This window comes from Lutra lutra, chromosome 3, assembly GCF_902655055.1.
Source record: "Lutra lutra chromosome 3, mLutLut1.2, whole genome shotgun sequence".
Lineage (NCBI taxonomy): Eukaryota > Metazoa > Chordata > Mammalia > Carnivora > Mustelidae > Lutra > Lutra lutra.
The window spans coordinates 134096865-134168953 of NC_062280.1; the positions used below are offsets into that span (position 1 = coordinate 134096865).

General features: G+C 34.0%; 1 protein-coding gene across 8 annotated transcripts; it reads right to left on the bottom strand.

Annotated features, from left to right (window-relative positions):
* Positions 1-18636: 18636 nt before the first annotated feature.
* POSTN (periostin) lies at positions 18637-52934 on the bottom strand. 8 transcript variants are annotated; one of them, XM_047723233.1, is made up of 23 exons: positions 52755-52934; positions 51350-51448; positions 46914-46978; positions 45055-45212; positions 43326-43490; positions 42282-42428; positions 41647-41788; positions 40321-40533; positions 39592-39726; positions 38208-38356; positions 36974-37110; positions 36013-36143; positions 35378-35508; positions 35170-35272; positions 34996-35063; positions 34290-34335; positions 31070-31150; positions 28023-28112; positions 27196-27285; positions 26207-26284; positions 25772-25855; positions 21198-21239; positions 18637-19406 (listed from the first exon to the last, which is right to left on the bottom strand). In XM_047723233.1, the coding sequence occupies exons 1-23, from the start codon at positions 52871-52873 to the stop codon at positions 19369-19371; spliced, it is 2511 nt and encodes an 836-aa protein (XP_047579189.1). In that variant the 5' UTR covers positions 52874-52934; the 3' UTR covers positions 18637-19368. The 8 variants fall into 8 exon arrangements, with proteins under 8 accessions (XP_047579189.1, XP_047579182.1, XP_047579190.1 ...); XM_047723226.1 differs by lacking the exon at positions 31070-31150; XM_047723234.1 differs by lacking the exon at positions 25772-25855.
* Between the last annotated feature and the right edge of the window lie 19155 nt (positions 52935-72089).

A 72089-nucleotide genomic window follows, 5' to 3' on the forward strand; every position in this document is an offset into this window, starting at 1 on the left:
ATGTGCTTCTCTAGCACTGTCAACTCTCATACTCACAAATTTTCTCTTGTTCCTGCTTTCTTGATCCCTAACATTACATAGTAAAACTTCTTTGTCCTTCTTCCAGCTGTTATGAGCTGATGAAGAAAATCACAATATCTTTAGAATCATTTCCAGCATAAAGATGTGGTCTAAACTGGAAAGTGACCAACAGCAGAAGGCATTGGGGCATGCTTATAGGTATCTTGAAAAGTGGTGTGGTATATTTAACAAGATGTAATTCAATATTCAGAATAGTGAAAAAAAATCACAAATTTTTATTACCTTGTTTTGGTAATACAAATCAAAGTTCAATAAAATTTTAAAGTTTATAAAACAGGTAGAGATAACTTCTTATATCTGGGTAAGAAGCAGTTAATTGCAGACAAAGGCTTCCATAAAAGCAAGAAAAAGCTGGAGAAGTTATATAAATCATATTTCATAGGGAGTTTTAGAAAGAATGAGTACTAGATGAGATAATGTTCCAGAGAGTGGAGAACCTTTCTGTTCCTCCAACCCAAGGGACATCTGCTGATGATTGGGCTTAATCTTGAAAGAAAATTTTTGTTGGGATCTGGAAGCTTAACTACTGCTCTTAGTAGTCATACTAAGCTACGGTGACAAATTGGAAAATTAAGACATTTTCAGGGGGCATTTGATGACTCTGGGGCTCTATAGAAGCTGGGGAGCTATGATTGGTCTTCCAAAAAGACAGAATGAATCTCTGACAGTTTTACATCTGTTTAGGAAGCCAGTGCTGCAAGTGGGAAGAGGCCAGCTGAATCTCATTGCCAATCTCCACCTCAAGATATCTGCCAGATTTTGAAGCCATATTGGCAAGAAGTTGGAAAGCTTGGCTGGAAATCTTTAATATGCATTTAATTTTAAATTCAAATATTAATTATTGTTTTTAATATTTAGTATTTTAAATGCAGAATTTGAAGACTGATGAGATGGATATCTTCCACATGTTTTCAATCTCAAGCCAAGGACATATATGCAAGAAAAACTGAATTGACCCAGAAATAGATAGATTCAAAGTAAATCTCTAAGGAAATGCAGAGCAAGTTTATTCTCAGACTTAATTGTTATGGACAGCAACTTAGATCATTTGCCTAATGGAGGAAAAGGGCAACAATCTGGTGGAAGATATCATCTGTAGTCTCAGGTTTTCCTTTGTATATGCATCGTATTTATCCTGCAATGAAATATTTATAACAATCAGAAAATTACAAAAATGTGACTACAAATGAAAATTTATAAAACAACTGACAATAAAGGCACAGTTAATTCAGATGTTGTAGTTGGCAGTAGATGACTCTGAGATAACTTGATTATGATATTCAAGAAAATAGACAAAAGTTGGCGCATCTGGCTGGCTCAGTTGGATGAGCATGCAACTCTTGATCTTGGGATAGTGAGTATGAGTCCCATGTTGGGTGTAGAGATTACTTAAATAAATGGAACTTAAAAAGTAGACAAAAAGTTGGACAAAATAGAGGAAAATACAAAAATAATATCAGAAAATTATAGAATGAATTATATTATTTCTACACCTAAAAAATGTGATATCTAAAATTAACAAGTCAATAGATGAGATTACCAGCAAATAAGATGCATTAGAGACACAATTAGTAAAGTAAAAAAGATGTCAATAGAACATATCTGAGCTGAAGCACACAATAAAAAGCATGGGAGTCACTGAACAGAGCAGAAATGTCTGACATGCTAGAATAACATAACATACATGTAATTGAAGTCTCAGAAAAAGGGAGAAAGAATAAGGAATAATAAATATTGAAGAGTTAACAGTCAAGAAAACTTTAAAAGCCAATGAAAGATACAACGCACATGTTCAAAAAGACCAGAGAACACAAAAGCTAACAACAGTGAAGGAAACAATCAACAAAACTAAAAGGCAGCCTATGGAATGGGAAAGGGTATTTGCAAATGATGTATCTGATAAAGGATTAGTATCCAAAATCTATAAAGAACTTAACAAACTCAACACCCAAACCAAATAATCCATTTAAGAAATGGGAGAAGATATGGATAGGTATTTTTCCAAAGAAGATATACAAATGGCTAACAGACACATGAAAATATGCTCCTCATCACTCATCATCAGGGAAATACAAATCAAAACCACAGTGAGATACCACCTCACACTGGTCAGAATGGCTAAAATTAACAACACAGGAAACATGTTGGTGAGGGTATGGAGAAAGATGAACCCTCTTACACAGTTGATGGGAATGCAAACTGGGGCAGTTACTCTGGAAAACAGTATGGAGTTTCCTCAAAAAGTTAAAAACAGAACTACCCTACAACTCAGCAATTGTACTACTAGGTATTTATCCAAAGGATACAAAAATACAGATTCAAAGGGGTACAGCACCCCAGTGTTTACAGCAGCATTATCAACAATAGCCAAATCATGGAAGGAATCCAGATGTCCATCGATTGATGAATGAATGAAGAAGATGTGGCAATATGGGTGGAGTACTATTCAGCTATCAAAAAGAATGAATTCTTACCATTTGCAATGATGTGAATGGTACTAGAGTCTATTATGCTAAGCAAAATAAGTCAGTCAGAGAAAGACAAATACCATATGATTTCACTCATATGTGGAATTTAAGAAACAAAACAGATAAACATATGGAAAGGGGGAAAAAGAGAGAATGAAGCAAACCGTAAGAGGCTCTTAATGATAGAGAACAAACTGAGGGTTGATGGAGGGAGATGGGTGTGACATAGGCTAAATGGGTGATGGGTATTCTGGAGAGCACTTGTTATGATGAACAATGGATGTTTTATATAAGTGATAAATCACTAAATTCTACTCTTGAAACCAAAAAAAGAATAAAGTAAAACAAAAAGATATCACATAATCAAGTTGATGAAAACCAAAGACAGAGAAGATCTTAAAAGCAATCAGAAGAAAAAAAGGCATATTACTATCAAAGGAGCAAAAATTACTAACTTCTCACCAGAAATGTTGAAAACCAGAAAGTAATATAATGACATATTTAGTTGCTGAAAGAACATAATTACTAAATTATTATTCCATACACTGCCAAGATAACTTTCAAAAATGAAGGTGATATGAAGCTTTTCAGACAGAGCGAATGTGCCAATATCCAACCCAAACTGAAGGAAAAAAACTAAAGGAATTTTTTTCAGTCATAAAATTAAAAAGTTAAAAACATGAAAAAGCAAGAGGGAATAAAGAACAAAAGAGTAAATATGCAAACGTAAGTGAACATTGACTTTACAAGCAATTACTATTATACCAAAATTATGTGTGGAATTAAAATGCCTGACAACTCTAATGCAAAAGTTCAAAGTATAAGACAATGGAGCTGAAAGGTTCTAAAATTTAACAATATTAAGGAATTGGAAACTTCCTTTGTTTTTATCCCTGTGATTATTCTAAACTTCTGTCTTCTCTTCTAGCCAACACTTTGACCAATCCCTTTCCTTTTAAACCCATGATAATAAATGAATTTACTTTGTATCATAAAGAATATTCTGGTCTTTTCATTTGGGTAGTTACAAATAATAGACTATTATAAAAATACCTGTTTTTCTTTAGAAATGGAATATGGAAGAAAGACATTCTTTGTACTGAGGTAACTTAAATACCTTTACATTGTAAACTCTTACCAGGTTCTGTTTCCTTATTGTGTGTAAAAGCCAGATATGGCCCAAATTAGTGTTGACATAGTTTCTCCACCTCACTTTTTTTTTTTTTTCTCATTTGTGTATTGTCAAAGCATTGATGACTGATGATGTAGTTTTTTCACATGTTCTCAGGCTTTGGCTTGAGTAGACTACTCCATAGCCTCTGAAAATTGGAAGCAATTAATATATAAGCTTGTACAGATGGTAATAAAGTGATGTTTTGGTTGTTTTGAATCCCAAAAGGAAGATCTCAGAATGTAATGATTTTTTTGATGATGGCTGATGAAATTTTGTGGATATTCAAAAAGTATGTGGATGTTTTTTGGAGAACTGAAAAGGGATCCAAACTTGAGAGTCTAGATATTGCTTCCACATATAGGAAAAAAATGATAGTTTGGAAATACTTTATAGAGATTATTAAAGGTAGTGGAAAGAAATGTTCTCCTCTTTGGTACATTTTCCTCTGTTTTTTTTTTTTTTTTTTTTTTTTTCCCCCTACTGCCTGCTTGAACTTTTAGTACTGAGGGCGCATAAAACTGGATTTAATCTTGATTTTTTAATATAATAATTCCAATTGTCGATTTTACTTCATTGTATTGTGCCACAGGAAATATTTAGAATAGTTTTTGATCAGAAAAAAAGTATTTTTAAAAAATCAGGGTGCTGGGTAATTTAGTTTCATAAATTTTGCGTTTGCCTGAATTGTCCAAATGAAGATCTTGCCTGTCCCAAATGACACTGACCATAAATAGAATAATGCCAAAACCAAATATCAAGCATTAAAAAGAGAAATAAAAGAACACCACATATCTAAAGCAAATACTTAAAAATGGATACCTGGCTAGAGAAAATTGTTTTAGGAAAATTATTTTCTAAATTTAATTTTAATAATTTTCATTTTCTTAAATTCCCTTCCAGTATTTAAAAAAAACCCTAATTTCCATATGTTTCCTATATTTCTTGACATGTAAATTACATTCTTGGAATATTTATTTATTGATGTTTATAAAATAATGTAATTTCATTGTGTTGACAGTTGATAATTCTCAGTCTTGAATGTAACCAAGATGACACAACTGTTGAGGACAGTCAGAAGTTAGGTTCCTCAGTTCATTTCTCATTGATCCATGAATGTGGCTTAGGAACAGGATGAGACCCGAATATGTGCTGTGAGAATGAGGTGAGGTGTAGGCTTAGAGATTATGTAGGTAGAGGGAGTCATGGGCAAGTAAAGAACTAAAGAAGACAGCCTCAAGGATGTGGAGGAGAACAGAGATGGATTCATCCAGACATGATGAAGTGACTTCCAGTCAGAAGTGAGAAGGCAGGAAACCTGTAAATCAATTGGCTTTATGTTAATAACTGCAGCTCTAGAATTTTGTTGTCTGAGGCGGGCTAAAACTTGTGTTTTACTACGGCGGTTTATTCTACGTTTTCCTAAAGCAAGATGGTGGGTCCTTCTAGAAACCAACTACTCAGCCCATATGTGATTATGCTAAATAATTCTGGAAATGACAAGCTCTCCATGTTTGGGACATAACAGAGTAAGAAGTTAAGTGCACTTTCTTTTCCTTTCCCCTTTCATGACAATCTGAGTGTAAAAAACAAATTCTGAGTGTTATTTGCAGCAGGCAGATTGCTTTGTCACCTGTTGTTCATTTGCAGAGAATAAAAGGTAAGAAAAGAGAACTTTAATAGGGAAACAGAGGTGAATAAAATCCATATTTTGAAGGCCTAATCAATTTTGAAAATGTATACATAAGACTGTGCCAAAGGATATTTTTGTTGCTATTTTGCCATATTATTTAAGGGATGAAGACCTTTAAACATTTTCTTTTGTTTTGTTTTAATAGTAACATCAAAAAATATGCTACATCAAAACTTGCAGGATCATCTTACTTAGATTAGCCAAGTAATAAGAAATAAAACTTTTCTTCAAAAAATATGCAGCCTATTTTGAAGAAAATATGGTTATTATTAATGTTGCTTTTTATTTTCCTCCAATCTTCTATCTGGTTCAAGTAGTGAATTTAAAAATTTTTGTTTGGTAAGTTACTGCAAATGTGCCAGAATTTGACATCTGCAATTCTTAGTATATGCTATGTTAAGAAAAACAAAGTGTTCTTTTAATTAGGTATGATTTCAGACTCATAAACAAAACAGTGAAGTAATTTTTTCCTTTTGCTTCCCAGGAATGGATGTTCATCCAGATCAGTAGTTCTCAAATAGTTCTCATATTGAAACTAAAATTCATTTGGGGGATGTCTATAGATTATAAATCCTTCTTTTATCTCCCTGATATGCTTTCTAGCTTCCTTCCAGCTATTTTGCTATACCCTATGCTAAGAACAGTTCCAGGCATTATGCTCTGTCCAGGTGCCACAAGGTTCATGAACCTTTGCTCTTGCCTTCAAGGACCTTCTGTTTCCTTCCAATTCTGACAAGAAAACCAATGATAGGATACAGGGAGATGAGTGCTATGATTCGTAAAATGTATTTTATGGAATCAGAATCCAAAACTAACTAACAGACTAAGGAAAGTTTGCCAGAAGAGGTGACATTCGAGTTAACAGTTGAGAGATGAGTAAATATAAAAAGGGCTTTAAAGGGAAAGGCTGTGTGTGTTTATAGGTATGCTTTGAGTATTGGGATTATTGCAGAGAACATTCTAAGCAAATGTGTATTCTAAGCATATGCAGAAGTATGAAGAAGGGAGTCAGAATATACTGAGTACATCATTGTAGTTTGGGTAAATGGTGCATGATGAAAGAAGTGGGAGGAGACGTTCAGTAGGTAGGGGCTGATTTAATGGTAAGAATCAGGGGCACTTGGGTGTTCAGTCAGTTAGGCATCTGCCTTTGGCTCAGGTCACGATACCCCACTCAGTGGGAAGCCTGCTTCCCCCTCTAGGCCACCCGCCTCCCCCGCCCCCGTGCTCTCTCTCTCTCTCTCAAATAAATAAAATCTTTTTAAAAAGATATAAGAATAAAAAATTAGAATAAAAGTTTTCACTCATATTTTCTTACCTGAACGAGAAAACCTGTTTAGAAAAAACAGTGAAGGTAAGTACAAAAGCCATCAGGTAAAGAGGCTAGTGCCACATAGGATGGTTGCAACATTTACAGCAACAGATGGGGAGGCAACAACAAAAACCTTCACATTTCATCTCCCATTTGGGGGAAATGTCTGAACTATTATGAACCCTTCCAGTACCCAGAAACTCCATTTTACCTGACCATATATGTTAAAATAGAATCGCACTATTAAGCTCCCATGTTGTTCATCCAAACTTCATTATCTCCATGGAGCTTGGACTCTCCTAATTTACTCTCTTTTATTATCTTGGACTTTCTCTCCTGATTTTATCACAGAAGTCCCCAACATGTTACACATTGTTGTACATTGTGGTAGCTTTTTCTTAGGAGAGATCTGGGTCTTCGTAAAGTTGTATGCATCCTTATTACCACATTCTCCTTCCCACACTGAGTGGGCCAAAAAGTGGACATGTAACTCAGGAAGCTGGTCTCCTTTGTAGGCACTGAAATATAGAACCATTCTTTCTTCTAGGCTTTTCTGGATTGAAATTATTAGTAACCATGTTTCAAACCACGGGATACCCAGAGACAAAAACAAAAACTCTGGGAAGACCTAGACATTATTTGCACCGTGTTTCCGGTCCAATTTCTAAGGTTCTGGTCTGCAGCTCTATTTTTGAATTTTTGGAGCTATTTTATTATATTTGCTAGTCTATAAACTAAAACGTTTATTGTTTTGGTTCAATTTATTTTAAGTTGACTTTCTGTTGTTTACAAGCTAATGAATCCTGAGTAATAAACACATAAATATAGAAACTAAGACGTTTGGTTTTAAAAAAGTGTATAATATTCAGTTAGATAATGTGAGAGCATAACATTTAAATTAATTTTCTCTAGCTCTTACTTGTAGTGATTCATAAAACTGAGAGGAATGGCATACTGCATTAAATTTTGTATGATTCTGAATTCTGTGTCCATGCATTTGTATATGCTCTGTGCACAGACCTGACAAGCATTTATAATTATGCTTATGAATAAATAGCAGTTTTAGTATTTGTAGAATGAAATTCTATAAGTTTATGAATTTTCAGGAGCTTATATTTGTGATTGGGTCTGTGTTAGTGAGATCGGCTTCATAATGGGGCAATCATTTTTGCCAAAAGCAATTCCTCATTAACAACACACTATTAAGAACCAAATAATCTCAGGGCACCTGGGTGGCTCAGATGGTTACGCATCTGCCTTTAGCTCAGGTAATGATTCCAGTGTCCTGGGATTGAGCCCCATATAAGGCTCCCTGCTCAGCAGGAAGTCTGGTTCTCTCTCTCTCTCTCTCTCTCTCTCTCTCTCTGCCTCTCCCCACCACTCCTTCTCTGTCAAATGAATAAATACAATCTTTTTAAAACCCTTAAGAACGAAATAATCTCTCAAAATCCCAAAATGTTAAAAATATAGTGATTTCAAAGTAATATTTCTGTGTGAATTGTTCTCCTTTCAGAAGGAAAGAAAAAGGGCATCTGTAGTTCCCAGAACTATGTTCGACCTGCTATTGATTATGAGCTTTTACGCTTAACCAGTATAAAAAATGAGCAGGAAGGCTCAGAGGAGGAAGCCAAGTTTTCATACATGGGAAGAGCTAGTATACCCAGGATCTAATGATGGTTGGCTAATATAAAGGGACTGTGAAGGAGAATTTAAATAAAACTTGTAACTCTTAGACATTTTCCTGTGACCAATAATGACCAACAGATGTATGCAGATGAACAACAGCTTGAGAAGATTCTGAGACTACTTTTCCCCCACAAATGTCTTGTTTACAGCCTTATTGTTGAGGAATGACTGCTCAAAAAGGAAATAAATTGGACTGATTCACAACTGGAAACACTGCAACTCTGATTTAGGAGAAATTGCTGAAAAGTATTCAAGAAAATTTTGAGCAAACAAGTATTTATTTCAATCATCATTCATTAAGTGTAATTTATGTAAAACATAGCTGATTAGGAGCTATAGGGATATTAAGAGGACAAAAAAGTAGCACTTTCTCTCAAATCTAAAATTTTTGTGGGAAAAATGTCATGAATATATAGCTTTATGTTTGCTGAATAAATTAGCAAGGGAGAAATTAAGACTGGCTATAATGTGTGACAAAAAAGAGGTTCCACAAAAGCAGCATGGGAGATCAGAAGAGGAGAGGATGGTTGACTGGAGAAATGAGGATGAGTGCCATTGGTGATGTGTCATGGATTGAGCTGAACCTTCACAACATGAAGAGGAAAGAAATGTGGTGACCTCAGACCAGGAACGTCTAGGAAATCAGGAGTAATACAGTTAGGTTGTTCAGGATTTGTCAAGTTAGTGTGAGGTTAGGTTAATGTTGAAGGATATCTTGTATGCCTGAACAGAAATTCAGTCTTTCTTTATAGTTAACTGAAAATGTTCAGAGTTGCTGAGCAATGGAATGATCCTATCAGAGCTGGGTTTTAAGAATAAAAAGTGTATTGAGAGAGACCTGAGGAAAAAAAAAGGGACCTGAAAAGTAAACTTGAAGTCTTCATTAGGGGGAAAAAAAAAAAGAGCAACATATAAGGTAACATGAAATCACCAATCAAGATATTCGTGTTTAAGATGGTATTTATATAAGATTAAAATGAAAAAGTTATACATTCTGTCACATACTGATGTGTTGATATTCTTGAAAATTATAAAGTAGGTGCTTTTAGTTTTGTTTTCCTGTCCACAGAAGTTGAACAATTTTAACATATTGAGGAACGGATCTTACTAGTTAAAAATTGAGATGAGTTAGCATTTGTAAAAGTGTTGCCTTTTCCCAGAAGACTTGAGATTATTTCTTATTAGAAGCCATGCATTAGTATATAATATTAATAATTATATTTGCTATGAATCCATGTTGTTGTGTAGGGCACCATCAACGTTATAGTGAAGTTCCTGGCTTCTAATAACTCATGTGTTAAATAAAACTATAACTCATGTAGTTCTGAAAATAAGTAAATATGCACATTTTTATCTTTGTATTTACATTGTACTAGCATTTTCCAAGTAGTTTCTCTGAGTATAAAGTATAAAATCCAATAAAGTGTTCTTTCCCTTATATTCAGGGTCTACCTCTGATCTGATGTATAGTGATGTCTCCTGGGAAGGAAAACATCCCTGATGCTTGGGACATCCTTCTATCCACTACTTAACTTAATTCTATTAATTCTGTGGTCAGAATTTGGTTCCTTTTGCTCAAAACTTTATTTTTTTATAAATAGGCTATCGTGTAATTAAGAGCTCAGACTATTAAGCCATGCTATGTGAATTCAAATTCTATTTCTGCTTTTGGCTGATTTAAACTGTCTGTGATCCAGTTTCCTCTTCTCTAAAATAGATAAAAATCATACTTACCTCATAGAATTATCAAGATGAATCATACGAAGTGCTTAATAGGTCCTGACATATAATAAATGCCTAATAGGTGTTACCAATTTTTAAAATCATTCTTATTTTATAACTTCTGAGTTCCACTGGAAATGTCAGATGGTCTGGGTGGTGATTGGTTATAAGCATGAGAAGGAAAGTCTTAGGAAAGCTGTTTCCCAGTGTGAGTTCATTGTGAAAAAACATACATATTAATTATAACCAAGTGATAAGCAAGAAAGATGGACAGATTTTTAGAACAAAGGCACAGGGCACCTGAGTGGCTCATATGGTTAGGCGTCTGCCTTCAGCTCATGTTATTATCTCCAGGTCCTGGGATCAAGCCCCATATCAGGCTCCCAGCTCAGCAGGGAGTCTGTGTCCCCATCTTTCTCTGCCTCTCCCCCTGCTTGTGCTCTCTCTGTTTCTCTCAAATAAATAAATAAAATCTTTCAAAAACAAAACAAAACAAAGGCACAGATGATGATGCAATAGCAGAGGAGACAAGAGAGCAGAAGACCAGGGAACTTAGAAGAAGGCAAAGGAGGGGCACCTGGGTGGCTCAGTGGGTTAAAGCCTCTGCCTTCGGCTCAGGTCATGATCCCAGGGTCCTGGGATGGAGCCCTGAATCGGGCTGTCTGCTCAGCAGGGAGCCTGCTTCCCCCTCTCTCTATGCCTGCCTCTCTGCCTACTTGTAATCTCTCTCTCTCTCTGTCAAATAAATAAATAAAAAATCTTAAAAAAAAATAAAGGCAAAGGATTTAACCAGTGCAAATGATGTAGGGCAATTAGGGAAGCTAAGTGTAAGAATTAGAGGTAGATGTTGATTTTTTCCTTTTTGAAGTTCAGTTCTTATTCAATGGCATGTCTACTGTTTTAAAGAGGTCTGCACAGGCTCCTAATTGAAAGTATAGATCCTCTTATGGAAGTTACTCTTTGAGTCATCACCTCCTAATTTTATGCTCTTTTGTAATGATATTGTTTCTGACAGCCCTGCATAAGGCAGTGGGGCACACATGTGATGAAAATAGACATCTTTTTCTTGATAAGGACACATTGGTGTGTTATGTAATGCAAACTGTGGGATATGTAAAAGAAGTTAAAAACATGAAATATATATATGGTATATGGTATGTATAGTGGAAAGAAGAGGTGGAGAAAAGAAAATGTGCCAACAGCACCTTTTGTATTTCCATTTTCACCAAAATTTAGTATAATTGTTTTTAGTTTTGCCCAATTTAGTATTATATTTTAAATATTTGCCCTCTTGGGATGGTGGTGTAGTGGTTTTAGGTTTTGGCAGAATGGGACTGCGAATATCTGAGTTTCCTGCTGCCACAAAGAGTTGTAAGCATGAATATAGAACTTTGTTCCCAAGAAGGATAAATGGAACAGTACTGCAGTATGGGCCAAACTGGCTAGAGATGAGGTGGGAATGTGTACACCTCAGAGCATGCCAGTGGGGACAACTGAGAAGAGCTGAGCAGCGAACAGATGCAGCTTCATCAAAGTAACCATTGTCTCCAGTTTCCATGTGTACACAAGCAATTCTATACCTTCCCTCCATGCCTTGAAATTACTGCAAATGCCTCCTGGAACTAGAGGCTATACAGGATATCTAGGAAGTAAGTGGAAATTAAAAACACCTGCATTCAAATTTAAATAATTCTTCAGAGTACGTGGAACTGACCAAGATTCACTTTTCTGCCATCATACAAAATGTTGCTAGAGATGGAGACTAAGTTAAGTCATTAATGAGAAATAAATTATATTTCTTGGACATCTGAATTGGAGGCTTTAAAACCTCATACAAGAAATACCTCCTTTAGAAATGATGTTTCAGGGGCATCTGGATGGCTCAGTGGTTAAGTGTTTGACTCTCAGAGTCCTGGGATCGAGCACTATGTCCAGTTCTGCACTCAGTGAGGAGTCTGCTTAGGGTTCTCTCTCTCCCTCTGCCCCTCCCCGCTCTCATGTGCACATGCTCTCTCTCTAAAACAAACAAATAAATCTTTTTAAAAAATGATGTTTTAAATTTGGCCACAGTTCTAAAGGTGCAATACCTGAAGAATACTGTTCCCCCAGCCCCCATCACTGACATATCCAATGTTGGATAATAGTGTCCATAGAGAAATGAATTATCATTTCCCATGTCTTACTGGTTATATGCAAATTATATAGAATTAATCTTATTTTACTTCATACATTGACATTCTTTCTCTCCTGCTGAAAGCATATAAGAATTCTGAATTACCAGAAATTAATATAAAGTCATCAACTAACACACAAATCTCTTTAAAACAGGGCTTACATTTGTGTGAAAAAGACTGATTTTTACATAATATTTACATCTAACCTGGTGCAAGAATATGAATTCAGCATGTGAGTAAAGCACAAGATTATAGAAAGACCCCCCAATTTGGGATCTAGACCAGAGATTGGCACTTTTCTTTCTATAAAGAGTCAAGCAGTAAGTATTTTAGGTTGATGACTGTACTGTTTCTGTCACAGTTTTTCAGGTCAGTCATTGCAGCATGAAAGAGGCCAGAGGAGGCAGTATAAGAAACACAAATACGTCTTATTTGTTTTGATAAAAATTTATTTACAGAAACATGTAGTGGGCTGGATTTGGCCATAGTTTGCCTACCTTTTCATCTGCACTCCAACTGGATTAAGCTATATTTTTTGGTTTGGTAGAACTCCTGTAATCACATTCAAGGTTATATCACTTTTGCATTTAAGAGAATGAAGCAAGTTAACTGTCCTATTTCTCTGACCTATGTCAGAGAAAGGCATACCTATAAACACAAAGATATTAAAAGACTAAGGAATTTACCTAAATAATGCTGGTGTAAAAAGTAATTGAAATATTCAAATATTCAAGGAGTATTGTAGCGTAAGCTGTGTTAATATTCTCTTCAGCCTTTTAGTACACTCCATTAATTTTTCCAATGTATTTCATGTGTTTGGCCATAAAATTTGACAAAATTGCCCTAGTAAAACAAAATCTATGGGTTTATTTTCTCTCTCTGTTTGTTTTTCTGAAGATCAATCAAATTAAGTTGGGACTACTTTTCATTTAGGAAGCACTTGTTCAAATTCCTTTAATTGAACTAGATATTTAATTTATACATTATTTATTGATCCTATTTCTGTTCAGTTTTATTTTTAATTCACATGAGGTATTTCTTATATTTTCAAGTTGAGTGTTCTTGTCAATCACCTGAAGTTTGTAATTAGGGAATTGTTTGATTTGTCTTTCATAGAACTCCGTGATTACTTTTCATTTTTCATATTTTTTTGTGTTTCCATACTTTTTGTGAGACTTCATAAAAGTTTAGGAAATGCATTAGTTAATTGCATTAGTACAAAAAGTGAAAGTCATCTAACAGCCTTATTCACATATGGTCTAATTTTCCAACTGTTGTTTTTAGAATGTAAGTTGGTTAGAAAATTACCAGTCTTTTCTCATCAGACTGCAGAAATCAATGCATATTTATTAGATGTTATGTAAAACCTTCCAAAGACCCCAAGAAGTGAGGACAATGAGCCTATTTTCACGAAAATTGGATATGCTTAAATTTTTAAGAACTATTATTTTGGGCGGTTATGGATGAAAAGAAATAGTTTTTCAGATAAATACAATAGAAATGTCAGTAAATAAAATTCAACTACTATTTCCTCTTGATCATTTCTCATTGGTTTCTGTGTGAGTACATGTGTACATTGTATAGCAATGATACTGGCTCTAAGATATTTTATATTAAAATCCTTTTCTGTTACTTTGATAGATCTATGTGCATCCCATCAACATTTTCCCATCTGGCTTCTCTTATGATGAGTATTTTGTAGTAGGTTGCTCCTATTTAAAGTTGGAGTTTGTATTTTCTTAGAGGTTGTATTAAATCTTTAGATTGGGTAGTATAGACATTTTATCAACATTTGTTCTTCCAATCCATTAGCATGGAATGTCTTTCCATTTCTTTGGGTCAGCTTCAATAGTAGATGTCTTCACTGGAGAATTCTACTAAACATTTAAGGAGGAAAAAATTTATCAGTTCTACACGGACACTTTCTTTTTTTTTTTAAGATTTTATTTATTTATTTGACAGAATAGATCACAAGTAGGCAGAGAAGCAGGCAGAGAGAGCGAGAGGAGGAAGCAGGCTCCCTGCTGAGCAGAGAGCCCAACGTGGGACTCGATCCCAGGACCCCGAGATCATGACCTGAGCCGAAGGCAGCGGCTTAACCCACTGAGCCACCCAGGTGCCCTACACGGACACTTTCTAATAACTGAAGAGAAGAGAATTCTTCCCAATTCATCTAGTGAAGACTGCAATGTTATGATACCAAACTCAGACAAAGAAAATTGCAATAAAAGAAAATGACAGACAAATATCCCTCATGAACATACACGTAAAAATGCTTAACAAAACTTTCACATTCTGAATATGTCATGACTAAGTGGGATTCTTCCTAGAATGAAGAAAATAGATGGGATGAGGAGTTAATATTCAAAATTACATCCATCTAACTGACAAACTATTAACAAACTAAAAAGAAAACCTACATGATCCTATCAAAAAGTACAGAAAAATCATCTAGTAAAATCCAAAATTCATTCCTGATAAAAAATTCTCAGCAAATTTGGAATAGAAAGTATTTTTGTCAACCTCATAATGGATATCTATGAAAAAAACAGAAAACAGAGTTGCTAATATCAAATTAAACATCATACTTAAGGTTAAAAAACTGGGTGAATATTTTCTCTTAAGGATCATGAAGAAAAAGAATGGTCACTTTTGACATTTCCATTCAACATTATACTACTATTCATCATCAACCAATGAAATTAGGCAAGAAAACATCAAAGGCATCCAGATTGCAAAAGAAGTAAAATTGTCTTCATTTGCAGACAAGATGATTGTCAATGTAGAAAATATGATGTAATCTAGAAAAAGTTACTAGAAATAAGTGAATTTGACAAGATTGCTGAATACAAGATCAATGCACAGAAAATAAACAATCAGCAATTGAAATGAAATCAGTGCCATTGGTAGTATCTTAAAAAATAAATATTAAGTACTTAAGAAGAATCTACAAAAGAAGTGCAAGACCTGTATATCAGATAATAAAACATTGGTAAGAAATTGGTAAGATAATTAAAGGAGCTATATAAACTGAGAGATGTATTTTGTTCATAGTTTGAAGACTGTTATAAAGATTCCAATTATCCTCAAATTGACCCATATATTCAATACAATCTCAAGTCAAAATTCAGCAGATACCTTTTTGCTGATTTAAAAATTCATGTGGAAATGCAAATAACTTAAAATATCCAAATCCACTCTGAAAAAAGATGAGCAAAATTGGAGGACTAACCCTACCTGGTTTTATGACATATTTAAAATGACACTAATCTAGTCGGTATGGTGTTTCAGTTAAGATAGACAAATAGATCGGGGGGCACCAAGTGGTGGGTATTGTAGAGGGTACGGATTGCATGGAGCACTGGGTGTGGTGCAAAAATAATGAATACTGTTATGCTGAAAAAATAAAAAAAATTAAAATAAAAAAATAAGACAAATAGATCAATAGAACAGAATAGAAAGAAGAAGGGAAATAGAAGGAGATTCATAAATATATGGAATTTTGACAAAGATATAAAAGTGTATCAGTAGACAAAGAATAATCTTTTTAAGGAATGTTGCTAGCGTGATTGGCTATCTAAAGGGAAAAAAAACAGGAAAAAACTCAACTTTAATTCATACCTTGTACCATAAACAAAAGTTAATTCAAAATGAATTATATGCCTCAGTGTAAAACTTAAATATAATAAAGTTTCTAAAAGAAAACAGATCTGAATTTTTTGTGAACCTGGGTTAATAAAAGATTCTTTAGGTATGACACCAAAAACATAATCCATAAAAGAAAAAAATAAGATAAATTCAACTTTGTTATCTTCAAAAACACTGCTAAGAGAATGAGAAGATAAGCCACATACTGGGAGAAACTTTGAAACCTCAAAAAACAAAACAAAACAAAACAAAACACCCAATTAAAAATTAGCAAAAGAGGGCGCTTGGGTGGCTCAGTGGGTTAAGCCGCTGCCTTCGGCTCAGGTCATGATCTCAGGGTCCTGGGATCAAGTCCCGCATAGGGTTCTCTGCTCGGCAGAGATCCTGCTTCCCTCTCTCTCTCTCTGCCTGCCTCTCCATCTACTTGTGATCTCTCTCTGTCAAATAAATAAATAAAATATTTAAAAAAAATTAGCAAAAGATTTCAACAGCTACTTAAGAATATATACAAATGTCAAATAAGCACATGAAAAGCATACATCAGGGAGATGAAAATTAAAACCACATGAGATACCACTACACACCTGGTAGAATACGTAAAATTTAAAAAGATTGTCCATATCAAGTGTTGCCAAAAGATATCGGAGCTCCCATATACTTCTGGTGAGAATTTAAAATAGTAGAACTCCTTTAGGGTATTGTTTGGCAGTTTCCTAAAAACATTAATCATATACCTTCTGTGTGGTCCTATCATTCCACTCCCACATAGAATTCCAAAGAAAGGAAAGCCAGACAAAGAAGCCATGCATACTGTGTGATTCAATTTAAATAAAAGTTTAGAAAATGCCATTATCTAGAGTGACAGAAAGTAGATGTTTCTTGGAGACTGTTAGGAAGACTTATCTGAAACTGCAATCTTAAGGCTTAATGCTGAAACCTGTATGCCACTTATGCAGAGGATGATTAGAAAGAGCTGAAATCTGGTAAGACAGAGTCAGCACAATTGTGAAAACAATCATGTTTGCTCTAACCCAGGTTTGTACTTGTTGGGTAATGAACATGTGGCAAGTTGATTGATGGCATGTTTTAAGATTACAAGGCAAAAAATGTTACATAAACTGATTGAGACTCATTTTTTCCTATAAAACTAGAGATAACAAAACTTAGAATTTTTAAAGGATTCAATGTTGAATGTAAAAGCACTTACTACTATTCTGCCTCTTCAATTTATAGAAAGTATTTGAGTAGGATTTATTTATATTATTTATTCATATATCTACTTTTAAATTTTTATTTTGGGGGTTTAAAATTATTTTTTCATATATTTTAAATCTTGTTTTTTATTTGTAGTATTGTCTTTATATTTTGTTAATAATTCTTTAAATTTTATCTTTAACTATATTTACATGTGTCATTTGAAACTCTCTCCTTTATCAGAGAGTTATGCTAGATCTTTGTATGTGTACTAACCAAAACTGACTTATTTTTTCAACCTTGGTTCAATTAAAAAAAAAATTTAAAAGGCAGGACATTAAAATTAGCAGTCTTTAAAAAGACTTTGACCTCATTGCCATCATACTGGACTACCATATTCAAAGTCCAACTCTGGAACACCTAGCTCATCATCAAATGAATACCCTGAAGGGTGCTAAAGGAATAAGCCAAACTACTATTTGTTTTATGTAATTATCTTGGGATCTTCTAGAGGATCATGACCAACATGCCATCTGGAATAGTTGTCTTTGTTGAGGATGGTTTAGTATATTCTACCAGTACCACCTTATATAACCACTTCCTCTGAATCACTTTGGGATGATCATGGCCACACACTTCGAGTTGAGACTGAAGTCCCAAATGCTCTATAGGAGTAGTGAGCTGCTAGGACATTTTGCTTCCTGGCTAGGGCTTAAAATGCTATACATAAATCTCACCACTGTCCCAGAGTAGAAAGCATTCTGGAAAACCAAACCTTTTGAGCACTCCCTCAGTAAGAGTCACTGCCAGAATTTTCTATTTTACTTCCTCATCCTGATCGCGTCTCAAAGACACAGTGCTTTCACCTACTCAAAAAAATCTCTAGATCCTTTAGTGGTATTTAGTACTGAGTCTCTCATCCAATCTGGACATCTCTGATCCGGACTGATACCTTCAGTTTGGCCTTCCTCAGTTTTATAAGCATGGTATAATTTTATTATACCGTTACCACTCACTTTCTCCTCAGTATGGATTCTGTTCCCTGATTGCCTTTATTTCAGTTAGACCAAGTGATGTTTGATACTTGCTGAAATCTGACTAGATCAACCGATCTCTTTACCATCCTCTGCAAACAAATATTTTTCTTCCCCTCTTTTGCCATGCAATGGACTCTTACATTCAGTCTTACTTTACTCTCACTTCAGTCTCAGTTAAGGGCTTTTTCTGTATCTACTAAAAGCCTAGGAAAAATTGATTGCTGTATTTGTGTAGTACCATTCATTCTACTATAGCTCATGGTGCATTGTGAATTATTGGACATTTGTCTCTTTATTCTTTGAGGACAATAACTGTCTGATTCATGTTTTAGATTCTCACAAGCTAGCACGATTCTGGGTTATATTAGGCACTCATTTGAGTTTAATGATTACTCGTTGTGTAATGATTCTTTATATGACATGAGTTTTAAAAATTCAAGAAACACTAAATTCATTCAATTTCCTTTAATGAGTATTTGCTATAAAAAAAGAGGTATAAAGTCCTGTTCCCAAGTCCAAACCACTTATTAATTTAAACCTTGAGTTTTCTGAACTACCCAATTTAAAGTATTTCTGTTTATAACTGAAAGAAAATGTTTTATTGAAATGTTTGAGATAAAAAATATGTTTTGCAAAAAGCATATGGCAAACATTTCAAGAGTACAAAATTGGTTGTAGAAATAACACAATTTACTGGTAAACCCACATTGTATTAGAAATGTGCAAAGCCTTTCGAAGTAAAAGTTTTGTTATTTTTTAGTACTGAGCACCCATTTTTATAACTTAGTTTCTCATGAGAGGTACCTGTTTGCATACATTTTATCTATCTCTTAGATTCAAGGCTCAATCTTCTCAATGGAATATGAGATTTAAATTGTAATAAATCCATTGACAAGAATTTTCTTTGGTGGATTCCAAAGTTAGCCAGAATTTTAAATTTCAAGATATAAAAACCTGTATGCAAGGTGTTCTATTTCCTTCAGTTCCTATCCTACAGAAGATTAACCCCACAATTTCATTCAGAGAAAAAAAGATGAAATTTGTATTCAGAACTGTTCAATGATTGCTTTTTTTGTGCTGGTGGTTCATTTCCTGAAGTCAGTATAGCTCTCATAATTTTCTTTTAAAATCAGATTATTCATTTAGCGTTGAATAAACTTTGTTTTCTGGTTGCTGGAATTTTCATTGAGAACGACCTTCTCTTGATCGTCTTCTAGATCCTGATAGGAAGAAAAGAGAATGCATAAATTGTAAATGTGATAAAACTTTAGAATTTAACAATGTGGTATTCTGTGCATGACTGTATCTATAAAGACCATCATTTCTTTTTTTTTTTTAATTTTTTTATTTTTTTCAGCATAACAGTATTCATTATTTTTGCACCACACCCAGTGCTCCATGCAATCCGTGCCCTCTACAATACCCACCACCTGGTGCCCCCAACCTCCCACCCCCCACCCCTTCAAAATTCTCAGATCGTTTTTCAGAGTCCATAGTCTCTCATGGTTCACCTCCCCTTCCAATTTCCCTCAACTCCCTTCTCCTCTCCATCTCCCCTTGTCCTCCATGCTATTTGTTATGCTCCACAAATAAGTGAAACCATATGATAATTGAATCTCTCTGCTTGACTTATTTCACTCAGCATAATCTCTTCCAGTCCCGTCCATGTTGCTACAAAACTTGGGGATTCATCCTTTCTTTCTTTTTTTTTTTTTACAGCTTTATAAACATATATTTTTATCCCCAGGGGTACAGGTCTGTGAATCGCCAGGTTTACACACTTCACAACACTCACCATAGCACATACCCTCCCCAATATCCATAACCCCACCCCCTCTCCCAACCCCCTCCCCCCATCAACCCTCAGTTTGTTTTGTGAGATTAAGAGTCACTTATGGTTTGTCTCCCTCCCAATCCCATCTTGTTTCATTTACTCTTCTCCTACCCCCTCGACCCCCCATGTTGCATCTCCTCTCCCTCATATCAGGGAGATCATATGATAGTTGTCTTTCTCCGATTGACTTATTTCGCTAAGCATGATACCCTCTAGTTCCATCCACGTCGTTGCAAATGGCAAGATTTCATTTCTTTTGATAAGACCATCATTTCTTATTGTAATAAACATTAGATTATGTTTCCAAGTCATATCCTCTGTTTATGATGATAAAATCAAGGTTATCTTTTGATCAAAAGTATATGAAAATAGTAATTTAAAATCTGAGGATTTTAGTTGTTTTAAAAATTTGGATGGATTAGGATGTTTAGAAGAACTCTATGATAAAACCTTCAGTTAGAAATTATTTGTGCAATTGATTTTTAATTTCAAATGTCTGTATGGGACTGGCTTAAAATCAGATATGTCTATAATGCATTTATAAGCCTTGTGATTTCTTTTGACTATTAATATGAATTATTTTATAAGTTCCAAACTTATAATTTGTTCTAAGTTCTGCATGAAAAATCTTTGATAATTTAATGTGTTAGAATGCAAGATAACCTAAGTGAAAGATTAGAAAATGCACATAACTATAGTTATGAAGAAAATTATGGTGTGTGGGTGATACATACATGTGTATAATCTACATATTATATCAAAATTTTGTATAAAGTTATATTAATAACTTTATGTGTATTAATTTGCTTATGTTTCAGACTTTAGTCTGATCTCAAATAATAACAGTTTAGAGAGCTCAAGCTCAGTAGCAACCAACTTTTGCATGGCTCAAACTCATGGATAGCTTTTCAACTTAACTCTACTTGAGTCTACCTCAGTGCATCCAAAAATCTAGCAGTTTGCATGTGTATAATTGCCTTTCCTTTAACATTTGTTATTCTTAGATTTTACTAATAATGCAGAGCGTGAATAATTTCTTTTCTGATTTTTATCAAAATACTTTGCCTCAAATTTGCTAACTTTTCTCCCTAAAAGACAACAAAGTCCAATAAAATATATTAAAACCCTATCCTTTGGCTTCTCTTAACATAATAAAACATGTATCCCATACATTTACCTTGAACTCTTTTGTTGGCTTGTATCTTCCTCACAGGCGTGTCTAAAATTAAATAGTTGTAGTTAGAAATACTTTGAAATTATGGCTAACCTCAGACAAGAGACCGTAAGTAAGGAAAAGTATAAAGTTTTAAGATAAGCATCACTTAAATATGTAGATTTTCTTTTAGAACAGTGAGAGTTTTTCATAGGCCATAGACAATTGTTTTCCATAATCATGAATGCTCCCTATTTGCAAAACATTGTTTCATTATGGCATTTGGAGCCCCACACAATGTGTCATTTTTGCATGGAGTAAGTGACTTACAGGACTTTTCACCTTTCTTATAGAAAGCATTGATTTCTTATAAAGGGATATATAACATTATATAAAGTTTAGCAGAAGCATCTTCTCAGAGATATCCAGTCATTTCTCCAGTTATTCCTACTTGTGACATATCAGATTTCTGCCTAAAATTCTCCTTGTGAATTAATTCATGATTACCTTGCAGAACATGAGGACAACAAATAGCATCGGCCTAATAACTCTAGAAATATAATTTTACACAATTCAAGAAATGTGTGCCAACTTACTCCTAAATTTAACTTTAATCCTACAAAACCATTTATAAAATGAACTAGTTAAAAATAATAAAAGCATTCTTATTTACGAATATCAAATGTTTCATAACTGTAGGTTTTTGTTGTTAGAGTTCCAGAATATTTCCCAATTCCTTGTTTTTCTTTAACTCATCAGGAAGACCTAATTCACATTGTCACTATGCTATCAGATGCTTAAGATCAAGGAGTAAATGTGGTTTCTACAGTAACTTCATTTTTCTGCTTACCTTTAAATTTTTTTCTCTAAATTTTTACTTTTTGCTTTTATATATTAACTATACACAATAATCAGGTCAAAATTTTTCTATTATATACATTTTTTCAATTCTCTGAAATTCTGTTAAAAAGGAAAGCAAAAAACTACCACCAACAGTAATGTTGGCTGTATGTCACCAAGAAACATTTTAAAAATATTTGAATAAGTTTGTTTCCATGTGGTGCATTTCCAACATGTTTTTTTCACACAAAATATAAGATGGATGACCATTTATAATATTATGTTAATACTATAATACAGAACTATAGAAAACCTCATTAGATTGGAAAATAGGGGAAGGTTTGAGATAGGATTATTATAGGATATGCTCCAATTGATACATTTTCATTAACTTCAGGTTTATTTGATAGCAAAATAAAGGCTTACAAAAAAAAAAAGATGGATCCAATTTTCATCAGTGATTTAGACTATTTACAGTAAATTTATTTTTTTATTTTTTTAATATTTTATTTATTTATTTGAGAGAGAGTGAGGGAGAGAGAGAGAGAAGGAGCAGGGGGAGGAGCAAAGGAAAAGGGAGAAGCAGACTCCCTGTGAGCAGGGACCTTGATGTGGGGCTCCATCACGGGACCCTGGGATCATGACTGGAACTGAAGGTCGATGCCCGACTAAGCCACCCAGGCGCCCCTATAATGGACTTATTGAATGCCAAATAACAGTTATAGTATAATTTAAAATATGGTCACAGAAGTGTTTACAACATTACATTTCAAAACAATCACTTACACTCAGATTTTCTTTCATAAACTTGGTGGCATCCAATTAATGAACATCCATTAAGTAATTTATTAAATTATTACTATTTTGCTATGGTACTAGTAAAATAAGAAGTATTAATTGTGACAAAAAATATCTTTAGAAGAAAGCCTAAATAAAGTGCAGAAAATCAGATTTGTCCCCAGTGGCTGTCTGCTATCTTAAAATAAAGGAGAGTTGTATCAGGTTATGCTTGGAGAAGCAAAATATGGCAAGATAAACCAATCCTATGAATGATCCCACATAAATGTTCCACGCTACCATGTTTCATGAAACATCCAAAATGCTTCAGCCCAGTTATTTATAAGCCTTTGAATATTTATATGGCTCTCAGAAATTTAAATTAGGTGTAAAATATTACTTTCTTAAGTTTATCTCATATAAGTTTATTATGTAAATATAACTGACGTGATACTGATAATAGTTCACATTACTGGGAGCCTGTATTTGCTGAGCATTATTCCAAGTGCTTTCCATACATTAAGACATAGGTAACATTAGCAGCCTCATCTTCAGATGAAGAAACCAAAGCAAAGAAAGAATCAACTTACTTAAGTAGTTTGAGTTGGAGCCCAAATCAAAAGCCACACCTACAAGCTGATCCTTATTCTCCACACAGGCTTTACATGTTATATTGGCAGATATATCAAAATCATCCAAAATGGCATCTTTTTTGTTCCTTTCTCTATAGGTTGATATTCTCCCTTAATTACTTTAGTAGTTTCAGTAAATGTAGCCTTACCTAAGATAAGTGTGAAATTCTAAGCATTTCATGAGAACATTTTTTGAGTTAAGGGCTCTGAAGTACTTCAGTGATGAATCACAATATTGGTACCAAAAGGACCACGTAGCCATGTTACTAGACATGACTAAAATAATTGAGGAATATGCTCAATTCATAAAAATGTACTATATGCACCACTGTGAACAGTCTAGATTGGAAACTCCAAACTTTGCGATGAGGACTGTGGTTGGGATAGAGGTCAATTATCTATATTCTGAAAGAACAAAGGCCAGTTTTGCGTAATGTGACCTTTATTCACAGCAGATTCTTTGTAAATAAGTATCTCAGGATATAGACCCTTGTAACTTGGTGATGACCCACTGATTTTATAGGACGAGAAAAAAAGTACCATGTCCAACTAGTGTTCAGATACTAGTAACTTTACTGCTTATGTTGTCTTTATGATGTGACAATAACCCTTGAAATGTTTTGAAAAACCTTAGAAATGTTTTAATAAAAACTTACGATGTGGTATTGTGAAAGTTAATGCTTTAAAGACATATAGAGAAACCAAATATTGGGAATTAAAGGAATCAACCCTCTGGGATAGAAGAAACAGTACTTAAAGAAAGATTTCATTAAATAAAATTAAAATATCGTATTCTTGTAGCAGACATATTTTCTTTTGCCTGAAGTTATTGTTATGTACTTAATTCCTTGTTTATCATCAACTTGTTAAGTGGGCCTTATTAAAGAGAAGAAAACATACTTACCTGAAGTTTAAGCCTAAATAAAGTAAAGCAGTGTGTGTGTGTATATATATATATATATATATATATATACACATATATGTATAGCTACTAAATGATTCATTCTCTAGAAAGCACTGCCATTCTACAAAGCTGCTTACTATGGTAAGGACTTAAAAAAAAAAGAATTCAATTTAATCTTCATAATATCTTCCCCTCTTCTTTCATATCCCTGCTTTCCTAGCAGAAGGTTAAACATTCGTGGGTAGAGGAGTGAATTCTGTATTAGATCATACAGAAAACCTTGGTTCTTTTATGGCTCTGGCTGTGTCACACACTCCCTGCAGTCTGAAAGGAAATCTTGTATTTTTCAGACACATATTTTTCTCTTGAGGGGAAATTCAATCATTGGTTCAATAAAATTATTTATTTTTACGATCTCGGAACAGTCTCAACACTATATAGAAATTTTAACTAGGTTAAAATAAAGAATAAAGAAACAATTGCCTATAATATGTATGGTTCTGAGAGAATTTATATCTTCTTAAACATAGGGATACAATTTAAGCAGAAAAGCCATCTAGGATGATATTTTGAATAAATACCAAACTGCAGTTGTGTTTCTGAATTCATAGCATATTTCAGGAAGTGTATTTGATTATTCTGAGTAATTTCAATACTTGTTTCTCTAAAGCAATTTGTCATCTAAATATTTTTGTTGTTAGTAAAATGAACTAGAAGTTCATTTATTCAAATGCCAATTACTCAAATTATATTTTATTAGCATTTACTGTTTCTTCAAATAATTGTTTAGAGTTTGTCTAAGATTTTGAATTCTTTTTTTTTTCTCCTTTGCTTTTAAAAGTAGGTCCTTTTAATGCCATAGACAGAGAACATTCCATACTTTAAAGATTAATTTCATATGCAAAATAAATTCCATCTCCAGGTATAGATTATCACCCCAACTGTTAGAAGAAACAGATATCCATTCTCAAGAATGTAGTTTGGAAAAGAAAATTACTAAATGCACTTGTTTTTTTGCTAGATCTATGCACTTAAAAAAAAAATCCGTAAACATGCCTTTTATTATTGTTCTGGGGGCAGTGAATATGTTTTTTTAAATGTAAAAAGTATGTCAATTTGGGCTTCTTTAACAACTACCACTTTAAAAAGTATTCCCCTGTCAGATACTTAAAATATTCTTATGATTATCTGTATCAAAGAAAAAAATATTCATTGCTCCCCAAGTTCTATATCATAGAACTTTTTAAAGACTGTTTAAACTAGTAATCATTTCTCCGTTATTGTTATTTAAACTCGTGGTGAACCAATCAATCCCTTAAGACAACAGAACATGTTGTCTTTTTCAACCTTATTAAAAGAAAAACCTGAATGTTCAGTCTTTAAAAAGTTGAGGAACTCAGTCTCCAGAACCTGTTAAGCGGGTTAGTTGTTTCCCTTTTACTAACCTCCCTGAAGCAGTCTTTTAATTTCTTCATCTTCAAATAAATGACCATCACCACCTTCAATGAATTTGGTGACCTTGGTGACCTCTGAGAGGATACACGTTTATAGCAGAAATTGGTTTATGTAATAAAAACACAGAACACTTGATATGCTATATAACAGCATCTGGCTAACAATGAGTTCCACACCAACACTTGATTCCTTCTCCAGTTTTGGTGCTGTTTTTGAACAATATATAACAAATATATTAATAAAACAATCAATGTGATTGTTGTTTGAGTTTCATTCTCTATCTCTGGGCATCTTTCCTATGTTGGTGTGGAATTTGAACAGAAGAATGAGATAGAATAGAAAATATGTTAAAAACCTCAAAGATTATTTTAGACTTTGAAACAGCTTAGGTCAAGTCACATTCTTATTTTTCTAGACATGCTGACCTTCTTGAAACAATTTCTTCAAAGTTTCTTCTGTTTCTCCACCGCCAGTAGAAATCCTAGTGTATTTTATTTCAGGACCTGAAAGAAAGACAATTTTTTAAAAAAGTCTAAAATAGCAGTAGGCAAACATCCACTCTAAAGGGGCAGATAGACTTTATAGGCCCTATAACTTGTGTTGCCGCTATTTAAATAGTCATTCTAGGGGAAAAACCGTTATAGACATTATACAAAGGGATGGTCACCCTGGGTTCCAATAGAACTTTACTAAGTAGGTGGCACAGGCCATAGTTGCTGACTGCTCATTTAAATGAATAGTTGTGAAATAGCTGAATTCAGAATTTTTTTTTTTAAAGATTTTATTTATTTATTTGACAGACAGAGATCACAAACAGGCAGAGAGGCAGGCAGAGAGAGAGGAGGAAGCAGGCTCCCCGCTGAGCAGAGAGCCCGATGTGGGGCTTGATCTCAGGACCCTGGGATCCTGACCTGAGCCGAAGGCAGAGGCTTTAACCCACTGAGCCACCCAGGTGCCCCTGAATTCAGAATTTTAAATTAATTCATTGGTGGGAGACTGATACAGAGGCTTACTAAAATTAGAGATCTGTTGTCTTATATCAACTTTCATATATTTTGGTATATAGATGTGTAGACCTTAAGCTAAACAGGAAATCAAAGGAGGGAATGGTTTTTCTTCTAAGATTTATTAACTCATTGATAAATGGCAAAGCGAAAATATTATATAATATGTATGAGTCTGCATAGTAAAAAACATACTCATAGATTTGTCCACAAATTCCAATTCAGAGAAAAACATAGATTGCATATTTAGGATAACATTATTTCTGCCAAAAAGAAATAACTTCAGTAGCCACCATGAAAATGACTTAGTCAATTTCTCTCATGATTCTTATAGAGAGAGATATTTTAAGATTTGCTATGGTTTTACTTTTATAATTCAGGCATAGTTCCATGTACGGAATCAAGTTTACCTGTAATGATTCGTTCTTCCCTTGTCTCTTTTTCAGTTATTTCCACAGGCACTCCATCAATGATTTTAGTGTATTTTTTAATAATTGGCTCTAAAAGTAGGGGAAGAAAAATGCATTTGATGTATCCCCTTATGGATACATAAGCTAGACATTTTAATGATTAAATATATTTCTCAAAACAGTACCACTTAGAATTCAATCATAATCATTTTGGGGACATATCTCAAATAGATTCAGATCAACAAATATCTAAATAGTAGAGCTATGTCCTGAATCTTGGGTGAGGGAGAGAGCCAACTGGCAAGTTAACTCTCCATGTCATACTCTCATACTTGTTTTCTGACTGTGGAATGAGTATTAGTAAGAATCCAGGGAATTCTACATCATTAGAGTGGGAGCCCTATCATCAGTCTCCGCAGTGATTTATTAGCCAATCTTAACACAATGGCTGTTTTTTCTTCTAAGTCCAATAGATTACTTTGTATTGACATTATTGTTATTCTATTTCCTAATCGTCACTGGCGTATGCACAGTAATGACGGTTTTGTTGGACCTGGTGACTTAATGGATAAATTAACTCCAAGTAGTTAAAAACTACTTTAACTTCATTAAAGGTAAATTGTATTTTATTTGATTGGAAGAAAACAAAAACAAAAACAAAACAAAAACCTCACCTAGCAGGAAAAGCCCATAAATGAGACGAATATTCCCACAATTTAAATAAAACAAAAGCCAAGAGAAAACAGATGCTCAACATATTTAACCCAACACTGTTTCAAAATAATCCCAGTGATCCTAACTAGGCTTTAGGAATACATATAACGCACCTCCATGAATCACTTCAGTTACTGTTTCACCTTCTTTAAACAGTCTGAACTCAGGTTCACCTTCAATTTTGACCTTTGATATTGTGGGTCCTGAGGTATTGTTTTAGGAGACAAATTATCATGTTAAAACAGTTCTTAAACTTTCGCAGAACAGGAAATTTATTTCACCATTTGGTGTTACTGAAACGTCAAAGTGGTTTCAGGCTTTATGAAATCAGTTTTAAACATTTCCCATTGTCTTCAAATTAGGCAGTATTTATGAGAACAAATGACAGTCTATTGGTGTGCTGCTAAAATTACTTTCATCTGTTTCAGTGTTTAGCATAAACCTGTCCATTTATTCATAGTCATAAGGTAGGATCAAACAAGATACTATGTACTTTGTGAATCATACAGTATGTACGAAATTGAATTGCTCTCATGATAACTAGTGTAGATCTTACTTTACTATACTGGTATCATTGATCACTCCTTATTAAATTTAATTTAATTTTTAACTACTCAGTATTGTATACTTTTTATCAGATGGGCATAAGACTGAAATTAAAAAAAGATCTCAACTTCATGTCTATATTTCAGATGCTGAATTTCAGGTTTTATGGGGAAATGGATTTGAGTACTTACCTTATATATGAAAATGATGCAAAAATTTACTGATTAATAATTAAACAGTCCTTCAAATGCAAGAGTTAAACAAATGTTGCATTTGACTTACAAAATGATTTCACTTCCAGAGAAAATCATTTTGAATGTTAGAAAGCTGATTACTACATTAGTTAACCAAGACTATTTCATAGAGAAGGAAAGTAAAGTTCAGTACATTTAACTCATACTATAACACCCTTTAACAGTTGAATATCACTGTATTTGCTTATCTTTGAGTGGATTTATTTGCTTGTCCAGAAATTGTTAATGTACACCGTTACCCAGAATTAGTCTAAAACAATCTAAAATAGTGAAAACAATTGTTCTTTCAAATAAGGAGTGCTTCATACCGTACTATTGATCTATGGGATCAAGGGATATTGAGAATCAAATGCAAGGCCAGGTTTTTAAGGTTAAGGGATTTCAAAAGGAAAATACCCTTAAGGAGTTTAAGAACAAGAAATGAGTTAATAAAATATCCGAATCGACATTTCTTTGGAAGAGCCTAAACTGAAATTTCAGAAACACTCTCTTTCATTATGGACTATGAAGGCAGGGATTTTTATCAAATCTTTTTTTCATATTTACTCCCTGCACCTAAGAGAATGCCCAGCACAGTAATAAGATGTTCATTAAGTATTTGTTGAAATGAATTTCAGTTGATTTATTCTTAATTCTATAATCTGGTTAAAAACATTATAAGAAACATCTTAAAATTGTGTTTTAGAGCCTAATACATTTATAAAGAATTCAAGAATTGTCAAGGAAGCTGCAAAAGTTCGATGAGAAGGGAACTCCAGTAGCAATCTTAGAGCTGGACAATTGTAAATAGCTGCCACAATAATTACTTGTTGCCTTCAGTATGTTACACAGAAGTAAAACTTCTGAGTTTTTGGACTGAAGACTTTTAACACATAGATAACAATAAAAATGACCCCATTTTTCATCCTGTTCCCTTTATAGGAAGAACCCAGGTAGGACTGATGCTTCACTGTGTTCCTAATTGAAGAAAGATTAATACAGTAGATTCCCACAGACAAAGATTGAGAAGATAAATGGGTTGAATGAAGAAGCTTGAAAGAAAAGGTAGGAATCTTTGAAAATAAGAAGAGCACATGTGAATGATTTTGATTATAGAAACTGTGTACAATTGATGACACCAAATATTAGGGGATCTAATTTTAAAAACAGTACGAGAATGTTAAAATCAAGTGTATTACCAAGAATCATTTGATCACTTTTTATTAAAATCATCAAGAAACATTTTGTCAACAAAAATTTCAATGATTTAATTTCTTAAGACACGAAGTTCTCATCAAAATATAAAAGCAATCAAATGACCATAGGTAAAGTTTTTTTTTTTTTAATAAGCACAGATTTCAATATTAGGTCTCAAGAAGAAATTAAAATATGGATGACTAATTAGCTAGGAAATAAATTTTGCATACAAGCTTCCAATATCTAGTTGTAAATCATGGCTTGCCTTTAAAAAAATAGACAAAAATACTCAAGAAACTGCCATCTCAGTTCGGAGAATGAGAAGAAATTTCAAAATCAAAGAAATTTAAAATAAGAGTTTTTTTGAGATTCAACTGAAAACATGATTTTTTCCTTTTTTGGAAGACCATTTATATACTTCTTACAGACTAAAGAAGAAAGCTTAGTCTTTTCTCTGTGGCAAGTCACCCCATTAAGATGCTTAGACATAAGGTCCGACCTTTGGTAATAATTAAAATACATGAATCGAGGGTGGCGTCAAAGATGTTGGGTAGAGTTGGCTAAAATAGACAGTAAGTGTAGAAGTTCAGGACTATAATTAATAATTCTAAGGTTTGACTCATGGCACCAAATACTTATTCCTTCTTCTGTTTCTGGTGGTCTAATTTAAAAATATGTCATATGTGGTTCTAATTTTAAACTCTTTCATCAATGTATAGCTTCAGGGCTCTCTTAGGTCATTGAATGAAAAATGCCTGCACTTTTTGGAAGAGCTTTTATAACAAGAAATCATTTGGGGAGATTGGAGATAAAACTACAAAAGAAATTTAAAAAAAAAAAAGGAGTCTAACTGAAGTAGGAAAAAAAAAAGAACAAAAAAAAAGCTCGGGATTTATTATTTGTTTGTTTGTATGCTTATTTATTTATCTGGGTACTAGTGTGAATGCAATGGCCAATTAGGTTCAAATGAAATCAAGTACAAGCAAATGTACTGAAAGTATTAGGAATGCACCATCTACTCTGCTAAATAATTTGCATTCCGCATTCTGCAATTACATGAGCATGCCACTGGTATAGAAATATTTAGCATGTTAGTTTCAAAAAGAATGTAGATACATTCATAGATATCAGTCTATTATTTGAATTTTTTTTTTTTTTACAATAAAAGGAACCATGATTTTTACCTTCAGTTTTGATAATAGGCTGAAGACTGCCTTCAATCACTTTAATTTTTGGTTCCACAACTTTGGTTATAATTTTAGTTGCTGAAAGTATAGAAAGTGGAACATAAATGATGTTTACATAAAAACAACCTGAACTAAATTGTCCTTTTTTTTTTTTCTTTAATCATTGTTGGGTACTGAGGTATAAGTTGCAATAATATGTTAAGGCCATCAGATACAGGAAATATTCATGGTACATTATCTATTTATCTTCTCATGTCCAGATGGTGTACTCTAAAGTCCAGTGACTTGGGTTTGTTCCAGTGAAATATATACACACTAAGTGAAGAATGCTGTCTAGAAATCTGTAATTTTGAACTGCACCACTAAAGCTCTTTACCTTCTTTTGTACTTCTTGAAAATATTGGCTGCATAGCAACAGAAGACAAATAAACATGATTAATTTCATGCAATTCATAATATCTTAAATTGCATTGTTGGATTCTTTCTCAAAAGACAAACTTGAAAGACAAAGACAAAATATTTTTCCATGCATCTGATAACAGTGATATAGAAAGGAAAATATGAAAAATAGTTCAGAATAATTACAAGTAAAAAATAAATTTCAGCCAGCCAAATATGAGCTCTATGCAACAAACATGATATGATCAGTATTTATCAGCTAAAATGTCTTTAACTTTCAGCTTTAATATCATGATCATTTTTTAAAAGATTTTATTTATTTGGGAGAGAGAGTGAGTGAGAGAGAGAGAAGGGGAAGGGGCAGGGAGAGAGGAAAATCTTCCTCTGAGCTGGGAGCCTGACATGGGGCTCAATCCCAGGACCCTGAGATCATGACCTGAGCTGAAGGCATCTAGATGCTTAACTGACTGAGCCACCCAGGTACCCTCTATCACAATCATTTTTTTTTAATTTAAAAGTATGTATTTTAAATGTGTCATTTACCCAACTAAGACAATAATATGCAAAATTTATTTAAAATAGGAAACTATTGGTTTGGCTTTTGGTTTTACAGATAAACTGGAAATGTGCCTCTGGAGCCATTCATCCAGGGCTACTGGCTTTTTGTCATTTCTAATTAGAAGCCTTAAAAGATAGCTCCATTAGACAGTGGGGCTGTGCTAAAGCTAACTGTGCAATCACAACAGATTGTGTTGACACATTAGAGGTGAGATGTTAGCACAGTTTGGGTTTCTGTCACATTCTCACCTCAGGCTTCTGAAATGTCAACTTTTTAAAATTCATATGGGGTCTAGATCTTAATTACGACTATGGTTCAGTCATATCAAATTTTTTATTTTGAAATCTTAAATTATGAAGCTCTAAAATATATCAAATCTAGGCATCCAATTACTGATCCTACAAGTGGTCATGCCACAGAGGAACCTTTCCATGAAGGCCAAATCCACAGAGGTTTCTGCCTCTACTATCAAAATGGGTTAATTACTTTTACCTTAAGTTTTTACCTCTTATTAAGGAACTTGAAGTGTAGGATATTTAGTTGGTTGGTAGTTTTGTTTCAATCTTGCTTGCCTGAAGAATTAAATAGTTTTGACAGGTTCCGGACTGGGGATTAAACACTGATTTTATTCTACTCTACCTCAATTGTTACATATTCAACGATGCATATGATAGAGCTCTTTGCCCCCATACAATTGAAATGTATGGTATTTTGGGGACAAGAATAATATGTAGCAAGGAAATTAAAGAAGTTTTAGAGACAAGTCAATGAAGGAACACAAAAATGGAATCTTAGGTTTAATTGCACTCTACCTCTATTTGAAGTTCTTCTAAACAGCAACACGCCCATCTGGGCAGGGGTTAAAGAAACATCCGGCATTGGAATGTAAATCTCAGAGCTGTTTCAAGAGCTTTGAGTAGATAGACAAGGTTTATTGGATTTGCATGATTTCATAAAATATAATTTATTTTCTGTGAGTGCAGATCCAATTTTAATAGAGGAAAATAAAGCAATTGTAAGATTCTGGCTCATGGAGCAAAGTATTTCATTGGCCTATGTAGAAGGTAGTGGACCTATCATGGGTAAAGTAGGAAAGGTAAAGAAATGAGAAAGATGACATAACATTTCTGATGAATAGAGCCCATAATGATTCTTTTATTTATTTTAAAATATATACAAGATTGAACACTTCCATACTGGAATTTATACAATGTTGAATCATATCTATTCCATCTCAATCTTTAAAATAGTACTGAGCTGGCCTGATACTGGATTTGCTTATGTTACTATTATACAACTGAAATCAGGAAGAGCAGCAGACATTTTGTTTTGCTCCTTACATTGCCTTCATTCTTCCATATCTAGTGTAAATCCTGAAGAAAAAATTTTTTAACTCAATAACAGAATGCTCAGAGTATAAAGCAGAATTATTTTCTGGCCAGGATAAGAGTGGGAATTGAAGTAATACTTTTGCTACTGGTACATTTTGAATGTTTAATTGTAGAGTCAAAACAAAATGAAAAGAATTTCTGCTTTGAAAGCTATGAAGAAAGAAGGAAACAAGAAAGATGAAGAAAAAGCCATATTGAAAAAGGAATACTACAAGTTACATTTATGAGACTGGAATACCTTAACCATTGTTAAGTAGTAGAGGTTTAATTTTGATAATCTGGTAGAGTCAGTGATAAAAGAACCTTGGCATCTAGAAATTTTAGTTTATCACAGTTCATCCAGTTTTGGATGGAAAGAGTTTTTGAACTGCCAACTCATAAACATTAGGATTCCTTGGCACACAACGGCCCACCCTGTCCTTAGACTGCTGACGGCTTGAGGGTGGAAGGAGCTACAAATCTTTCAGCAGTGTTACATCTGTGTCTACACATCTGAATTTTCAGATAACTCTGGAGTGCCTTTTAGCTGTCTCTCCTCTTTGTATGTTTGTATGTCTTTTTTTTTTTCCCTGCCTCTTTTCCATGCTAGCTATTACATTTTACTGCTATTCTCATATCTTATCATTCCTGTTTTTTTGAGGAATGGGGAAGTTCAGTTTAGTTCATAGGATCTGAAGGGTATGGCCCCGGCTGAGAGGTCTCATCCAGACCTTAAGCCTGCTTCAAGTGGGATGAAATTTGTCTTTGTTTGGAATTCTAAATACCAGATTATCAATAATTTCTGCTTCCAAGTACAAAGAAAATTATTGTATTTTCTTTTTTTTACATCTTGCCATTGGTATGTGACAAATATTCTTTATATACTTACTGTAAACAGTCATGGGGATTTCTTTGAAAGTGCTACCACGAACAAACTGAAAATAAATATTTGCATTTAGTAATGTGAACTTAGTAGTTTTATTAACAAAATTATGACACCACTTTAATTCATTTTGCAATATCCTGTTATTGGTCCAGATGGCATAAAAAGTACCAGTTTCTTACTCAGAGTCTTAAAAATTATAAAATAGCTAATCTAAAGTGAAATAGATTTTTAAATAGTATTTCATATGTTTTCTCATACTTTGACCCTACAAGGACAGAGGAGCAGAATACCTTTTTACCTGTAACCACTGGCATTAGTGATGGTTTTTTACAAGTAAATACTTTACCTTTTATACTGTAACAAAGTTATTTAATAATAGAAAGATTATAGTTTTTTTTTTATCATCATGTCTTTTCTTTCCAATTGGGCTATAAGTTTTTAAATAAAGGGCCATCTCTGATTCAACTTATATTTCCCATTACTCTTAATACACTGCTTGGGCCCAAGTAGCTTTTAATAGATATTTGTTAAATAAAACCATAAAGAAATTATGTCATTTATTCACAGGAAAGCCAGTGGTACATATTCAACAAAGAGCAATCCACGTCCAGCATACATCTACCTATTTATTTATACATTTCTAGTCTTTTATGTTAAAATTACAATATCTGTTCAGCACATTGCAAACCAACCCAATAAGGTTATGTACCTTAATTTGGATGTATTTGATCAGTTTATTAAGTATTTCCAGCAACCGATCATTTCCAACAGGTGTGTCTAGGAAGAGGAAGATTAGATGAATATTGATAAGAAAGTGTGAAGTAAAAGTCTAGGTTTCTATTGAAAATGATTTAATTCATTAATGAGTCCAATAATTACCAACCTGCTGGGTAGAGGAGTTTATCTACAACATGAATGACACCGTTTGTTGTCATAATGTCAGATTCTTTTGATTTCACTTCGTTCACCAGAAGTGTATCATTTACCTATTAAAACAAGAGATAATGTCAATGAGAAATTAATGAAAAATTAACTTTAAGATAATTGAAAAATAGATGAATGCTATCCTAAATTCATTCTAAAGAACTTACTCCTTTCAGATAGATTTTGCTTCCTTGTGTGGTCTTCAGAATATTAGTAACACCAGGTTCGAATCCTTTTCCAATGAAAACTCCTGGTGTTAGGTGATAAAGGATGATGTTTTGAAGGGCATTTTTGTCACCTGGGGGGGAAATGTATATTTATAACATGTTATATTTTTTGATAGTTTGATGCTGGAAAGATTAAGGATAGACATATTTCTTTGTCTTTGTTTTTTCCACACTGTAATTTCTCATCATATCATTATTCTCTCAAGTTGCTATCAATGCCATGTCGAAACTGTCACTTCAGTCTGTTCAATCAAAATATTAGCCAACCTACCGAAAGGAAGGAAAATCAAATTATTTTTGGGATTGTGACTACTTCCTTTGTCACCTAATTGTGTGGACTTTAATAGAAATAGCATAAGTGAACATCTAGCTCTACAATCATGACAGCAAGCAGTTAATTAAGAATATTAATGAGTGACCTTCCACATATTCCAAGTGGAATTAAAGGAAACTAAGGCTAGACATGAGTATTAAAGAGGGGATATTTTTGTGGTTGATTTCTGGGCAGGAATGCTTGAGGAAGAAATGAGATCCTGAACCCTAGGGGCAAATACCTGGTATTCACTTCTACTTACGAATCAGAATTTCCTTTTCTTCATTTGTCATTCCCTTAAAGGCATCGTTGGTTGGAACGAATAAAGTCCAATCCCCAGGTTGTGTCAGGAGCTCTTTCAAGTCTGCAGCTTCAAGTAGGCTGAGGAAGACACTAAGCAGGAAAGACACATTTATTCTGTTAGATTTAGATTTAGGTATGCATGGAATAGAACAGAATCCATTTACGGCGGAAAGCATGAGAAATTTTCATGCATTTTTTTAAAAGATTTATTTACTTATTTGAGGAGGTGAGGGAGAGACAGAGGAAGAGGGGGAGAAAGAGAATCCCAACCAGACTCTGTGCTCAGCATGGAGCCCAACACAGGGCTCGATCTCACGACCCTGAGATCATGACCCCAGTCAAAACCAAGAGTTGGAGACTTAACTGATTCTGCCACTCAGGCCCCCCTACTCATCCATTTTTATGTTTCAAATGCAATTTACCTGTTAAGAAAGTTTTATCATGGGGAAATTATTTAAATATGCATATGGTTTTTAAATCTCCTAAACTAAATTTTTATCTTATAAAACTTGACAAGGTCACACTTCATGACAAGATAGAAATTATGTTTTTCATTTAATATTCCACAAAATAGTCTTTGCTAGTATTTACTGTCATTTTTTCAAAAACTTAAATATAAAAAAAAATTGCAAGGAATAGGCCAATGTATTCGATTGTTTCCCTCACCAAATCATATTATGGTACATCAGGAAGCAAAATACTCTTAAGAATATATTTCAGTTTTGAAAACATTTGCATGGACTTCTTATTCTAAATTCTATTTTCAGCAATACTGAATAATTGAATGCCTTTTGGATACTAACTGTGACACAAAACTATATCAATAGTTCTCATGTTTTTGTTGTTTGTTGTTTTTTATTTATTTTTTGTTTGTTTGTTTGTTTGTTTGTTTTTGGTGGGGGTGAATCCATTTGGCTTACCTAAAGCGCTTATCTTGTTTTAATTTTTCATGGAGGGATTTCTCTGCTGGTTTGATGATTTCTTGGAATATATGAATAGCACCATTTCTTCCTTGTTTGCTTCCTCTCACCATGCATGAATTTTCAATGCAGACAGCCTAGCAAAGAAGGGAAAGATACAACTGTCTATTTCCTTACTTGCAATGTCCTATGTGGAAGTATATGCAAAACTGAGTTAATGGATTGACTCTTTTAAGAAGTCTCCTTACCTCTCTGGCCAAAGGAAATAGCATCTCACTTCTTTTTTTAAGGTCTGGCATAAACTGACTTCACACTTCTTATTCAATCAGGTTATCTACTACTAGTTAACTACCCTATGTGTCAGACATGTAGTTTCATCCATAAATAACAAAAATTACATAGAATTCCATGTCTGTATTTTTCATCATTCTTTTCCAGGTTTGAACCATTCTTCCACACCCTCTTTAAGAAACTTTCACTCTCTTACTCTTTAGGACCGTCTTTAACCATAAAGTTCCCTGACTTCAGTACCTTTTGAGATTTTCACAGATTTTTACTATATTTTCCTGACTATAAGGTTCTATCAATTATGTCACATTATTAATTTTGTTATAGTGTTTTTTGAACAAATATATGTATATGCAGCCCATTTCCTGCATCTTATAAAATGTGTGTCTTGGAATTGTGGAACCATCGTGAGCAGCTGCTGTGTATTGTATCAGGTAATGCTTGACTTCTGTAAAATCTCTGATCTCTAGATGCATCAGTTGCCTGGACAGAAATTGAACGGCACCACTACTTGCATTGTAGTTTTCATAAGCAATATTTTCTAGAAATAGTTCCTCAGATAAAGTATGTTAGAACTATTTTCTAGAGTTCAGAGATCTTTAGATGTCTATAAAAAATTATCTTGTAAACTTACAGGAATCCATAAATCAAAAGCTTATTTTAGAGGAGTTTTATGATTTCTAGAATGGAAATAATTAATGTTTTAGAACAGATAATGAAACAAATGCAAATTATTTAATTGTTAATACCCAGCACTTTTTGTCACCCTTCCTCACAGTCTTTTCATGCATTACTCAGTTCCCGATCTTCTTATGAATATTTACTACTACTAAAACCACATTAATAAAATTCTGGACACATATGCTTTAATAATATTCTTAGTCAGGGAAAAGTCATTTGACATTTAGGCCAATGTAGATATATTATCTTTTTCTGATTGACTTACTGTACGATAGACGAAGACTCTGAGCTGTTTGCCTCCAATGGTTTCAAGCTTTTGTCCATTGTAAAGCTCATTAAGGCCAACTTTTACCTTCAATATGTGATTTTGCAGAATTAATTTAAGAAGCCGCTGATCCATGCTCAGAGTGTCATCTATAAAGAAATTCATGAAGAAAAAGGATTACTTAGAAAGCATTAAAATTCCTCCTGATAAGAAAAAAATCATGAAAACGGATAATCCCTAATACTATGGATATTATAGATTCTGCACTCATAAAATATATGAGTCAACTAAATGCTCAAGGCTACAAATTCCATGCACTAATTAGAAACTCTGCAAGCTCTTTGATCAAATGACTGTAACATTCTTCTTCTTCTTTTATTTTTTTTTTTAAGATTTTACTTATTTATTTGACAGAGATACAGTGAGAGAGGGAACACATGCAGGGGGAGTGGGAGAGGGAGAGGGAGCAGGAAGCCCAATGTGGGGCTCGATCCCAGGATGCTGGGATCATAACCTGAGGTAAAGGCAGCTGTTTAACAACTGGGCCACCCAAGCACCCTGGCTGTAACATTATTCTAATTTTTATGAGAATTTGACATACACTGGTCACATGACACTACTGACAAATCATTTATAAATTCATCGTTACTTACGAAGAGAAAATCAAAACACATTCACCATCCTAACAGTTATTACAAAGAGGAATAATAGCATTTCTAGGAATTTGAATTTTTATTAATAATTTTATGCATTACAATTTAACATCTGGGAAAATGTTTTTAAAATAATACTTATTTTTTAATTACTAAATTTTGCTTTACAATTTAAATATGTCTTTGTGAAATCACTTTTCTAGAAAAAGTGGCAGGTTACACTAATCTAAACATCATCCTTAAAGAGCAACTAGTAGATAAAGTACTTATAATAATAGTTTACATAGTAATATAGAAGTATATAATAAAATAGTCTCTTGTTTTTATTTATTTATAATTTGACACCTTATATCAAATGTTGAGATGAAAAATACAACTATTTATTCTTAAATATTATGTTGGTGTTAAACAAATCAGATTAATTTTTCTTAAGATCTACTAATACATCCTTTGTGTGTATTGGAATTATGAATAGATTCATAGAATAACTGAATACCCTTTATCACAAACTTTTACTCCCTGTAGGCTATTATCTATTATAATGAAATGTTTTTAAATGAAGCACATTTTAATAGAGACGACATAGTACTAACAATGTGTCGCCAATAAAGAAATAATCACCACCTTGTAAAATGTCGGTTATTCCTTAATGCAAACAATCATGGAGAAGAAAAATGTGTGTGAGGGTTGGTGGGGGAGGGAGAGTAGGAATGACAGTGTCCAGTACATACCTGAAAATGCATTATTCACAGGTGCCAGCAAAGTATATTCCCCATCTGGCCGTAGAGCGGATGCCAAGCCTAACTGGGCCACGAGGTCTGTGAAAGTGGTTTGCTGATTTCCAGCCAGCTCAATAACTTGTTTGGCTGTAAAGTAAACCATCACCATCGCAACAATGTCATCTTTGTTACTATCATCATCATCCTGAAATTAGTAAATCAGTTCTTGGCTGTTCTCTATAAGCTATTTGCTGCCATGACAATGTGATAAGATATCCTGCCCTTCCCTAGTAAGAGTTCCAGATTCCTGTTTTGGGGGGTTGATAACCACAGAGAATTTTAAAAAAAGAAAATATTTTTCCAGCTTCTTAGTTTCATTTTCTTTAATTCTCTATGGCTCACGTCCCACCTTTCTCTGCTCTTGTGAGTGCCATAGCTCTTTCATTTATCCAAAGCTGACCATTTGGTTAGATAGATCTGTCCTTCCACTTTCAAGAAAAACTGTGGTACTGTGAGAGAGACTTTATAAATATTAAGTGTTAGAAGCCGGGGAAAGCGGAAGTTCCGTGCTACCCAGGAGCCCGTGGCTACACAGGCTACCTAGTTAACTCAGTTCACTGTGCTGCATTTGTGCTTCACATGCTTTTCCTTATGTTACACATTCACTTTTCGTGGATTTAGTCATGTGGCATCATAACTGGTAAACAGTAGTAGGTGGAAGAATCCAAAACTGCTGCTCACCAGAATCAGGAATTAGGACCTGATCAATCAAATGGATGACACCATTATTTGTCACGATATCTTTTTTGTTCACCATTTTGATTCCATTTACTGTTATGCTGTCACCGTCACATCCTATCTCAATGGTGTTTCCTTCGAGAGTCTCAAAGACTGCTCCTCCCATGATAGCTTCAGAACACTGGAGGGTGTTCAAAAGGTGGTACTTCAAGAGAGCTGGAGGACAAATGAAAAGCAGCAAGTTTTGAGATCAAGGGAAATTGCACTTAACCCTTAAAGACATGGTTCACTGTGGACCTGAGAATTCCTAAGAAATATAATACATATAAGACCTAAGTATTAAAAGAAAAAAAAAAAGGCCTAAGTATTGACTGAAGGGTTTTAAATTGTTTAAGTTCTAGGAACGCTTTTTCAACACACTATATGAACGATTCAGTAGAAATAGCTCAGCTCAGGAGGAAGTAAGAAGAGAAGATCAGTTGCATGAAATGAAGCAAGTTTCCACCCTCATAAGAAAGTAATTTCGGACGTGAAAACAAGAAGAATGATCCCTGTATTTACTAGAGATACCTATTCTTAAGCACACAAGCAGCATCTTGCATAAGCCACTCATGACAGAATAGCTGCATATGATTTATAAAGAGTTTAATAGAAGAGGAGGGTAGGACAAATAATTCTCTAAAGAAAACATCTGGAAAGTAGCCAAAATAAAGATGATTTCTTGGAAGATATCTGAAGGGATCTGTCCTTCAACCATATTGTCTCTATATCTGTATCATCAAAATTTCTCATTTTAAATTGGTTAAATGTTGGTTAAATGTTAGTTAAATGTACTCCTCACAACATAAAATCTATTTGAAAATAGATAGGGAGACTAGAATGAAGCCAAATTCTATGTATAAATAAATAATAGACCAAGAGAACCGTGTAATTTTCTCAACTTAATTATACATTTTAGCATAAATTTAGAATTAAAATCATTATGTAATACATGTACGATACTAAAATTTGATAATCTAATATTTCTTTTAAACCATGGCTAAATCCTTTTTAATGCCTGCTACTTATTTACTTGAAAGCAATAAAAAAGAATATGATCTTTAAGATATTATTTTAAAATTAATTATTAATTAATTACTCTGCTGACTCTTTCAAAGGCTTTTTTTTTTTTTTAAAGATTTTGCAGTCCACTTCAGAACACAAGTTTTTCTTTGCCTTTGCTTATCAAAGTTGATAATAGGAGCATGACTTAATCTTTTTTCTTTTTTTTTTAAATTTTCTTTTCTTGGAATTCTGGGAGGCTTCTCAGAGAGGAGAATATTTTAGTACCTTCAGAAGCCACTTTGTCTCCCATGATCCTTTCTAGGACACCTCGTGGAAGCTTCTCAAAAGCCTCATTGGTGGGAGCAAAAAGGGTGAAGTGACCATCTCTTCCCAGGGACTCCAGTATATCAGATGTGATAGCAGCTGCCTGAAACACAAATGTGCTTGTTAGAGGCTTGTATGTTGCAGATCCAAAAGAAAATCACAACACACTTAACCTAGGCTGTCATGAGGGAGTTGATTCTGTAGAAAATTAGAGAAGTTTGCTCTTGTTAGATCTTTAAAACATGATTTGGTGGCACAACAAACTACATTCTTTCCAAGGTTCCTCAAACCTGTTTGTAAGAATGGGAATCCTACCCATGTTTGTGTGACTCTAGCAATATCCAGCAGTATATATAACTGAGATGGACACATACTAAATACAGTGAATACACTATGGGCACATAACTAACTATTGGGTATTTATCATGTCCACACAAGTATTATTATGTCATATGGGATGATTTCGTCCATGTAGAATAAAACTCTTTTCATTTCAAGAAATATATTTGTTATATTTCTGCCAGATTTTTAAAATAACATTTCTATTGTTAGATTTCAGTGATGCAAGACAATCTGCTGTTATTTCTTGTACTTACCCTAAAAGATGAGAGGTCATCTTCTGCTTCAATGAAGTCTTGAATTGAGGTACCAATTTGTGTAAGGACACGGTCAATGACATGTACAACACCATTTGTTGCAATCTGGTTCCCATGGATGATTCGAGCGCAGTTAACAGTGACAACCTATAATTATTTGAGAAAATCAAAGTGCAGAAATTAGAGCCATCAATTGACCACTGAGACTGCAAGGCCATAATCTATCTTTCATTTCTACTAGTAAATGTAACACGAAGGAGCCAACATTCTAAATGTAAGTGTTGAGGATAAAGACATATATTGCTCTGTCTAAAAAGGAAACTAAGAGAAAACAGGACCAGTTGAAAACCCAGTCCGGTTACACGTAACATATCTAGAAAATAAGGGAAAAAAGCATTTTTTTTCATTTGAGTTATTGCTTCCCCCCCCTTCTCTTCCTCTTATAGAGATAGTCATAAACTGTTTCAGCTGCAGGTCAGTGAATTACATGAAAAAGTTCATCAGTCCTAAAATAAGTATTGAAAGAGAGAAATAGTTATTACACAAATATAATCAGTTCTATTCCAGTAATTTCCCAATTATTACCTCATCACTGACCCTTTTCATCCCTGGAAATTTGTTGGAAGAGCCCTATGACCCTGTTGGAAGTTTCCCATAAGAGCTCTACACACAGAAGAACCTAAATCAGTATAGTAACTAGAGGGTGAATAAAGGAATATTCTCTGGTATTCTTTGATAAATTCTTATTTACTATTTTTCTGTAGTTATCATTTTTCAAACACATCAACTACTAAAATTTCCCTTTTTTTAGGACATCTAAGTCTACTGTCAATGAACTGTGAACTTAATTTCTTCCTCACAACCACTCTCTATAGAAGTCAGCCACTGAATTAGAAATTTGCATGCTCTAAATGTGGGGGGAAAGCACAATATAGTGCTTACATTTACTAACATTTTACTATTTCTGTGAACATGATATAAAAGGTATAGACAAAATTAAAGGTCATATTACTCTGAAATGTACTTTTTATTCATGAAACTTACCCCATTAGGATAATGGTTAATGAAAAGCCCCAAATTGTTATACATTGAAGGAATAATCATGCCATTTTTTAAGTCCTTGGTCAACATTCTGTTATTAACCATATGGCTATGTAAAGCATTCAGTAATTCAACATTTACATTGCTCTCCAAGCCTCTCCGGATATCCTAGGAAAAATTGAAATATTAGAAGTTTATTTTATTGCAGTTCATCATTAAAATACTTATAATTACACCATAGGTAAAATGAGGAAAGGCAGCTATTCAAGGCTTGGGGATAGGCATTAAAGAGTAGGTAGGGTAGGAATAGTAGTGATTATTTTAAGTCCAGTTGCTGACACAGGGCTGAATGTTGGGAGAGAAGATTTTACTCAGTTGGTTAGCATATACTTTATGTTTCTTAGATAACATTAAGAAGGAATTTTAGAAAAGTGTGTAGGACAATAATGTGGAAGACTTTAATGCCTGAGTAAACTGGCAACAAGGAGCCACTGAAGATTTTGTTGTATTGGAATAAAATTATTAGACTGGGCTTTGGGAAGGTTAATCTTGTGAAAATGTAGAGCAAAAATGAAGATATTAGTGAGGAGGATGAAACATGAGACATCAATGACTAACAATAGTTAAGAATTAGAGCAGGAGTAGAATGAATCACCACTTTCAAGTCTAAACACTTCAGATGGGTACTGCCAATTATGGAAAAAAAGGCAACTGAAAAGCAGTTGTTTGTGGGGAGAAAGAAAATGGCACATGTTTTAGATAACTTTTTGTTTAAAGATGAAGTGGTCTATCTAAGGAGAAATATTAAGTGGTATATCCAAGGAGAAGTATTAAAATGGACATTAGAAATATTTTCCTGAGGTTCTAAGGAGAGCAACTACAGAAACAGATTTCATGATTATATTCACTGAAGTGATGGCTGAAGCCATTAGACGGGTATATAAAGAGCAAAGTCTAATTCCCAGAAGAGACTTTAGTAAGACTCATTATTAAGTGAAGGAAGAAGAGTAGTCAGCAAAAAGACCCAGAAAGGTGGTTAAGAGATGAGGTCAATGGCAACCAACAGAGAGAGTTCTAGATAATATCTAGAAGATCCTGCCTTACTAAATATTATTTGACTCTAGTCATAATTATCAATTTGCCTTCATATCTAGTAGAATGTAGGAATATATTTCTATACCAGTTTTACAGATTGGAAATTTAGTATATTACAAATTATGCACAAAAAGTCTGAAAATCAAAAGCATTATTTATAATGCTTCATTTAAATATCCATACATATTTATAAATGTCAATATCTGAGAAGCCAAATATATTTACATATAATTAAAATAATTATTTATGTATTTATAATATGACTTATAATAAATTTTAAATTCCACTAGGCTTCTTAATTTACCTTTCTGTTGAATAGGTCATCTAAAATTTAATATGTTTCTTCCCAATCAAAAAGGAAAGAGGAAAGGAGTAAAATAGAATAATGATAAACACCAGTTCAGTCCACCCTTGGTTTGCCTTTTTTAAATTAGTCTATGAAACTACTGGGGAGGTATTCCATATACAGATATATTAAAATGCTTTCATCTCTATACTTAATATCTCATTCTTTTATGTATCATCATATATGTATAACAAAAAAGAGATATAAGATCTCTATTAATTTCCAAGTTAATAAATCAATTAAAATGAAATCACAATAAAAATAATTATATTAATAAAAATAATGAATTACAGAATCCAAGTTGTCCCAAGCCTCATTACTCGGTGCAAAGTAAGTGAATGAGCCCTTTCCTTCAATCTCTTCCCTCAGTCTTGAGACATCAGAATAGCGCTGTGTTGTGGTGGCTCCCACGATGCCCAGAGTGCCATAAACATGGTCAATTGGCAAAACTGAAATAATGAAGACATGAAGAATTACTTAGAACAATATTTCAAGATTATTATTTCACAATCATTTAAACTTTTACTAAATTCCTCAATACATTTAACTGATAATTTTAGCAATAAAATTATATGAATTATCAATTTTACACAAAAGCTGTCTTTTAAGGGCTAAATAATAAAACAACATTGAAAACTATTATTTCATATATCCTTTGTGTTGAGGAAAAATGAATTTTAAATTATCCTGATTAACATTATGTATTACGTATTAGTGTATGTAGGTGTGACTCCTGCTATGTCAATAATAGTTGAACTATAATTATCAGCAAATATTTCCGATTCACTGAAAAAAAAAAGATGCTCCTCACTTCTCACTGAGGATGGAAAAGGTAATATTTTCTTCCATGTTGGCTTAAACTCCTAAATGGTGTAATATTGTTAGGTACTGGGTTATTAATTTTTATAGATTTGGGTTTTTAAAAGAAATATGTAGACCTACTTCTTTTCAGCATAATTTCAGGGAGGAAATAGATAGACGTATCTAATACTTCCAGAATGTTTCTCCTGAACTTCAGAAAAAATATTAATATATGAATGTCAACCTGAAAACTGATGCAGCTGATTTATTCATTTTTTGACCCTATCTTATTTGAAAATTCATATGATTTGGATAATATCATAGGAGAAATGGTTATTACATTTGTGAGTATATAAAGACTAGGTGACAATTAATAAATTATAAAATCAAGACCCCCAAAGAAGACCCCAAAAAGATGAGGAAAACGAGTCAAAATTAACAAATTAAAGATAACAGAGCTCAATGTTTGTCCTTATGCCCAAGCTGAAAAAATAAATCCTATAGAAAGGCCTGACTTGATAGAAAGAACTGTAATTAATTGTAATTGGTCATAAACTGATTACAAGCTAATGATAAGACTTGGTTACCAATGACACGAACCAAAATTCAGGGGCCCCCAAAAGTGAAGTATTTGTCTTGATTTTATTCTCTCGGCTGCTGGGACCCACAAAGAATGCAGACACCAGTTTAGAATCACATTCAGAAAGATTACTGGATTAGAGGATTTTTATGCATTGGTGTCCATAATGGTGAGGGCCTCAAGTTTATGTTATATTAGAAGAACTGGGAATGATTAGCTCAGGGAAGAGAAATCTATTGAGAAAGAAAGGATAACCAGTGGAAGTATGTGATGGTTGGTGTTAAATATCTGAATGGCTGTCATTTCAGAGAGGAACTAGATTAACTTTTTTTTTCTCTAGTTGGCAATTTTAGAAAACCAATTTTCAACATGAGGGTTGTTATAAAATCAGAGCTGTTCAGTTACAGAAAATTATGCCTTCCCAACTAGTCCACTCCACGTTTCTAGACAATGTCAAAGATGGATTTTGTAGAGAGGATTTTCATTTAATTTTTTCATTTGAATTTATATTTATGATCAGGTTTGTGTTGTATGGCCCAACATTCACTGAATGAGCTGCATGTTTTAATACTTTGTCACCATGAAAAATTAATGATTAGCACAAAGATGGTGGCATATCTTAGGATTTATCATGGTGCTAAAACACACACACGCACACGCACACGCACACGCACACATACACATTGGCTTATCTATAAGCTAAGCTACCTCAAGTCTTTTTCCTCACATAAGACAAGTTCCTCATTTATTTCAGTAATTGAAATTTTACCTGCTGGGCAGCCTTTCATTCCTTCCATTCTCATGTAACCAGGGCAACATTCATATAACACAGTCCTGTATATCGGAAGAAAATTAGTATTAAAATGGGGAACTACATAAAATTCATTTCCATATAATCTTAGCAAAAATATACCACTTATTGCCATGATTTATGAGACTCTTGAATTGGTTTCCCCCCCCGATTTCAAGTTTGTTTATATTAGTTTGATTTCTCTATATAGTTTCATGACATTGTAGAAAGTTCCAGGATCTTAATGCAGATGAATGAGGTTCCCAGTTCTGTCCTTGGTAGATGTATGACCTTGAGCAAGTAATTTGACAAATTTGAGTCTCAGTTTCTCCAGCTTTTTAAAATGGAGGTAGTAGCTATGATAGCTACTCACAGGCTAGTTGTGAGTCTCAAATAAAATTATGCTTTGGAAATCATTTTGTGAACTATAAATAGTTAGAAATGTATAAGGTTATATATATATATATACGTATATATATGTATATATAAGGTTATACATGTAAATGTATAAGGTTATGAGAAACTAGAAACATCAGTAAATACATTAACCCAAAACAATCAATAAAAGCTATTCCACTGCTAACTAAAATAATATTTTAGGTTTGAATTGCCAGTAGAAGTATTAATTTGATCATATTAAATATAATCTTTAAAATCTTCTACAATACAATATTCAAGAAAATGCTATTTTTTCCAAGTTAACAAAGTATACTAAGATTTATATAGGTATAATTAAGGCAACAAACCAGAAAATTCAGCAAAGATATATTTGAAATAAGTTTGTATTACTCTGTTTTGTTGGAAAATAGTAACCTCAAATCATCTACATAATTGCTTTTATTTCTTACTTTATTAAAAATATAATCCTAATCTTCATTTTATCAAAGTCCATTTGACATTTTCTGGACTCCTCAAAATCTAGCATTGTATTTTTAATTAAAATTTTACATAATGCTCTGTTTCCTCTCAATAGAAATATGAAGGTGAATGTACAAAATAAAAATTGTAAATGGGGAATATTATAAGAGGAAATACAGACCATTTTATAATTTTTAATTGATTAATCCCATGTCATGCAGTTTAATTACTTACAGACTGATTATCTTATAATTTAGTAACTAAACATGTATTAAGTAGTTCAGATATTATTTATTTCTGTTTTTTTTCTAGTTATGATAATCATATTCAAATAGATGAATGAATGAGAGAATTTGGATATATTTAAGAAAAAAATCACCATAAGAAATACTTTTTCTTAGTATGATAAAAATGACAACAAAAGCAAGTTTGTAAAAAGTAGAATTATTAATAATATACGAAACGGTCTTCTATAGTTTGTAAATAAACTTTTCAAATTAAAGCCAGGTCTATTAATTGATTATCCATGGTTTATGGTCTTGTTTGTGACCTTATGTTCCCATTTCTTTATTTTCTTGATGTCAATTTAAAAAGTAGAATGTAACATTATTTATGCATATATATGTATGCAGTGAAAAATGAAAGATGAATGAGAAAAAAATTTCTGGCATGGAAACTGACTCAAAGATATTTGATAGATTTAAAAAATGGACAAAATCAAGTGGGAAATGCCAATTTCAAATTGTTCATCAATTTTAAAATAATTTCAAGAATAGCTGTTATTAGAAACATATGGAAACTATATGGGGGTCTTATAATGGCCCTGAAACAATTTATTTACTTAGATCCTCATATAAATAAATTTGAATATTTGGATGCAAAAGGATTGATTCAGAATTTCTTACATGTTAGCTTTAGCATATATTGTAAACAATTTAAAAAATGAGATACATATTTATTGGTCCAGTATTGACAGTACTGACTTGAAGTAAAGAGTGACTAGAAGAGGAAATTGTTAATGTAACAAAAATTTCTGTAACATCATGCTAATATGACCCAAGGATTAGCCTTAATGTAGACAATTAGTGCAACAGATGGAATAAAATCCAAAACAATCAGCTGCAATTTCAGCTGATAGTTGAACAACATGGTTATCTGAGTTGATATTTGAAAAACAAATTGTAGGTTTATTCAGGAGAACATTTATTCTATACAAAACTTAAATTTCCCACATGGTTAGTAGGACAAAACAAGAGTAAAGAAAAATCATTACTATGTACATCTCTGAAAATGGAAAATTTATCTTCATTTTCTGATTAGCTATCTAAAATCTCGTGAAAATACCAGCTGAAAGGAGTATACAAAATACTGTATTATTCGGCCAATATATATTGTAGGAACTATCTTAAACTTGGGAAGTTCGTGTTTATCATTAGGTCTGCCCAATTACTTCCTTCAAATCTGCAAAGCAACTGTTCAACCAAAAGACAAACATTTCTGTCAACTGATACAAAAAGTCCTAAAGACGTCTATGGAAATTTTAGCAGCTGCAAGCAGATGGGAAAACAGGCATTCCTGTTGTCAAGGTTATTGATTTATTTGATTATTCAAAACTAATATCTGGCATTTACATTTATTTCAGAGCATAGATGTAAATGTGTTTGTGAAAACGAAGCTACTTGGGAGAAATAAGCTAATATAATTTAACAAAGGAGACACTGTTATGTTTCTGGTAAAAAGCCAGCCTTCAAAGCAGGTTTTTTTTTTTTTAATGGATAACAAGAAAGAATGTTGGCATAACCTTTGTACAAGCCCTGGCATCTCTAATATACTTAGATGGTTAAAATGAGATTATATCATACTTTCCTAACTTCCAGGAAGGATATAATAAAGATATCCCCTGAATAAATTCAGAGAGCAGGTCCTTATGTAGTTGTTGTGCATTCCAAATATGCCTCATGGTAACCATGAATATGAAGAACAAAGGGAAGAGAATCCAGAGCCTTGGAGTTCCCAGCTGAGGTCCAGCTTGCATCACAGGCAAGATCACTGCAACCACTGACTTACATTGTAATTGTGTGAATGACTCATGAGTCTAGCAGATGTCTGCAAACTAATAAGAATAAAATCTAGGCCAAAAAGTATCATCAGTTGAAACTCTAGTAAGCAAATGAACAGGAACAGACAGCAAAGTTCTGTGGCGTCCTAGATCTAGTGACCACGGAGAAGTAGAGTCCAGCTAAGGTTATATGCATTGAATACATGATTTTTATCTGGAAATAAAGATAATCTTATGCGCTTTAGATAGGCATTTGGTCACAGTTCCTTTTCCCACCCACACATATCCATTTGTTTAAGTATTTTAAATTTAAGGACAATTGATATTGTGAGTTACTTAGCAATTTCACATTCATCAAATCATTCTACCATCCTCCCCAAAACTCTGTAACTATAAAATCCACATTTCACAGGTAAAGAAATGAAACCTCCAAGAAGTTAAGTGATGCTGTGTTTAGTATTTGTACCAGCATTTTTAAGTTAGGAATAAGTTTTTAATAATCCCCCAATCCTTCCACCTATTGAGGGTAATGAAGTTTAATGATAATGTAGTAAGCAGGTTCTCATTCAGATATTTGTTTCTCAAGTCCTCTTTTGTTGAAAGTGGAGTCCAAATCAATGGGAAGCACTGCTTTTTTAACCAGCAATGGTATCTCTAATTTCTCTAATACAGTAACTTACTCTATGACTCAGATCTTTCACTTTAAAATGAAGAACTTGGACCACATGAGTAATTCTCAACTTTTATTTGCCCACGATTGTAATTTCCTACCAACACTTATTGATTGATTAAACCAATACACATTTCTACCAAGTAATGAAAATATTTTCTGATTTTAAGTTAATCAGTGAAATACATATCTAAATAAAGAGTAATTTTCTTTCTGGCTACTGAAATAGTATAGGTAATGACAAGTTTTATACCTGTTGGACCCCTGTGGATCTGGTAGTTTGGGATGAAGTAACTGGATTAAATGAAGAGATGAAGCTTAAATTCTTTCCAAATTCAAGCTTTGATGAAAATTTTGAGGTAAACTGGAGTATTTCAGATAATTTCCAAATGGATGTAGGTGATCATTAATTAGCGCTTCCAAAATCCTGATATTTTAGATCAATTTGTTCTTCTGGCTCTTTTTTTCTTTTTAATAAAATGAGGAAACTGAGGTAACCATTTTTATAAAATGAAGCATAGAGATTAAGTGTCTTGTCCAAAAAAGGGCCATACCAAGGGTAGAAATGCCATGGTATCACACTGATTCTATACATCGCCATGTGATTTTTTTCCTTTGGACCTCCATGACACATAAATTCAGGGCTCATGAGAGGTCCACTAGCAGAGGTAGAAATACAGAGAGAATTTCTTTATTCACGTTTATGATCCAGTTTTTGTTTTAAAGCTTGCAATTTGGGGGAAATTTTTCAAGTAAAATGGTGTGTATGTCCAAAGACAGAAATAGACCTCTCTGGGACTGGTGCATTAGGAAAAAGATGAGACTTACGTTTTCTTTCCACAGATGGCACCTTGGTACCAATTCCTACAAGTGCTGAAATATTTCTTTTTGGTGCCTAAAATCTGTTGAAGGGCGCAGACATTTGGGCTAGAATACAGGGAAGAGAAGAAAGTTAATGTCCTAATTACAATGACTTTTTCATATCTTCATGTCAGATGGTTCAGAAAAAAATTAGCATTGGACTCAATTTTGAAACATGTGATTCTAGTCTTGCACAAATCTACTTCTTCATCCAAGCATACTGATTCATCAGAAAAACTAAAATCTATGGGAGAGAAAAATAGAGAGGAAATTATACATCCAAACGCCAGTGTTTCAAAATTTAATCTAGTAGGAATATTCAAGTAGCATTAAGTTCAACTTAATTTTGTTTTCATTCATATTACTTTTATAGTAAGCCAATCTAACTGACCCTTTTTAAACAAACATACTCATTTTGGTCTCTAATCTGGAACAACGGACTCTGGAATAATGAGGAACCAAGAGAGGAAAAGACAGTTTTTACTAGGTCCAAAGACAAAATATGCTGTAATTTTCTAGGTATGCAATCACAGAAGAAATGAGTGCTACAATTAACTGAATAATATGGCTGCACAAAGGAAAATCTATTTCTTTGAGTGGAAATAGTAGATCAGAACATCCTCTGCCAGAATTTTAAGAGTCTTTCTCTCTTAAAGAGATAGGAAGTCTTATTTGCACTGTAAAGCAAAGGAACTTTTGAGCAATGTGAAAATTCCTCTGAGACATTAGAATAAATGCCAAGATCCATTTAAAAAAATCATAAATGGTTGGTTAAATTACTAAATTATTCCTATTAACTTTAAAAATGCTAAGTTGTAGTTAAATTTATTCCAAGAAATATGTTTGCAAATTTTGCAGAATGCAGAATTTAAAAGCATTCTTAAATGCTTTAAAATATTCAAAGAACTAGTTACATTAATCATTTTTAAATTTTCATACATAACTTAAATGAAAATTTCCTTAACAGCATGTGAAATATTTCAAAGCTGTTCACATAATGAAAGCCCTAGTCATATATTTTTATTTTGGAAACCTCATTTCAGGTTTTTGGAAGGAAATAAAAATACAAATAAATATAATAATAAAGAAATGCCTGTTAAATGTAGTCAATTAGGTTAAAATTATATAATGCTGCAAAAAAGCAATTACATGCAAATTATTTTGACAGTAATTTTTAAAGTTTAAAATTTAAACTATAAACATCTATAAATTGCAGAATACTCCTTTTTTTTCTCCATTTTCATACTACTTTTTAATAAGTAGAAAGAAAAAAAGACCTTGGTGTATTTAAGGAACTTTAAAGATACTTACACATATAACAAGCTAAGTAAAAAAAAAAGAAAACATTTATAAAACCTAACCACTGACTTACCCCTGATCCCGGCCCCTGATTCGGCTATGAGCCAAAATCTTGTCATAATGGCCATTGGCGTTTGCAGGGTTAACAACAACCAGCAAGAGGAGAGAAAATATAGGTAAGAAAGGAATCATCTTTAGTCTCTCCGCTGCAGTTAGTCCACGAAGAGAACTGGCAGTGGGCTTTGGAGAGCTCAGAGTTTATATACATGTCAGAGTCTGTGGGAGGGAGCACTGAATAACCTGGGAATCTGAGCTCTCTCCAAAAAACATCAGCAACTTCAAGTTGGAAGCTAGTGTCCACTTTTCCTAGTGATGTTTACTGAACACATTGAGCCTCTTTTATATTTCATTCTGAAGAAGATATTTATTTTTATTGTTAAATTATTTATATTCCCCTTTAATAACTGACTCTTTGCCTGTTCCTATTACAGTTTTATTCCTTTGCCCTTTGGAGGGGTTTATGGAAAATGGTTTTGTTTGGGTTTGAAGGACTATTCTGCAATCCATCCCTTACAGAATATATGTTCCTGTGCTCAATGAGATCATGGTTTGATCTTATCACATCACTCACATTTAGTTCACCTCAGAACTGAAGGGTTATTATTTTTCACCAGAAAGCAAATGTAGATGTAAGTTCAATAATCATAAGGCAGTAATGGCTCTTGATTAAAAACAGATGTTGGATACATTTAAAACTTGTACAAAATATGAAATAACTCTGATTGCTGATGAAAAATACAGGAGAGACCACATGTTCCTTGCAATACTACTAAACAAGGGAAATATTTCCATTTCACTTCTCTTTTCAAATATCAAGGAATGGATAGAGTTAACATAAATCTAATTCTGCCAAGTTTTTCTAACTCTTGAAATGAAGCAGAAAAGAAAACCATTTGTGCTTTATTGTTTTTTCATTACACGCTTCACATGATGATGAACTTGTCTAGGCAGCACATCTGATAACCACTGGACAAAAGTAGCCCCTATTGGAAACAAGTATTACTAATCTAGCTGTAATAGATTAAAGACATATTAAGAAACAAGAGCATTGCCAGAAATCTTCCTCTGATTTTTATCAAGAATAACTGAAGTCTTTTAATGTTACACCATGCGATTCTAATCCAAGGGAATATGCGCTCTTACCCCTTCACACATGGTATGTCAAACGTTCAAAACACCGGATTAAAAAAATCCAAATGTCAGATGTCAACCATAAACTGAACCGAAACCTGCAATGAATCTTCTTGAATACATAAGTTGCACACTATCTTAAAGTAAAAGTGTAATTCCAATATGTCTTGTTGCAAAGTGTTCCTTCCATCATGGCACATTGGTATTGTTCCCCACTGGCAATATAAAGAAATTTGATACTGCCTCACCATGTTTTCCAATTGCAAAGTCTTTTAGGGGAGGCTGGATGGGCCCGAGGTGATTCCAGGTATCTGGAGAGTTACATCAAACTTGGGTATAGAATTTTGCTTTGAGGCACCAAAATAATTCCGCAACTGACAGCTAGTTTATTAAGAAAGCATACAATTAGACAATATTCTGAAATATGATTCAGAGGCCTGCTTTCAATTTGAAAATCTTGGTATTACGGTGTAGAAAATGAAAGAGCAATTCAAAAGGAGAACTGGAAAGAAGAAGGCATAAAAGGTAAAGTAAGTTCTGTCCCTGGTCCCTTGCAGGAAGAAGATTCATCTAACATTTATATAACTTTGAATGGAATTATTCTAACTGCATCTGTGTGTTACTGGTTTGCTTTATGTTATAAGTTTCTATTATTCTTACATGCATAAATTATTAGGGGGTTAGTAATTGTTTATTGAGTAGGATGGAAAAACTGTTTTATGAAAATAAGTCCTTCTTAATACCAGTAAATTAGCTGTTAGAATATTCTTGGTAACATAGTTATATAAAAGTCTTCAATACTAGCCTGTTTAGACATTATAATGTAGATTATGTATCTTCTAAGACATAATAATGGAATTTCGGAATTATAGAATGATGAATTAAACTTATAATACAGAGATTTCTCTGACAACACCATTATAAATGGTTATTCATTCTTTACTGGGATGCTCACTGTTATTAATACAACCCATTTCCTATTAGACAGCTGCAACTATTTATAAGCTTTTCTGGAATGAAGCTGAAATCTGCTTAAATCCAATGGGGTTTGATTGGAGAGGAAGGATTGAGGTATTGAGAGAAAGAGATACAGACTTGGATCATGTGTATCAAGGGAGAAAGATATCTTCAAACAGAATCCCAAAGGATGACAAACAGACTTGATTATAAGTACAGAGGTGAAGGCAGTATCAATAATTTCCTATCATGTAACCTACTTTCTTCATAGTGTCTGCAGTATATTGAAAATAAATTGATTATTTTTAAGAACAATTTTGTCCTAGTTTTTCCTTGTGACCATTGGAATCAGTGGCGTCCTTTCACGTAGACCACTGATTCCTTCAATGGTCTAGATGGACAAATAATTGCATGAGATGAGTAAGAAAAATGAATACACGTTCATATTTCAAAAGAGGACTACTCCTTTCTGGCTGGAGATACAGGTTTATTTTTTATAAAAAGCATGATATATGCTCATATGCTAAAAAGTTTCTGAAATCTTTGGTTTTTTCAGTTTCAATAATAGAGTCTTAAATCTACCCATCCTGAGCATCACATTGGAAATTGTATAAGTCCCATGGAAGTCAACAAATGCTAGCCCTCAGTAAATATTTACACTCAAGATGAGTAATGCCGTCAAGGAAGATCTTGAAAATGAGGACCAGACTGTACATATAAACTACATGTAAACTTAGAGGTTGGAGAGCATTCCAAGAGAGGGACAACTTTAAGGTAAATATAAAAACATCAAAGCACTGTGACTGAAAAAGCCAAGCTCAGCCTGGAAGTGTGATATTGTATGGTATTATGGAGTAATCGAAAATCCAAACAACTGCTTTAACCACGATCCTAGCTTCTAGGAGGCTGATAATTGAACATAGTCCATGTCTGTTGGGCAGGGTAGGGTGAGGGAAGAAAATAGTTTCAGAGAATGGAAGAGAAGGTAGTCTAAGAAGTGGAAAAGAGAGAAAAAGCTTGAGAAGGACACCATTCTCCCTTTTCAGAGCACTCAGCAGGGGTCAATCTCTAATTCTTTCTCCCCACACAGGGCCCTTATTCTCCTGCTTCATGAAAGCATACTGCCCCTGGGTTGGCTACGTAACTTTATTAGCAGTTTTGAGGAGGATTGAAATCTTGGCAATTGAATCTGAACTTCAGGGTTGTAAAGTCTGACCTGGAAATGTAAGTCATTAATGAAAAGGAAATGGCTTATTATGCAACCAAAGAAAAATAATGTGTCTGAAAGACAAAGACATTTGTTTCTAGCTATCAGGATGCTAATTTATGGGCAGTTTGCAAATTATCCAGTGGATCTTTGTAGCAAGTCTTGTAGCCTCTGGAGACTGTGAAGTCATTGTAATATCATGCTTACTCTCCCTCGCATGTAACCAACATGACCTACACTCTCTAGGATTGGACATTGTCTATGGATTCAACAAGCCTGGATACCCAAGCCAAAAGTAGATTTTTTAAAAGACATTTCCTTGGTTTTGAATGATCCAAAGTAGTTACGTGCCCCAAGTTATGTCTGAACTCCTGCTTTTTAACAAATGGTCTGTGGGATCTTGAAAACCTTTCTTGAGTATCACTCTACTTTCTTACTGGCCTATTTGTAAACTATGAACAATAGAACTTGGTTATAAAACATGACAAGGCCTTGAAGTTAATGCCACGCATTCATTGAGGCAGCATGTCTTAGTGTCCAAGTGCTTGCCCAGTGAAGGTCTTAGCATTTTTTGGTACTTGGGTTTGCAGCCCTATAAACTGAAATTCTAACAAATGCCCAGTGATCTTTGTTTCCTTTAAGTGAGGGAAAGCCAACAGTAAAAGGAATTCAAATTAAGCAAAAATAAAATTTTGTGATTTTTTTCCTACCTTTTATAATATTAGCTAATATTATAAATATATATATATATATATATATATATATATATATATATATATTATAAATATGTAGGGCACCTGGTTTGGTTAAGCATCTTCCTTTGGCTCAGGTCATGATCCCAGGGTCCTGGGATGGAGCCCTTATTGGGGGGGGGGTCCTTGCTCAGCAGGAAGCCTGCTTCTCCTTTTCCCTCTTCCTGCCACTCCCCCAGCTTATGCTTGCTCTCTCTCTCTCTGTCAAATAAATAAATAAAATCTTTAATAAAAAATAAAATATTAGCTAAAATAAAATTGAAAATCAACACCTGGACTTAAAGAAGTCAAAAGGGCCATATATAGGCTCAGATATTTGTGGCTGACAAAGTGTAAAACCTACAAGAAGTGGTACCTCTGAAGCCATACTCCGAATATATTTCCAATGGAGAAAATCCATGATATATGAAAGGTAAGAAATCATATTCAGGGAAAGAGATGACTAACTTGCCCCCCAAGTAAACATTATATGATGTCTCTTTAATGTTAATTCTTTTGGAAGTATATAGAAGGTTTTCTGTGGAAAATATGGGTAACATGCCATCTTTCTTGTTTAAATTTAGATTCTCATATCCTTTAAAAGCCTATCAACTGAAAAGTCTCACTTTCATATTAAGTAATCAGTGTAACTATTGTCCCTAACTGAACTGAACACTTCTGAAAATTTTAAACTGGGTGCTTATTTAGCAGCATTTCTTAACAGTATTTACTTGTATTTCTCTGGAGACATCTAGTGGAGAAAGTACAGTATATGTTTCTAGAAGCACAGATACCATTACATTTTGATTTAAATAATTTATAGGAAAATGATATAAAAAATTAAACAACTTATATATATTTCAAAATGCCAAATAACTGAAGATTAGTAACAATCCCTTAAATAAAATATTTGAGAGCTAATTTAGATCAACCACAATGAATGATGACAAATGTAGATTAAAAACTGAAAAATCTGGTCTTGTTTCTTTTATGTGACTGAACAATAAATTGCTTTACTTTTTATCCGAGATTTATGTTGTTATTCCACACTGACATAGACGAGTGACAACAATATGAAATTGTGACAGATTTCTCCACCTCACATAAATGATCAGAAATAATCATTTCCATGGTCTGATGTCACTCACTGGCTCCTTTTACATTTATAAACCCTTACTTTCTCATCTCTGGCACACTTGACACCATTGACATTGTGCCTTTCATCTTTTTTCTCATTTAGATCTGGACAACTTTTTTTCAGAGACAGTCAAGACTCTAGTCATCATCCGTCTCCTGTTCACAAATGATTAATATTCTTCTAATAACTTCTAAAAATCAGACTATAAGATGAAGGAGTGCATAATTGCTGCAATTAAAAGAAATCTGTAGATGGCCATAGCTTATCGGATGAGAGTTTCAACATCTCATTTGGCATTTTTAGTCTGATGAAAGAATGGTCTGAATTATGATAACTTTATAATTGATAATCACCCATTTAAAACATTCTTGGGCCTTTTCCATCTGAAATAGAAATATTCTCAGGTCCCGTACTTAGACCTCCATCTGCTGATATCCCCTCTGTTTATTTGTCCATGACAAATGTCCTCAAATTCTCTTCATCTTCTATTTCCAGTGTTTGTAATACATGGTATATATTCTCTCTCCCCCCACTTCTAAAAAGCTCCTTGTACCTCTGCCCGGAGGCGACGGAGGGGGTTTTCCAACCATAATGTGTCTGCTATCCTCAAAGACATTGAATATATTCTGCTTTAAAATAAACTTCTGCTTCTCCAAATATTGGTCTTAAATGATTAATTTCCAATTGCAGAGATTCAGTATTGTTACTGTTAGAGATTCTTTCTTGTTACTCTCCCAATATATCATGAACTTTCCTGCTTTCTTATGCAAATATACTTGAAAATGTCAATTCTCTAAATGTGTGGATCTGATAAGGGTTTTTAGTCACTACAATTTTCTTTTATGTAAACTGATATGGGGGTGCGATGGGGGAACAAAAGTGGAAAAGAACTGCTAGTTGTTTTATGCTAACAAATGTGTGACATTCTTTGTATTTTTATTCTTTTTCCCAGTGATATCCATACTTGTGGAAAAACTGGAATAAGACAAAGCAAAGTTATGGTACTGGCACAAAAACAGACACACAGACCAGTGGAACAGAGTAGAGAGCCCAGATATGGATCCTCAACTCTATAGTTAAATAATCTTCAACAAAACAGGAAAAAATATTCAGTGGGAAAACACAGTCTCTTCAACAAATGGTGCTGGGAAAATTGGACAGCTATGTGTAGAAGAATGAAACTCTACCATTCTCTTACACCATACACGAGATAAACTCCAAATGGATAAAAGACCTCAACGTGAGGCAGGAATCTATCAAAATCCTAGAGGAAAACATTGGCAGTAAGCACTTTGACATCAGCCACAGCAATTTCTTTCAAGATATGTCTCCAAAGGCAAAGGAAACAAAAAAGAAAATGAACTTTTGGGACTTCATCAAGATCAAAAGCTTCTGCACAACAAAGGAAACATTCAACAAAACAAAGAGGCAACCCACGGAATGGGAGAAGATATTCACAAATGACAGTACAACACACACAAAACAGATAATCACGTCAAAAAATGGGCTGAAGACATGAAAAGACACTTCTCCAAAGAAGACATACAAATGGCTAACAGACACAAGAAAAAATGTTCATCATCATTAGCCATCAGGAAGATTCAAATCAAAACCACACTGAGATACCACCTTACATCAGTTAGACTGGCCAAAATTAACAAGACAGTAAACAACATGTGTTGGAGAGGATGTGAAGAAAGGGGAACCCTCTTACACTGTTGATGGGAATGCAAGTTGGTGCAGCCACTTTGGAAAACAGTGTGAAGATTCCTTACGAAATTAAAAATAGAGCTTCCCTATGACCCTGCAATTGCACTACTGGGTATTTACCCCAAGATACAGATGTAGTGAAAAGAAGGGCCATCTGTACACCAATGTTCATAGCAGCCATGGCCACGGTCACCAAACTGTGGAAAGAACCATGATGCCCTTCAACGGATGAATAGATAAAGAGGATATGGTCTGTATATACAATGGAGTAGTATGCCTCCATCAGAAAGGATGAATACCCAACTTTTGCATCAACATGGATAAGACTGGAAGAGATTATGCTAAGTGAAATAAGTCAAGCAGAGAGAGTCAATTATCATATGGTTTCACTTACTTGTGGAGCATAAGGAATAACACGGAGGACATTGGGAGATGGAGAAGAGAAGTGAATTGGGGGAAATCAAAGGGGGAGACAAACCATGAGAGACTGTGGACTCTGAGAATCAAACTGAGGGTTTTGGAGGTGGGGGTGGGGTGTGGGGTGAGCCTGGTGGTGAGTATTATGGGTATTATGGGTGGGTATTATGGAACACTGGGTGTGGTGCATAAACGATGAATTTTGGAACACTGAAAATTAAATTAAATTAAATTAAATTTTAAAAAAAGACAAAGCAAAGACTTCAGATTATATCTAGCTATACATGACCTACACTACACAGGAGTTTGGACAGCTTAGATTTCCAGTATATAATGAACAACTAGAAAGAAGTTTACATTATTAGAAACAGTGCTGGGGAGGAAAATTATTCAAGTAGACAGATTAATTCAGGAAGTTTATTCAGGAAATTAATTCAGAAAATTAATTCAGGAAATTCAGGTTCTTATTCAGGAAAAAATAAAAGTTTACAATAGTGAAAGTTTTGGCCTTTATATGAGAGAAGAAAATAAAAACCCAAAATATTGATTCTTTAAGTCTGCTTTCAGCTTCATAGAAACAAATACACACAGTTGTACATTTTTGCCTTTAGCAAATTATTTTCAGTTAAATAGAATAAACTCTTAAGCATTATGCAAAGATTGGTAAAATAATAATAACAATAACAGATACTAAGTATAATGGATATGGTCATATGCAGTAGCACTGTTTGGAATTTATTCACAAAGTCAAGTGTTGCAGGGAAACTACTCTTTTGGCTGGGAGCTGATAGTGCTAAGACAACAAGAACTTTTAATCACCAATGAAAAGCTATAGAGTTTGCAAATTAATAATTCTTCAGCCTGAAAGAATATTTTGGGAACTTCACTTTTGGAACATATTATGTCAAATTTTCAGTTGTATTTAAGCATCCATCACACACATATTTTTACAGTTTTCTGTAAAACTGTAATAGCTTTCTCTCCATTTTTTTCCTCAAACCCTACTCTTAAAAAGTTAATAGCCAGAAGGTAATTGAGAAGAGCAACCAAATCACTTGCCCATGTAGACCCACATTTTGGATATTTCTGCTTTGAAAAAAAGCCCAGTTGAAGAAAGGGAGCTCAGGTAATTTCTCTGGGTGTTCCAGTTACCTATTTCTGCCTAACACATCACTCCAAATTTGGTGGCATAAAATAGGAGTCCATTTCTTACACTTTGGTGTCAGTGGGTCAGGCATTTCAACCATGCACAATGGAGATTGTTTATAAGCCATCCTGCTCCATGATGTCTGTGGCTTCAGCTGGGAAGACAGAAATGGCTAGGGCGATTCCAGTGACTGCCAGATACCAGCTTGGAACACCTTGGACTAGAGGCTCTTCTTCCAAGATGGTGTCTTCACTCACATATCCAGCACATTGGCAGTTGGAAGACTGGGCTCAGCTGTGACTACTCAGGGGAAGCACCTCCATGTGGTCAGTCCAGCACGGTGGCTTCTGAGTAGTTGGACTTCATGCATGACAGCTCAGCTAGCCACTTAAAAAGCACAATATGCATAATCTTTTTTGAGCTGGCCTCCTGGCACACATGGAGATACGCCATGTATGCTAATTGTTGAAGCCAGTACAAGACAGCCCAAATATAAGAGGAGAGCACATAGACTGCAACCTTCAAATGCAGGAGAATCCTAAAATTTCTAGCTGTCAAAGAATAGCATTTAGGCTCTTGAGACTCCTCATAGACCTGGAAATGCCTAAGAGTCCTCTAACTTATGGTTAAATTAGATAATGTATATGGAAGTTTATATATACATATAATCATTACTTTATTCTCATAAAGTCATCAGAAAATCACCAGGCTGTTAGTGATTCATCTTTCCGTGTTACTAGATTACATTTTTTTTGGAACTTTGCAGCTTGGCTTAAATACAGTGTAAAGCACCTCTCCACCCAGGCAGGGAATGCTTTGAACTTTTTGAAAGGAAATGGCTTTTAATAATGAAAGAAAATTTAGAAAATATTTTGAAAATCAGGAACAGAATTCTAAACTGGATGACTTTAGTATCTGAGCATCATATTGCAAATTTAAATGTCTGACCTCTACTGGTTGCAACTAATTTTTGCAACTGTAAGTCTGTATGTGTTTTTGGTTTTTTGTTTGTTTGTTTGTTTGTTTGTTTTTTTGGAGATGAATCTTCACAAAGTATTTTATGCTGTTTGATTCTATGGTAAATTTTTTCCATTTAATTTTTCAACTGTCCATTGCTAGTGTTTTTTCCTATGTTTCCTTTTGGGATTTTTACCTATCAGGTCTTATGTTTAAGGATTTAATCCATTTCAAGTTAATTTCTGTGAGTAGTGCAACATAGGGGTCCAATCTCTCTCTCTCTCTCTCTCTCTTTTGTATGTGAACATCCAGTTTTCCCAACATCATTTATTGAAGAAACTATCCTTTACCCATTTAATATTCTTGACTTCTTTGTCAGTCCTTAGTTGACCATATATGCATGGGTTTATTTCTGATCTCTCAATTCACATGAATCTATGTGTCTATTTTTATGCCAATACCATACTGTTTTGTAATACACTTTGAAATCAGAAAGTGTGATGCCTCAAGTTTTGTTCTTCCACAAAATTATTCTGGCTATTCAGGGTCTTTTGTGGTTTCATACAAACTTAAGATTGTTTTGTCTATTTCTGTGAAAAATGCCCTTGAATCTTGATAGAAATTACAATGAATCTACAGATAGCTTTGGGTACTATGAACATTTTAACAGTATTAACTTTTCTAACCTGTGAACATAGGATGTCTTCTGTTTGTGTCTTCAACTTTTTTCATCAATGTCTTATATTTTTGAGTATATTGGTCTTTCCTTGGTTAAATTTATTATTAAATATTTTATTATTTGTGATGCTATTGAAATTAGATTGTTTTCTTAATTTCTTTTTCAGATAGTTATTGTTAGTATATAAAAACACAACTGATTTTTTAGATCAATTTTGTAACCTGAAACTTCATTGAATTTATCTATTAGTTCTAACAGTTTTCTTGACGGAGTCTTTATACTTTTCTATAGATAAGATAATGTCATCAGCAAACAGGACAATTTTATCTCTTTTCTAATTTGGATGCCTTTTATTTCTTTTTCTTGCCTAATTGCCTACTTGCTCTGAAGAGACATATATATAAGAGGAATTCTATTTTTTAGGGCACTTGGGTGGCACAGTTGATTAAACATCGGACTCAATGTTTCCGCTGGAGTTCTGATCTCAGGGTTGTGAGATGGGGCTGGTGTCAGGCTCCACACTCAGACCGAGTCTTCTTGGGATTCTCTCTGCCTCTCCTGCTTGTGCTCCCTCCCTCTGAAATAAATAAATAAGTCTTAAAAAAAATAAGGCCAATAAATATAATATTGCAAATATTTCTATTTTTTTCACCCACTGAACTTCCTGTAGAACTTCTTCCATCACCTGCTACTATTTGACATATGTAGAAACTAAAATTTCCTGAGACATCAAGGTCACATGGAGAGGACTCAACCCTGTTTATTATTCCTATAATCCCTCCAGAATATTTAAAAGCAATCTGCTTGTAAGGAGTTTTGCTTATCAACATAATCCAATTAGAATATTCACTAGCATTCAGGGAAATATTTTATTTTTCTTCTACTTCTTTCAGCTTCATGCTGTGTTCACGCTTATGAACGGGCATCCAAATTTTTAATCCCAATTCTATACATTAATTTTGAAAATAACAGGTCCCAAAGATAGAGCCCAAAGATAGAGCTCACCAGCAGGAACCTGGTGACCATCTTGATCACAGCTTTTTGGGAACAATTTTCAGCCACTTACTGTCCTGGCATCTAGCCCATCTTATCCTTATTAAAAAGTTCATGAATGATTAGTATTAAAGTCCAACATACTCTGTTTACCAAATTTCCCCTCATAATATTAGCCTTATAAAAGTAGTTTATGAATAATTTTATATTAAAATCTACATACCTTTTCTGTCTACAAGTGTTCCCTTTCATTTGATCAATGACATAGTCATTTGTTAAGTTAACCAGGCATGAGTGGCTCTTAGTGAACCCAGGATTGATAATCATGTCTTCTTCATTTATATGCTCAAAAAACTGTTAAATTTAATAACGAGATACAGAATCGCATCTGTAGGGAATACAGATGTATTCCCATGTTCCCAAATCTTTCTTCTTAAAATCTGAATTCCATTTGGTTGTGCGCCATCCCCCAGCATGTGTCTTCTTCAGTCATAGCCCATTATAGACCAACACTGGCCATCCAGTGATCTCCTCTGCATGCACTGGCAGTAGCGTGGGACAGAAATCCTCCCGGTGGATGAATTTAAGCTTATGTGAGGCAATTAGGTACTCTTACTTTCTTACACCTAGACTTTCATTTTTCTATAATAAATGTGGGTTTTTTTGTTTTTTTTTTTTTCCCTATCAGACTGGAGAAAAGAAGAGCTTCACCTATGTGAAAGATCAGTCTCTAAGAATAGATCTTTTCCTTTCCTGATTTACTTTTTTTCTGTGGAAATATATGATAAAGACTTTTGTGGTTACTTTTACAATTTTCCACAAACCATAATTCACTTTGCACTTTCGCCTTCTTCCATATTCTTATTCTTTTAAAATTACGTATCTTCTCCTTTAAATTCAGAGCTCTTTAGGCAAATACCCTAAGTTTTCTTAGGTTCTTTTGCTTTTTAACTTTAATAAAGCATTATATAATTTACCATAGGAGTTGTATTTTGAGAGTTCCTCTCCTGAACTGTGTTCCTCTCCAGAGTCTCTAGCCAAGGCCTAGAGATTTTTATTCTGAACGTTATAAAACATAAGTCCTATTATTTTGGATACTTGTCTGATTTTGTTCAGACTCGCCCTTGTAGGGATAACAGCCTTTAACACAACATGGCATTTTCTCCAAGGGCTCTCAAAGCTTTAATCTGCTGAATAATTTTGTACCAGAATTAGGGATCTTTTGTTAAAGAGAATTCTTGGACAGCTCAACATGTATTCACACCCATTAAAAACCTAATATTTTCTAATCACTACATTTCCAATTAAGTGCCTTCTTGCTAACTTTGTGCTGGTGGTCCGGAACATATTCGGAACATTTGCATTTAAGCATTATATACACGATCATGTGGCTTAAAAATATGATCTATTCAAGAATAAAAATACACTTCCTTTTACTTTGCTTTTAGCATCATCAGAAGTTCTTGATTTCTAATCTTCCAAAGTATTAGATTTATTGTAATAGCTCTTCATTAGTGTGTTAATAAACAAAAATAAATGTTTTATTTTTCTTTCAAACCTTCAAGAAGAGGCATTTTTTTGTAGCTTATTCAGACATAACTAACCTAATTCCTTTGAGATTTTATTGACAAAATAGCAAATCTAGGATGTAGCAGATGAAAATGTTTTTGGTAAACTGTTAGTACCTAAAGTCTTAGAAGATGTTTAACTCATCCCTATATCCAGTTGAAAACCCTTAAAAAATGTAAAGGTTTTATACTTACTTAGGGAAGAAAAATTTTTTAATATCATCCAGCTAATTTGGGCTCTAAAGCATTATTTTTTTAAAAGAATTTATTTATTTATTTGACAGAGAGAGATCACAAGTAGGCAGATAGTCAGGCAGAGAGAGAGGGGGAAGCAGGCTCCCTGCCAAGCACAGAGCCAGATGTAGGACTCGATCCCAGGACCCTGAGATCATGACCTGAGCTGAAGACAGAGGCTTAACCCACTGAGCCACCCAGGCGCCCTGGGCTCTAAAGCATTATTATAGAAAATTTCTAAATCAGTGTTTGTTGACCCTACCTACACATTGGGATGACCTGAAGAGCTTTTTTTTTTTTTTTTAAATACGGATAGCCAGACCACCATCCCAGAAAAATAAATAAATAAATAAATAAATAAATACTTGAGAAATAAGAATAAGCATCCAGGATTGAGAACCACTGGTTTTGGTGAGTCTGACACAAGTATTACCAGTTGGATTTTGTTGTCGATCCTTGTAAGTTATTCCAACTAATGTTTTAAATTTCTCATAAATAGAGCATGTAAAAATCTCTTGAATAGATAAAATATTTAGAACTAAATATAAAGATCGTGGGTTTAGATTAGTTCAAAATAAAGCAATTAGATTAGATGGTTCTTCAGATCACTTTTGATTCAAATAGTGTTCTATAACCTCACACAGTTGAAGATATGAAGATGGGATAGATGGTATTTGGAGTGAGCCTATCGACTGGTAGTGACCCTAACCATCAAATCCAAATGCTGAGCATAAATTCTTACTGGGTGCGTTCTCAGAGACCAGAAGAGATACTCTTCCTTCCCTTCCAAAGTTTTCATTCTTCTAACGTCTTCCACCATTTGATGTAGCCTGAAATTCTACTGCATGAAAGTCTTTGGGGTTTTTTGGTTTTTTTTTGTTTGTTTGTTTAAGAATTTATCTGTTGGGGCACCTGGGTGGCTCAGTGGGTTAAGCAGCTGCCTTCGGCTCAAGTCATGATCCAAGGGTCCTGGGATAAAGCCCTGCATTAGGCTCTATGCCCAGCAGGGAGCCTGTTTCTCCCTCTCCTTCTGCCTGCCACGACCCCCTGCCCCCGCTTGTGCTTTCTTTCTCTCTGTCAAATAGTAATTAAATCTATTAAAAAAAAAGAATTTTATCTGTTAAGGTACACCTCTGAATGAAAAAGTAAAACTTTAATCTGTCACTAGAGGCTTAATTTTTAAGGTAATAATGAGTTTATGATCTTTTTTTTTTTTTTTACGATTTTTCTTTATTTATTCGACAGACAGAGATCACAAGTAGGCAGAGAGGCAGGCAGAGAGAGAGAGGGAAAGCAGGCTCCCCACTGTGCAGAGAGACCAATGCAGGACTCGATCCCAGGACCCTGAGATCACGACCTGAGCCAAAGGCAGAGGCTTAACCCACTGAGCCACCCAGGCGCCCCGAGTTTATGATCTTTTTATTTGACATCAGATTCTGAAAGAAAAATTTGGAAAACCTCTAAGTAAATTTATGAAGCTGGTGCCATGCCTATCCTTAGCAAAGGTTATTTTCTCTTCATTTCTCCCCTTTCTTTCCTCTCCCTAACTTTTGTATTGGGTCACTTTCACAGAAACTTACTTTTAAAATTTAAAGGGAGGTTTGAATATTAATACAAATAAAAAAAACATTTTGCCTCAATGACTTGAGGCAAGGAGAGAGACCATGATGTATATTTTGGGAGGTCAGATGGCCTGCATTGAACCCTTGATCACCCAGTCATCAGCTGTGAGATCACTGGGAAAATCTCTCACATCCTTATTCCTCAATCTCCTTAGCTGAGTAATCAGCTAATAATATCTGTCCTTTGAACCCTTCAGAGATGTTTTAGTAGTTATTTTTAAAGAAGGAGGAAGATTTTAAGTAAATGTCCAAATAGAGTAAGTTCTGTGCCTTTTCAAATTTGACAGAAGTGAGTATCACTCAAAATTGCCCCCTCTATATTTATGTCAGGAGAGACCCTCAAGGGCACGCAGAGATATTTACTTTTCGCCTTGACAGGAATGCTGATAGATCTCCAGCCACTGTTGTACAAAAGTACCAGACACAACAGTGAAAATACCCAGAGTTAAATTTTTGTTGAAGTTGAAGTGAATTGTGTGTAAAAGTACTTTTAAACAGTGGAGTGGCTGAACGAAGATTTGGAATTTTAGGATGAAGTCACCTCTGGAAGAAGGAACACATAGAGAGGTCCCCATTCAATCTATTCAGGAAATCCCCTCTGGGGTGATACAGAAGGATAGCCTGACTCTTTCCCAGTAGGGGAGAAAGGACAGGCCAGATGGACAGAGTACTTGCTGAACAATTTTACTATGAGGGTTGTAAGGTTAGGTCACAGTGACACTGAGATGCTAAACTGACCAGTCATCAAAATAGAAGATTAAAGACAAATGAAATTTAAAAAGAAAAAAATAAATATTTTTTTCAAATTAAGGAGAAATATATATGTTTTATATATATATATATAGGTATTATATATACATAAAAACATAGAGGAATATTATTCAAATGTATCAGGGTGATATATAATAACTTTCCACATGTATTTGTAAATAAATTTACACATTTATTTGTAAATAAATGTAAATTGTCTTTAAAAATGACATTTTAGTCTTTTGTCTGGAAAGGTTTAAGGTATTTCATTGTTTTATTGTTTGGTTTTTGATTTTTTATTTTTTTTCTGCCAGGAAACATAAATGGCTACCACTACCTTAAAAGTAAGGAGTACATGACAAGGTTTCTATTCTACCGGTGTGCACTGAAAAAGCTACCATCTTTCTTTCATGCTTTGGGTCCCTTATCAACTTGTAAGATGCACAGTCTAAAAAGGCGTTTCAGATTACTTTGCAAGGTGACTTTGAGGGTAAAGCTTTATATAACATCCTTATGTGTTTGTGTTAAATTGTAGCTTAGGTGTTCTGCTTGAGGTCTTTGCAGGTCTTACCTGTATGCCATGTGGTGCATCAAGAGAAAACTAATCCTAGGAGTATGTCAAGATCAGTGTTGCTATTTCTGTTGGAGATCATGTTACCTATGTTACCATAGTAATATATTCCCTGCCGCTTGTAAAGCACTTATTGTGCTTAAGTGCTATTTTTATTTTATTCAAAATAAAATAGTGATGATTATTGAAAAATTATTATTATCATTATTTTTATTTATTTATTTATTTATTTTGCCTTCAGACTTAATGATAATTTCAGGTAGGAGGACAAAAGTAATCAATGCATGTCTTTTTTTGGGCAACTTTCTTTTCCTTACTGTGTGCTTGCTCCTCAGGTCAACATCATCATTAGCATGACTGTGTGAATGGAACTTAGTGCCTCTGTGTATTTTATTTTCCCTTTGGATTTGTGGTTGCCCTGAGGGCAGGGGCAAGATCAACTACACTATTCAAATCTGGTCTGGCTATCAAGACTGGTGATGCCCACATGTGCAAAGAGGGTATGAAGAAATGCGTTACTTATGTAATAAAGCTTTCTTTGGGAAGCAGGCTCTGGAGAAGTTTCAAAGGGGTTTAGAAAGGTAGGAAGGGGGAATTCTTTGACTTTTATTGGAGTTAGGGTGTAGGGCCAGGGTGTGATCTCACACCAGACCCTGTGTGGGCTTGGTTTGAATCTTCTACCAGCATCAAAGTAGAGAGTGTTGTGGGCTTTCTTATTGGCTTGTCTAGATGGGAGTCAAGAGGAGAAAAGGGTGGGGCTGGAAAGCTGTTGGTGAGCAAACATCAAAAATGGAGTCAGACTATTTATAGCCTTTTTGTGCACCTTTATTATCTAAGCAGACACTAAAGACATGAGTGGAAATTGTGTGTGTGTGTGTGTGTTGTGTGTGTGTGTGTGTGTGTGTGTGTGAATAGAATTATCAATAAGAGAAAATGACAATTTGTACTTTTTAAAGATTACGTGTGTTCCTGGGATGATTGCTGTGGAACTATAGGATACTTTTCTGTACCAACAGTGAAGACAGGTGAGGCCCAGTCTGATGTTAAGCATTGATCCCTACTTTCGTACTCCTCTTCATGACTTTCTGTTCTTCCTTTCTCTTTCTTCGCAGAGTTGGTGGATTGAAGATGAAACATTATCAGCACAGGGAAGTTTAAGTCTATTTCCTTGTTCTGTTTTATTATTGTTATCCCTCTCTCTCTCTCCTTAACAGCAGAGTAACAGACTTTATTTTTCCTTTGAGCACATAGAAGACTAAAGTACTTCACCATCCTTGTTTAGTTTGACAGAGCAATTCTACAAGTACTTAACTGGTTAGGAACATAAAATGTCAAGTACAACATTGCTATTAGGGCAAGAAATATCAAGACAATACAGTTATGTTTTTCTTTCTTTAAAGAAAAAACAAAAACAAAAACCTCTCCCTACATGGCATTCCTCTTATTCCCATAGAAACTCAATGATTTTTGAGGTGCCTGGGTGGCTCAGTTGGTTAAGTATCTGCCTTCAGCTCAGGTCATGATCCCAGAGTTCTGGAACTCAAGCCCCACAGGGGGCTCCCTCCTTGATGGGGATCCTGCTTCTCCCTCTCCTTCTGCTGCTCCCCCAGCTTGTGCTTGATTGCTCTCGCACTCATGTGCTCTCTCTCTCTCTCTCTCTCTGTCAAATAAATAAATAAAATCTTTAAAAAAATGTTTAAATAATTAAAAAAAACCTCGATTATTTTAAGTACACATGTGTGGTAGGAAAAATGTATAATGTTTCATTTTTGCGTGCACATTATGAGTTTATACAATCGTATTTTTGCTATAGATATGTATATTTTTTATTCAGTACCATATTTTAAAAATCATTTCATGTAGTTATGTATGGACTTAGTTTGGTACTTCTGACTGCTGCATAATATTTAATATTATTCTAATCAGATATTGTACATATCCATTCCCTTGGTGAGAGACATCTAGGAATCTGTTCATTAACCTGTACTTTTTGTAATGTCCTAGGCTACCATTCTGGCCCAAACCCCTACATCTTTCAACCTCTTTCTTGCTTTTGTGGCATCTGTAAATTGAGTTCAGGCAAGATAGCCAGCCATAGGCCTATGTTTATTTACCATAATTTTGCACCTCGAAGAATTTTCAAACACTTGACTTCATTTGATTCTCATTATTAGTAAATGATAATATTATTTTTATTAGATTAAATAATATTTTTATTTATTATTATTAGTAAGTAATAGATATTAGTAAATGGAATGCTATGATTAGCTCCATTTTATTGCTAAGGTAACTAGCTTTTGGTGAAGACAAGTTGGAATAAGACCTAAATGATGGATTCTGGAGTAATTCTAAAGTCTTTTGATTTTTGACACTGTTTTAGATTAGTTAGAATGAGCTACTACAAACCAAATTGTGATCAAAGGACCCCAGATTGTAGTAAATGTTTTAGTGTAGTTATTGGTGCTTACTAGTACCCAGAAAAAGAAAAAAAAATTACCAGGAAATGAAATACTACGAATTCTTACAGTATAAAAATTCATTCATAAACTTCCTGAATATGACTTGATATAAATGTCATGCCTATCATAACCACAACATAGTCTCTAAGCATGGCTTAGCTCTAGGTGTGAGGTGTTAGCCTGCCACAAGTTCACAACAGGTTCATAGCAACCCCAATTAGATCTCATGCAGTATAAGAGGTTTATATAGGAAGATCTAAAATATAACATTTGATCATGTTAGGCGCTGATCATTACAATTCTTTGAGACTGGTCATGTGGATAAGCTCTAAGAGGTCATCTTAGGGATCTGGGAACTTGGATATCAGTGTAACTTCCATCTCTAACTTGCTTTGTAAACTTGTGAGTGTAAATTCCCTTCACAATACCTTAGCTGAAATTAAAGTGCTAGAGTAGATGATTTTAGAGTCCCTCCAACTTGAAATTCTGTAGCTACAGTACATTGTTAATTTAAATGAGATAACAACTCTAAAATATTCCTCTGAACAACGAATTTTTAAAAAATCTCTAACTTTTCCTTAGGAGAAGTCATTTGGGGGAAATTGGAAGGGGAGGTGAACAATGAGAGACTATGGACTCTGAAAAACAATCTGAAGGGTTTGAAGAGGTGGGGGGGTGGGAGGTTGGGGGAACCAGGTGGTGGGTATTAGAGAGGGCACGGACTGCATGGAGCACTGGGTGTGGTACAAAAACAATGAATAATGTTATGCTGAAAATAAATTTAAAAAAATGAAAAAAAAATCTCTAACTTCATACATTCTGGTATGAGATATAAATATCAATGATTCTCTATTGTTTTGACAAATGATTTTTCTAAAATTTGCACATTTTAAGAGTATATAGGTTAGAATACTACTGTACAGTAATATGTTAGGTGAGATAATCATTTAGGATGACAGAAGTTTTCGAAATAATATGTTACTTCTCTATGAGTCAAAGCACCAATTTCTGATGTTCAGAGAGTGGTATACAAAGTACAGGCTCAAAGGTAGTTTTATAATAACAGAATATGAACAG

Excerpts from the sequence above, each read along its gene's own strand:
- POSTN (XM_047723233.1), bottom strand. The coding sequence starts at position 52,873 with ATGATTCCTTTCTTACCTATATTTTCTCTCCTCTTGCTGGTTGTTGTT. Across the intron at positions 41,789-42,281 it reads ATGACCTCTCATCTTTTAGG|GCAGCTGCTATCACATCTGA; the intron begins GTAAGTACAAGA and ends TTTGTGTTTCAG. Across the intron at positions 35,064-35,169 it reads TAAACTCCTCTACCCAGCAG|ACACACCTGTTGGAAATGAT; the intron begins GTTGGTAATTAT and ends TCCTCTTCCTAG.